This window comes from Tinamus guttatus, unplaced genomic scaffold (genome assembly GCF_059628265.1).
Source record: "Tinamus guttatus ecotype Peru unplaced genomic scaffold, ASM5962826v1 Tinamus_guttatus_pri_ptg000240l, whole genome shotgun sequence".
Taxonomy (NCBI): domain Eukaryota; kingdom Metazoa; phylum Chordata; class Aves; order Tinamiformes; family Tinamidae; genus Tinamus; species Tinamus guttatus.
The window spans coordinates 10,735,313-10,796,260 of record NW_028288774.1 but is presented as its reverse complement, the minus strand read 5'-3'; the positions used below and the strand labels follow the sequence as shown (position 1 = coordinate 10,796,260).

The 60,948-nt window shown below is 47.4% G+C and overlaps 2 protein-coding genes across 5 annotated transcripts; both read left to right on the top strand.

Annotated features, from left to right (window-relative positions):
• The first annotated feature begins 19,043 nt into the window (after positions 1-19,043).
• TH (tyrosine hydroxylase) lies at positions 19,044-34,574 on the top strand. 4 transcript variants are annotated; one of them, XM_088525951.1, is made up of 14 exons: positions 19,044-19,133; positions 22,585-22,596; positions 22,842-23,045; positions 26,737-26,911; positions 27,788-27,876; positions 28,091-28,158; positions 29,878-29,928; positions 30,135-30,280; positions 30,736-30,871; positions 31,018-31,087; positions 31,856-31,912; positions 32,545-32,640; positions 32,766-32,899; positions 34,415-34,574. In XM_088525951.1, the coding sequence occupies exons 1-14, from the start codon at positions 19,044-19,046 to the stop codon at positions 34,572-34,574; spliced, it is 1,488 nt and encodes a 495-aa protein (XP_088382077.1). The 4 variants fall into 4 exon arrangements, with proteins under 4 accessions (XP_088382077.1, XP_010216041.1, XP_088382079.1 ...); XM_010217739.2 differs by lacking the exon at positions 22,585-22,596; XM_088525953.1 differs by lacking the exons at positions 30,135-30,280; positions 30,736-30,871.
• Positions 34,575-51,286: 16,712 nt separating this feature from the next.
• On the top strand, positions 51,287-54,778 carry INS (insulin). The gene is made up of 2 exons (XM_010217738.2): positions 51,287-51,473; positions 54,529-54,778. Exons 1-2 carry the CDS (start codon positions 51,287-51,289, stop codon positions 54,663-54,665), a joined length of 324 nt encoding a protein of 107 aa, XP_010216040.1. The 3' UTR covers positions 54,666-54,778.
• Positions 54,779-60,948: the final 6,170 nt, after the last annotated feature.

Sequence of the window (60,948 nt, the reverse complement as noted above, 5' to 3'; positions counted from 1 at the left end):
GGCATGGGAGGAGAGAGCACGACATGGGACCAAGGCCGCCACCATGGCATGAGCTGGCCCAGGCAGGAGTCCCAGCCCTGGAGACTTGTTCTCCTCCCTCCCTGGTGATATTCACCCAATGAAATGGCAGTTACTATTATTTTAATTAACAATAAATAAGGAACAAGGAAGTTTGGAATCCAGGCATATAAAAATCCTTGGCCAAAAAGCAGAAAACAGTGAAATGAGTTCGAGGAACTAATTTCCTTTCACAGTGACAGTTTTATCCCCTCCTGAAAAGGAAAAGGCAAGAGTGAAACATGCCTAATGCAACCGCTAAACCACTAAAAAGGGCCAACAAAAAGTGGTTACTTAACAGTGTGTCTTCAAATAAAGGTGGGACAGAGCTGTGCTTGTCGTAGGCCTGTTCTCCTAATCTTGGCACAGGGTGACTAAGACGTTCATCATCCAGCACCCCCAGGACAGTTGCTGCTCCCTGGCTGCAGAGATGACCCTAAATCTGGTGGTATTTTGTGGTGGTCTCAGTAGACCTGCAGTCCTCGCCGAGCCTCGTACAGGTGGTTGGCTCACTGCAAGGCGCTAACGGCCTTTTGGGCATGCTTGTGCCTCACTGCCATCCCTTGGGGCGAGCAACCAGCTCCGCAGCATGTCCAGCGGTGTCCTCTCTGCTCCTCCTCCTCGTGCAGGGGAGGAGGAAGGCATTAGGCAAATATCCCCACCAGGTTAAGATTCCTGCTTAATGAGCACGTTTGCTCGGCGCAGCAGTTTTGTTCCCTATCTGCAGCCTTATCGGGCTGAGCCTGCTGCTGCCACCTGCGAGCGGAGATACCGCGCGGCTGGGGGGCCATAAACCCGTTTGTTTTACGTTCCTATGCACCGAAGGCAAGAACAGGTTTCAAAGTGAACTTATCGTTTTATTTTTGCCATAAAAATAAGGGATGAAACGCGACCGGCTCGCTTTGTGATTCACTGATTGCAGATGTTTCCTGCCGGGTAGCCAGGGCGCCCAGCACTCTCTGTGTGGCCACTCGAAGGCGAAGATGCTGGCGCTGCTTCAGGCACGTGTCGAGCAGCTGCCGGGCCAGCAGCACTTGCAGGCTGCTTCTTGAGGAGGTGCCAAGTCCTTGCGCGTCGCCCTGCGTGTGCGGGCACCTCGCGGATGGCCACGGATTGCGACTCTGAGCTAAGCAGCAAGGCTTCATCCTCCCCCAAACGCGACCCCATGCACAGCATGCCTGCACCCCGGGCACTCACACCGCAGAGTCTCCAAGCCTGAGCTGCAGATCACCGCGTCCGGTGCCTCTGTGACCGGGATGCGGAGCTGGGGTGGGATTTTCGGGATGCAGCGGGTGCTGCCAGCGCCCTGACCACTGGCCCATGCTTCCTGCCCAGGCAGGCACACCGGTGCCCGGCTGTCGAGGCACGTAAACATTCGCAACCGCACGGCTCGGGACGAGAGAGCCAGATTGTGGAGATAGTGGAGGGAGACCTTTCATCTCAGGGAGCCTTTGCTGTCAGGATGCAGCAAAAACCCCCCTCTCCAAAAATGCTCATGGCCGAGCACATCACAGAGATGCACTCCCGAGCCCGGGCGGGTGCCAGATGGAGCAACAGCAAAGATTGCAGCGCATTTTCTGAAGGGAAAAAGAAAGAAGGAAAAAAAAAAGAGGCAGAAAAATGCGAGGCTCCAAGGGCTGATTTTCCCCCTCCTACTCCTTGCAGAGCCACGGAGCCGCCATGTAGCTGCAGGCTGAGCTTACTCAGAGCCTGTCAGCTCCCCGGCCCAGCCCTGTGTGCTTAAACAGGACAAACAGGTTATGACTCTCCAGCTTCAAAACCCGGGGGGTTCCTCACACCAGCGAGGTTAATGCAGGGGCACCTCAGGCCCCTATGAAAGGGGAGTGGATGCTCTTGCCTTTAAAACACCAGGCACCATTTCTCCAAAATATGGAAGAGGAGGTGGACTGAAAAACAAACAAAAAACTCCCAAACCCAACATGCTTCTTCAACCCACCTTCCTGCTGCGGAGACTTTGCAAAATGCCGAGCCTGCGCGGGCGCGAGGCACATTACTCACAGCAACCCGCGGCCGGAGTCGAAAACACATTGCCCCTGGCGTGCTGTTCATTCCCCCACGCTGGAGCGGCCGTGGCTGGGGCTTTGCTCTGTCTCAGCTGGGACAAGCGCTCCCAGCGGCTGCCCTTGCCAGCCCCAGGCAAGGCCTCATCCTCTCCGGGCTCCAAAACGTGCTGGAAAAGATGCCCTGAGAGTAGCAGAGTCCAAAACGCCAGTGCAGCAACATGGGCACTGCTATAGCGCAAAACTGGCTCATACTGCCTAGGTGTGAGCTAGAAGAGGGAAAAAACAGCTTCTGGGGACAAGAGCAAGCCCTAAGTTTGTGAGTCTTGCAGGCCACAAGAAGGACCAGCTCTGATCCAGAAGCGCTGGCGGAGCAGAGCTTCCTTTCCGTGAAACTGAGAGGAGGCCTCCCTTAAGATTAAATGTACAGCTTTACAAAAGAACATGATGTTTCTGCCAGTTTATAGGGGAAAAAAAGTAAGGAAAATAAGCAACCTAGGGCAGGTAGGAGGCATGAAGTGCTTGGGGCTGTGTGCTGCTCAGAGCAAGGGATGCAGACAAAGGAAAACTGGTGTCTCCTAAGAGGAGCCCCACATTTGGGGGTGTCTTAAAGCCTACATTAGAGTGCTGGTTTGAAAGAGCTCGTCAAGGTCATGAGTGCAAAGTCAAAGCAGGGATTGCAACCTAACCTGCGCTTTGTGGGCCCCAGGTGTCTTTGACCCACTGGTCCCCACGGATGAAGCCAGTGAGAGAGAGCAAGTTCGCACAAGCAAAGGCCGGGAAGGAAAGTCTCCTGCTGCACTTTGCGAGGCAAGCTGGGCAGTGCGGAGCCATGGCCATCAAAAGAGCGAGCAGAGCTGGGGCTGCAGCCTGCACCTGAGGCACCGAGCTGTGCCTCCAGATTAGTGCCGGGCGGGCTGACGGGCCCCCCAGCCCCACGTGGCGACGGTTCCCCCTCTCTCACTTTCTCCAAGTGTCACTTGGGAGCACAGCCAGGGAGCTGCCAGGCACCCAGTTGCCCATGGCATTTTGGAGGGCATCGGCTGCTGCTGCTGCCTCTGAGTCCCGCAGCAGAGAGTCCCTTGGACATGGCCACCAGGAATGCGGAGCTGGCGGGGACAGCAGGGAGGGCGAAGGAGAGAGCCACCTGCGAGCAATCGGGCTCTTGCTCTGAGTCATTCTGGGAACTTGCTTGTGGAGCTACGTCTTTTTTAATCGTTCCTTCTGGTTTAGAAGCCCTCCAGTATCAAGCTGTCATTTTGCTCTTTTAATTGTATTTTGTGTGTGCTGTTCTACAGGCGAGTCTGCAAGCTGTTTCCAAGCACATGGAAAACTTAACCATTTAGATGCTAAAAAGCATAATTTCGAGGTTCTCTTCTCCTCTACAAAGGACACATTCTGCCCACTTGGTGAAGACCCTTTCAGAGGCAGCTGGAACTGGTACACTTCTGCATTTAGTTGCATCAAGTTCCCCTTGAAAGAGCAGGGAAAGCATTGAGGGTAGAGAAGGATGTCCTCAAGGAAATCCTCTTGGGTACAAGGAAAAGGAGCAGGATGGGTGAGGACACTGACTGCAAGGGAGCAACTCGTGATTTAGCTCAGATCTAGGGCTAAGGGTAATAAAAAACAAGTTATAAATCTTTGTTTTTCTCTGGAACTCTCTGAAACTGGGCATAGGAGTCAAATGGTGTTGTAGATGTGAGAGCTACAATAAATTTGCAGATTCAGGAACATGTATTTTCTGTTTGCTGGATGGCAGTTACTTGAAGCGCTGGGAAGACGTAACCAGTCACCAGTGTCCCATTCGTCTTGCAGATGGGTTTGCTCTTGTGCAATTTGTGCATTATCAGAAGAAATTCTTGAAGCCCAAAGGTGTACCAGATGACCTGGAAGCATGACTCCTTCCAGAAAAGCCTACAGGCAGCGATGGAGTACACTGTTTTAATGTGGAAGAGGCTGTTACTGATAGCATCTGCTTGGGCAATCTGCAGTACCGGCAGAAAGGTACCTTAGGTTCTGGTATCTTTGCAGATGCCAAATAAATCCTACCAAAGAGTCAATTTCAGTGAGGGTGACATGGCCTGCGTGTATTGGGCAGAAGCCCTTCTGTGCTTTTCATCATTTATATTGGGTCATATATGAGCACATGTCATTGTGAAGAGATGATGGATGCCCATTGGAGCAAGGTCAGAGCTGCGTTGGAAGGATGCTCAAACTGTAGAAAACTTGTTGGTGCAGAATATCTGCTTCCTATGGCCCATAACGGAACTGAAGTAGCTCCTACCCTTGAGCATCTGCCTCCACGTGGATGGGCAGTCCCATACGAGATGTGTCCCCTCACATCTCTGTGGTCTCTGCTGCCTCCTTAGTTCTTTGTCTCATGGTCTGGGTGCTCTTTTGTGGGCCCGAAAACTTCGCTTACCCCTCTGTCTCTAAAGAGAAGTAAAGCCCTGTTTACTCTTAATTATAATAATTAATGTTATTACTTTCATTATGGGGCTACCTAGAATCTACCTTCAAGGGATGTACTAGACAAGATGATGGATAAACACCTAGAATAAGACAAGCTTTGCCCTGCAGACCTGATAGGCCAGTGATATATATCTTCCTTAACTTGGAAATGCGGCCTTTGCTCTTCTAATTGAATGTGGCGCAAATCTGGAGAAAATGCAGTTTTTGAACACAGCTTTACGAATATATTCCATGGCCCCAGCAGAGGGGGGCAAGACCGCGCTGAAGCAGGAGGGAAGAGGAAGCCGAGGGGAGGGCTGAGCAGTGAGGAGGGTAAAAGAGTGAGTCGCAAAGGGCTTTTGGACGCCTTTAGCGGGCCCAGATCCCTCTCATTTTTCTCCTGCTGGGATGGGACCCATCTCGCCAGGTGAAGTACTGTTGGGTCAGGCAGGCCACCTCCAAAGGGGTGAGCAGCGGGGCCGGGCCTAGCGCCAGCTCCCTGCTGAGGGACCATCTGCTGAGTGTCACGCTCCCACCTCCTCCGACAGGCCCATTTGAGCGCTGAAAGGCACATCTCCCTCTGCAGAGCTAATTTAGGGGTCACGGGGGGCACGGGGCGGAGAGGAGTGAAAGACCCTGACAATGGACCCATGATAAATCTCCAGCTCGGCCGCCTTCCTAAACGTCTTTCCCTGGCGCCCCAGTCAATCCCTGGAGACAAATGGGGCCCAGTGCGAGTGCAGGACGCCCGGGCAGGAGGGCAGGGTTGAAAGGTGGCCGTCTGGCTGAGTTCTGCAGTAATTTCGCTTGAATTCACACCAAACTTGTCCAGAGAACCTAAGGCCGTTGTAGTAAGGCACTGTGGAGCGCCAGAGACTGCTGTGGGACTACTGGCGCTTTATACCACACGCTAGAGGTCTGCCACTGTCCAAGGGAGAAACTCATTCCTTGCATGAGAGAGAATCTCCCTAGGAAAATCATTCTGCGAGTGTCAAGGGTGTGCTCAGTTGTTTTCACCATGTCAATTCGAAGAGGAAAACTGGCATCTTAAATACAAGCCATGAAGTACGTGATATCTTCTAGTGAGCCATGAAGTGCTCTGTGGCCTCTCCTCCTCACTGTCCTCCTTGGGAAGGGGAACTGTAGACCCATGACACTATTGAGCACCAGCATTAAAGGATGAAAGACAGTTGGGTACATTCAGGTAGTTTACATCCCCCTGCTTTGGAGAGGTGCTATGAACTGTGTGCCGGGGGAGCCCAAACAGGTTGGCAGTGGGAAGCCTGTGTAGGCAACTGGTGCCGGCTGTCTTTCTGACATCCCAAACCATCCTCAGCTTTCGTTGCAGTGCAGACGGGCGCAACGCTGGCCGTGCAGTGCCCTCTTGTGAGCTGCTGCTTGCACTGCTGCCGCTGGACAAGCGCCAGGCATGCAGTCCTGCTCCCACTGCTCCAGGCCAACAGCTGAACCTTAAGCGCTCGAGGCTGCAGGGAAAATACTGTTCTGGGAGTTTCTATGTCAGAGACGTTCTTTGACATAGAAAGCCTCTGGGGCTGTCCTTTTGCAGTATATCCCATAGCTTTATTCTCTTCTTAATTTTTCCGGGGAGGGGGGTGGGGGTCAGACAATATTTGGCCCCTTCCAGCTCCCACTGAGGGCTCCTTTGCCTTTTTGTGCATCTTGCTAGGAAGTTTCCTGATCAGCTGGTTATCCAGCCACACAGCCATATGCCTCCTGATATCCTCAGACACTGACAGGTCATCCTTATCTTGTCAGGGTCATCTAACTAATCCTTTTTCCACCTTCAAACACACATTAGGTGGGCTGAGCTTAATGTGTTACATACAGAGAACTAGGGAACTCTGCCAGGACTCACTGCTCCTGGAAAATTTAACAGCCTTTGCTTAAGCCATCATTTCCTTTCAGACCTTTGGCTAAGACGCCAAATAACTTTGAACTGACTTGATTTCCCTACAATTCCGTGGAAAAGCTCTTCTATTGGAGGCAATGAGGAGAGTCTCGCTGCAGAGACATGAGGGACATGCTCCCAGGGGCACGTGGGCACATGGAGAGAAGCAGAGGCTGATGGGGATGTGCTGCAGAACAGCTGGGCCTGCCCCAGGCTGGTCCAGACAAGGCTGCTCCCCGCAAGGTGACTGTACAATGTGGACGTGCCCTCATGCCATGGCACTGACACTGGCTTTTTTTCCCGTAAAAGACTCGCATCCTGCTCTTGTCCTGAATCTCCCAGTTCCAGAAGTCTCCAGTGTTACTGCAAAGTGCCACCAAAAATCTATACTTCTTCAATACCCCACGTGCGTCACCCAGGAAGGGGCTAATGGGGGAGGCAGACCACTTGAGAAGGCAATCGATAGACCTGCCTGATTCTGGCGGCAGGTGCCTCACGCAGTGAAGTGCTGTCTGAACCCTCAATTACACTTTCTTCCCTGCCACTCTTGGCAGATGAGCCCTCTTCAGCTTTCCAGAGTGGACTGATACCTAATAAAAGGCTACAAAATACCACTGCATCCCTGATCCGCTTCAGAAGGCTGTTATTTAGGAAGGGTGAAAAGAAACTCAGTGAAGGGAAATTTCCCTGTGCCCCCCAAATATGAGGAGAATAAGAGTTTTATAGTCTTTTAGAAGCATTCCTAGTGCAGGAATTGAAAAGCAAGTAGTTAATTTTTCTAAGCCATTATGTAAGGGTCCAGCTTTTCTGAAAACCAGACCCCCACATCAGCCACTTCGGTACACACAGATGTCTAAACGTAACCACTTTGGCTAGTCTAGATTTCAATGAGCTGGGCGGGCACAACTCTTGTGTACTGCAGGAGAGTGAAGCCAGGGCCTTTAAAAACCAATCAGGCACTCTACACCTACATCTCCTGTGTTAGATAGGAGCATGGAGGTGACACAGAGATTATCAACAGCTGGAAGGGTCAGTATCCACCTGTGGAGAAGCAATTGCTGTCTTCTCCTTGGTGCATCTCTTCTCCCCAGGCTGCCTATGGCTCAGATGAGGACCTACCAGTTCAGCTGTCTGCCACGGAAGCAGAAGCTGTGCCCTGCTTGTTGGTCATTGGGCTGTTGGCATCAAGTCAGGGGGACATTTATTCTTCCTGCTCATCCTCTGTCTCCCTCATGTTCCTAGCAACATTTGGTTTTGGAGCTGTTCCCTGTCACCTGCCATGACATGTCCCAGGACCGCAGGTGGGGCTGCTGGCAAGGCAGACGATCACCCACAGAGATTATCGACAGTTACCCTCAGGCAAGGCAGGACCCAAATGAAATGGAAAAATAGAGAGAGAGAACAGGTTGTCACAAGTAGACAAGGGGCAGGAGGCCTCTGCGGGCTGAAGCTCAGCATCCAGCTTGAATCAGCACGCTTGTCTTCCTGGAAATTCAGTGGGGGAATGAGATTTCAGGCTCCCTCCTGCCCATCTCCACCCATTAAAATAAATGAGTGATTACTGAAAGAAATAGAGCTGGTCCAAGCCCCTATTCTTTCAGGAAACCACTTCCCTATGGACAGATGATTTAGCTGACTGCTCATGGAAAGCGGAAGAGAAGGAGGTAACGTGCTAAATTCCACTGAGAGAGCAGCATATCTGAGAGATGCTGAGTACTCTGCTCGGCTTTTGCTCTTTTCATGGCCCCAACAGGCAGAGCTTCAATGCTGCGTGGATCTGCGGGAGCAGCTCTGGTTTCCTGCCTGCTGGTCAGACCCTGTCTGATCACCAGTGCCCATGTCTGAGCTTTGGAGAGGCCAAAAGGAGTAGGAGAGACTTACACAAGCTGCACAGCTATGATGAGTTCCCTTTGTGAAGAATGAATCATGGAGATGGAGAATGGAACAGAGAAGATGGCTTGGCTTTCTCTTGTTCCCTGATGTATCTCTGATTACTTCTTTCAGACTGGCAGAGAGTTTTGATATCATTGACCAGTGTGGTCAATTTGATATCATTGGCACTGTGGAGATGACACTAGTAAATCTAGTTTGCATAGAATAGCCACCATAGGTTTCTGGACTAACTATTAGCCCCTGTTATAAGGCTGGCTGGCCATTGGAAGGACATTTGAGGTTCAAGACACACTCACAGACATCTCCAGCATACCACTTCTCAGGCAACGTGAGAATGGTGGTTTTTTACAGTAACGCATTCAGGGAAAAAATACAGCTTCAGCCTATGTGTGGACTGTGTGAGAAGAGGATCTGCTTTTCTGGTCATGCTAGCAAGGATGAAAGCCTCAGGACTGATTTTTCACTTACTACTGTGAGATTTGTGATCAAAGCTAGTGTGAAAGGTTTGAATGGGAGAGGATCAGGAGGGAGCTCTCTAACAAGGCAGGTCTAAGAAAGAAAAAAGCTTTAAAGATGCAGGGTTGAACTTCAGCAGCAGCCAATATTGCACCGCTTTAAGATCATAGAGACATGCTTGGCCTCTGATGAAGCTAACTTTGAAAGCATTTTCCAGTTCTAAGGCCTTGAAAATTATCAGCCATCTTCTGGAGAGGCAATATGTGGGCAGATAGCCTTTGCAAGAGATGCATCAGCCTAGTGAGGCCATTTCTCCCTGGCTGCCTCCATCAAGGGTGGCAAGAGAAAGCAGGGGAGCAGCTCCTGGGGAATGACTCAGAGCAGGGCCCTGGCCGTGCTGAGTCACTCTGACCCCAGTCACTTGTCCCCAAGCTCATTCAGCCCTACCACAGCTTTGTCCCAGCATCTCGCTGCCCTGCAGACATCAGAGACCTGAGCATCTGATGCGAGAGCTCCGAAGGACTGATTACTTCTCTGCTCCCCCCTGGGTTGTTTTTGAGCTCTTCTAGACATGCATGTCTTGAGCATGACAGGAAAAGTAGTCCTATCTGCACAGATGACAGAGAGGACAGAATTATGACCCTTAGCAAGGAGCCATGCTGTTGATAGAGTAAACGTTCAAGCACATAACAGCAATTAAAAGAAGGGGAGGCATCATATTATTGATAACAGCAGAAAGTGGTCTTTATATACAATTTGTCTCAGCAAGCTGAAAAGTATATCGACAAGTTAACAATTGGAGCGAGAGAGATTTTTTTCCTTCTTTTTTCTTTTTTTTTTCTTCATTTTGGAGAACTTTTTCATCTGATTTTTTCAAGGTGATGTTTTTTTCCCCAATAGCTACAAGATCTGGCACAGTATGTGTGGGAGTTTGTGGAATGGGGACTAACATCAGTGGCAAGTCTAATTTTCTGTGTCTTCTTGGGTGTGAGGAGTCCCTCTGCTCATCTTGGCCTTATGGAGATGACCAATGCCTAAAAGGAGACCAATGAGAGTCATTCACAAGGTGCTTTGGGGTTAAGTCTCAGTGTAGGGATTTCGCTGTTGGAAGAAATCAAGATATGATGTCACCTGATCAGCACAGAACATGCTGGGAGAGATGCCTTTACAGAAGCTTTCTCAAATAGATGTGGATGAGGGGGAGATGTTAGAGAAAGGAAGGAGTGGAGGAAGAATGTGTCAGGAGTAAGGAGTCTCTTCTATCTCAGGACCTGAGCTAGATGAGATCTTGTTCAGTTCGTATGCCATGCTTCTTCAGCTGTATGTTGGTGTCTGCCTGACACAGGTAATTTGTTCTCTGTGCAGCAATGGGAGATGAGGCTTTGCTCAGGGACAAAGCATGGGCATACCTAGCTGTGTGCTCTGCTTGGTTATGCCAGAAGACACCATCATACTCTTGGGATTTTATTCTCCACAATCAAAACTCTGAGTGGCAAGGAATGAAGGGTGGCACTGGAGGGCTGGTGGCCCAAGAAGTGCAGTGGGGACATGTCAGCTCTTCACTACTTGCTTGCTGAATGTGACTGAAGGTGCCAGCCTCCCTGGCAGCTCTGTTTGCGCCTGAGCAGGGATGCAGTCCAAACAGCAGGGGCTCTGATCAAACAGGGGTTTAATGGAGGCCTTCTCCACTCATTGCCAGGCCTGAAAAATAGGCCTGCGTCATGGGGGGCAGCGAACAACAGGCAGCTGTCTCTGCCCCTACCTCGTGCTGCTTATCGCCGGAGGAGAGGGAGCCTCTCCGTTTAGGAAGTGTTTGCTTTCCCCGACTGTGGCAGTGTGATAGGCACTGCAATGAGATGCCGGTGCCCCCGCCACCTCCTGCTGCCAGCATCAGTGCTAGCTGATGTGTGTGCACGAGCCTGAAGGCAGAGCCCCGCTCTTGTACGGACACGCTCCTGGACATGGGGTCCTCTGCCATCAGCCCAAAGCCCTGTGTCCTCCTTCTCAGTGTTTGCAAACGTACCTGCAGTGCTTAAAGCTCTCTGGTCTGACCCTGCCTGAATCTCCACAGGGGCAAGGGAGAAGTGCCCTTTTCACCTCCTCATCCCTCCATCTTTTTGCAAATCTAAGAGAAATGGTCAGATTTTGCTCAGTCATCTGCAAAAACCCAAGCACCAGGCTTAGATGCTGGTGCTGTGGGAAGTGCTGTGATTGGAGCATGGTCCCGTCAGGGAGACATCCCCCCTTGGCTTCCCCTACCAGGTCCTCTGCTGTGTGAGGCAATTTCTCAGCCAATTTCAGGAATAAACAGCTCACTAATGAAGGGATGACGTGGCACACAGAGAAGGTGTCTGCTCAGCGCACATCCAAATGACAGGTTATCAGACCCATTGATCCCGCTTCCACTTCTGAGCACTCGCGAGGAAGCAGCTGCCTCCTTCAACTACCTGCTCAGAAAGCCTAAAGACTGCGAGCAGCCAGTTGACCAGAGACTGCATTAAAGAAAGGGAGGTGAAACAGTGCCAAAGTGGTCAAATATGTCAAAAGAGGCGGCTGGAGCTTCCTGGGAAACAGAGCACCCCTCTCTCCGTGAAGATGTCTGAATATGAGCCTACAGTGTTTGGTCAAATGTGACAGGGTATGCCAAACTTGAAACCCGAAAGCAAATACAAAGTAGTCCGGAAAACAAAACAGCTGGATGGTAGCCCCAGGTCTGTCAGCCACTTGCTAGCCATGTCTCGAGAGGCTTTCTAAGATTTTAGAAAGATAAACACTGTAGCTAGGTAGAAGAGATAAACACAGGAAAGAAGAAATGTCATGGAGATGCTCAGGTCCTGGATTACCACATGGGCATGGGTGTATAATGTAGGCAGTGTTCTACTTGTGGACAGCCAGAAATGGCATATTTCAGAGGTTCAGCTCCTTTAATTTTCAAGTGTTCTCAATATGCTCGTCTTGATCAGCTTATCAGTTTTATCTGTTTTTTGGTTCTTTTTCTGCCCATTAGCACTTCTGTTGGCCTCAGAGGTTGCTTTTCTGACCAGATAGCAACTCCCCTTCTTCTGTCTTTCTGCAGGCATGTCCCCAGGCTTTCTGTAGCTCTTTCTATCCTAGTTTTCTTAACTGTCCGTGTCTTTCCTTTAGTTTTGCTCACCTAGTGAGAAGTAGGAAACATTTTGAGATAGAGTGAGAATGACATCTGCCAGACTTACAGAACAGTCTCAAGGACCATGTTATAGCTTAGCTTAGCACATATTCTCTCCCAATCCTGATACTCTTCTGTGTCTCAAAAATCAAAAGTGCTTTGAGCTTTCTTTAAATTTTTTTTTGGAGGATAGATGCTTTTTGCAGTCCCTACAAAAAAAAAAATCTGTTTTAACATATAGAAAACTACTGTAAGATAGAATAAATGAGGTGGATATGGTTCATGCAATAGTGCTAAAGCCAATGAGATGGTAGTGCTAAAGCCAATGTGGTATGTTCTTTTATTCCCAGGACAATGAATTTCCCAATGCAATTTACTTAATGCCAAAGGAAAATTTGGAAAAGATGACAATCCAAGGAAAGATCCTTGTTTTTCTTATCAAGGGAACTTTCTTGCATCCCAGTCACGTAAGATGAGTGACTCGGGAAGTAGAGATTTGCTTACAGTCCTGAAGACAGCTGGGTCTGTAGCAGCCAAACAAACTGTAGGAAAGTGTTAAACTAACCTCCTGCTATGCCATGATCAAAAAGAAAAGAATAAAAAAGGAGATAATCCTTGTTTAAATATCACAAGCAGCAGCTGAGTCAGTGAGAGCTTTAGACTGGAAATGTCAGGGAGGAATTTAGATTTTCAGAGCAGTTGCTGGGCTGCAATTATCATAAGTCACTTACAGGGACCCCATGTCTCTCATTGCCCTCAACCACACATCTATAAGGAGGGGAAGTAGAGACAAAACACATGGCCCTATTGAGGACAGATAAGGGAAAGCGAGCACGATGTCACTAAAGGAACAAGGCAATCCCTTCAGGCTATGACCAGGCCACTGTGGCTGTGCAGGTTGGACGTAGGCAGAGAGGAAGGGGGATGGAGAGCAGGAGGAAGGCAAAGAAGAGGAGAAACAGGGAAGGGAAGTGGTATGAGACAGAGGCAATCAATGGAGAAAATTGCAAAATTGCATGGCAGCTCCCCAAAAAGGGGGTCTTTTTTTTTTTTTTCCTTCTGAAGCTGTTATGGGGTAGGAATGGAGACAAAACAATGAAGCTTGGAGTTTTTTAGCCTTTCCTTTTGTGGTTCTTTTCCTGTTATCATAGCACCTCTGTTGCCATCCAGCACGTCCCCAGTGTAAATTCATTAAGTGAAAGCACTGTTAACTCTCCTCAGGCAGGCACTGCCCCCACCAACATGGCAGGAGAGAAGGATGAGTACTTGAAACATGTGATTTTAACCACATTACGTGATGAAGGAACATGCATTTTCCCAGCTGGTGCACATGGGGAGGATAAAGGCTTCCTTGGCAGAGGTGGTGATTTTTGCCTCCCTTTCTTCACTAAAAATGTCAAGCTTCCAAGGTCAGCTCCTGGTGGGATGTAAGACAGAAGGACCTCCTGCATGTTTTGGTGGAGGGACTTGGCTGGTGTCACCTCTACCCTTTTGCCTGGGAGCAGCAGGTGTTTTAGCTCCTGCTTTGTGGCTTGTGGTAATGGGACACTGGGCCACTATTTCTCCCCTTGTGTAGCACATGGGCGGTACAATCTCTCTTAATCTTATGATGTCTTAGCTCTGTGTCTGATAAGCATCATTTTCAAGCAAGGCATCCCATTCTAGTAAGGAAATTTCAAGCCAAGGGAACATAGCTTTCCCAGTATTCACTGGTTTTACTCAACTTCACTATTTTAAAAAAATGTATGTACTACTAACTGAACTTTTTTCTTGCTTAACTTTCAGCTACTGATCTTTCTGTTCTCGGCTAGATTAAAGTATCTGTATTTGTACAGGACAGTCCTATCATTGTAAGGATAGGAAATGTAATCTCATACACCTGGCTTTTCCATTTTGTCAGCCCAGTAGCTTAATGGCAGAATTACTGAAGTCAGGCATATTGCATGAGTATAGATCTCAGACTCTTCACTTTCTTTACCTTCCATGACTGTGGATCAATAAAGCACTGTTGATACACCTTGAAGATCCAGAAGACAAGCATAGGGCTTTGATGAGTCATCCCGTTAAGCCTGCTGGGATGAGAGCGCCGTGCCATGGATGATACATTTGCATTTCTTCTCCAAAAAGAAGAGAAAAATATTTCCTCACGCTCTTCCTCATGTTTTTGCTTGATAACTACCTATTAGAGAAAAAGATGAGATCCAAAACAGATGTGAATCAATCGAACTGCATTGACTTCACTGTGAAATGGTGGTGCCAATTTCCAATTCAGACCTGGTTGCGTCTACATAATGAATCTCACCCATTCGATGACGAATGTAAAATACATACCTGCTTGTAAACAGGACTATGAATAATCATTTGTATGAAGTCAATAAGGTGACATTTTCATAGGTCTGAGACCCCTGTGTAACTCCCGATGATAAAATTACATCAGACCTTTTGTGTGACAGGTGGACTGTTTCCTACTCCAGTGCCTGAGGAGAGAGGGAACCAAGCAGGGGAGAAGTCGGTGTATTCTATACACTCAGAAGTAGCCCTGAGCTGTATTTCCCTGGCAGCTGCTCTTCTTGCCCCCGTGGATGGCCTTGAGCTGCTGCTGTAGAAGAGGAGAAGGGGGAGTGAAAAACTGGGAGAAAATGAATAGATGCCACTCAACTGACCTGTTCATGATGAAGGAGAACACTGGGCAAGCTGACAAAACACTGATAGAAAATACTTGTTTGCTTCCAGTGTCATTGACTTCCACAGTCAGAACCATGAGGGAAGAGTGACCTGAAAATTGAGGAGATAGGAATGCTCAGGGAATGTCCTCAAAGCGTATTTGGGGTCCAAGTCTATTCTAGCCATGCTGGAGTCCTCAAGTGCAAGGAAGGTTGCAGGGAATTCAAAACAAACCTCAAGGACTCGAAGGACTCACTTCTGGTCCCGCTTTTCTGTGCCATCAACTGGGATGGTGCTAAGACCTCACCAACAAATACTGAAGTGTTTCCAGTCCTTTCTAAAGGGTGGTGGGAACTGGCTTAGGATCCTTCACTACAGCTTCATTTTCCCATTCCGTTGCGGCCAAAGAACTAGGTAAATTATATCTTACTCCATGTTATAGGCCAGGGGATCAAATATGCTGGTCTAGGATATTGTTCTTAGAAAGAGTGAAGAGACAAAGCAATCCAAAGCCCGCTCTCAGGAATGACTTGATACAGGAAGACTGTGCGACGTGCTCTAGGGGTCCCTGCTTGAGCAGTGGGGTTGGCCTAGATGATCTCGAGACATCCCTTCCAACCTCAACCATTCTGTGATTTTGTGTGACTTAACAAACTTAGGGATAATTCAGGAACATGCCCTCAACTTTCTCTTTTCAGTTAGAGAAAGAGCTTGCATAACCCAGGTCACTGCAACCTTAGTTCTGGGACTTGCAATGGACTTGGGAGAAAAAATAAATGGTAGCATCAGTCTTTTCTGCATGTATTCAGCAATATAAAGTCTTCATGAACTACAGGCAAAAGGGATGGCTCCCACTTCCAACCAGCCAGCTCTGTCCCCCTGCCCCTCCGAGCACCCTCTGAAAGGAGGCCAGAGCCATGTCCAGAGGTACTTCCATTGATCGTGGCATCTATTGCCCACTATCAACTGTTTCTTCCCAGCAGTGCTGAAAAACGTGATAGTTCCAACAATTATCAGCCTGAAAACAGAAAACAGGAAATTAAGGTGGTGAGTTAAATGACTTGCCCAAGGCTGTGTGGTAAACAGCCAGAAATGTAGCACTGTGTCTTCTGTACTAGTTGCTGACAATAGAATTAGTACGGAGTGTTTGATTTTTCTTATCATATTTTTTTCTGGTGTTTCCAGGTAGTTGTTTAGCAGCCCAACTTTTTTTTTTTTTTCCAGAAGAACAAATGCACTGTCAGCGTTAATGCTCAGAAATTCCGTGCTAAATCCCTGTATTAAAAAGGAATTTGTAATTACTGTTTCCTGGATTTCTCTTTCTGCTATGTGGGAGCTCCCAGACCCTTATTCAGTTTTCCCTCTTCCTTCCAAAGGGCCTAATTTTTGAAGAAAGTTGAGGTCATTATGTGATTGTCTGACTCCAGGAACTGGGAATAAAACATTGGGTATCACAGGACATAAGTTAAAAACAACAGATCTACCAGTGCAGAAGAAGACCTGTTGCAGTACAGAACTATGCAGCGGGCTAGCTTTCTGCTCTAAGGTGGAATTCTCTGTTTCTGAATTCCCTCTTCTACCTCTGAAGAAAACTACTTGGCTCCTGTTACTCTTTAGGCATCAACACGCTAATTATGAATTTTCACTTGCATATTCCCAGGCTTATCTCTTCTTCACTTTCTAAAAATTCAGGACTAAGTCGCTGGGGAGAGGGAGACACTGATTTCTCTCTACATTCCAGCAGCATTTCTTCTCTCTGAAAACCCTCTCTCCAAACCGTTCACCGCTTTCCTTGAAGTAATACTCTTTTCCTCTGAACTGTTGACTGCTGAGAAAATTTCCAAGAATTGCAATTTCACTGTTGTACAATGTAGGAGATTTGAATCTAAAACATGGAGCAGAAAAGAGAGTTGTGAGACTATCCAGTTGATGTGAAGGTTCCCTCAGATGGAGGGAATGTGGTGTGAGGGGGAGGGAGGAAGCAGAGGTCTAGAACCCTACAACCTGGCCCCACACCTGTATGTTGGGCAAGTCTCGAGCTCTTCTATCTCGTCTGATGTGGCAGAGCTTTTCCCTGGCAGGAGATGTCTTGGTTTCCCTCCCAAGGAGCGTGCCCACCCTGTTTCTTTCAGCCCCGCTTTGCTCAGGCTCATTTGCTGAGAGAGAGAGCACTGAAATCGGTGCTTCGTAGATAATTAGAGGCTGCAAAGTTAAGAGGGAGATGCAAATTTTAATTATATATCTTTTTCCTGCTGTTGCCCTGGACCTTAGGAGACTGCAATGACGTGGAGGCATGAGGTGTCATTATGGGTTATTAAACTTCTTTGTGGCACTCGGTGATGTTGAATGGAGCTCTGAAGGGAGAAGAGAAAAAAAAAGTCTCTTAATGGAGCTGGCTAAACTCTGCTGTAATTACTTCATGTGGCAGATTGTAATTATTTGGGCTGTGGGAGGGTAGAGGGAGAGGGAGTGGGTGAGAGTGAGAGGAAGGGCAACACAAGGGACTGGCGACAGGACATGACCACCAGTAAAGCTCTCGGTTGCAGTGGGAGATGTCATTTTGCCACCACATCAGTGGGCATCATCCCTTCCTTAGCTGTGCTCAGGGTGACCTTGTGCACTACCTACCGTCCTGCTCCTGTGGCTCCCCAGGCTCTCCAGGGAGAGCTGCACCCTCACTCCGGGGATCTCCGAGCATTTTCCTACCGTACAGGGCTCATGCTGCCAGATGGGGATGATGCTGATGGATTAGCAGAGTTTAAAGGAAGAGAAGAAAAAGAGAGAGAGAGTTGTATGCTTAGTGTTTCACCCATATGAAGGGGAGAGATTAAAAATCAAGGGCTTTGGGTTGTCACCTAAGTGGGAGAACCGATGAGCCTAAATTGGATGCCTGGGTTCACAAGGAAAGAAACAATACATATTGAGACCAAAGGAAAACAAAATACACTCAACCAAATTCCAGCTATCGGTACAATAGTCTTGAAAACTTGCCTGGGTTTATCATCTCTTTTTAAAGCCACTGTTTGAGAGAGCACTCTTTATATATGATTTATGAATATGTTACAGTTGTCTGCAGGAGGGCAGAGTGACACTCTTCTCTTCTCATATTTATCAAAGTACTTTGCTAAATATCTCAATTCTTTAAATAAACTGGCATTTCAAGCCTATCCTTTGAGTAGCTTGATTACGAATTTGAACAACTGAGACTTATTTTGATGGCTGATTTTAGGCTTAATAGACCCTACGAGTGCTTTCCTAAAAGCCCTAATGTGAAGGAAAAGAGCTTAAGTTCATAAAATATTTTGAAATTTGTCTTTGTCTTAAAATTGAACTGGAAACTCCAAAACAAAAGTACTAAAGTTCTGTGTTATACTGCACACTATTTTGAAGTGCAAGGCAGTGCAGGAGAGTTCAGTCAGAGTTAAAAGTTTCATTGGTAAAAATGTTCAAATGCAGTTATAAGGATGCTCCTCCTGACTAACTCTCTTTTTCTTTTCTGAATGAAATTCCAGGGAAACTGGTCCTGAAACCAAACTGGTACCAGGGTGCACTTCCACTAGCAGCACAAACCGAGGCTACCACAGGCCTGCCCTAATTTGGACCCTGAGCATCCCTCTTTTCCTAAGGAGATCGTGGATTTCCAGGTAATGCGCGCTCACCACTCATTCTGGTAAGTTTAGGGGGAATTTATCTCTTATTTCAAACATCCAGTGTTTAGCAGAGGGCAAACAGAAGGTTTGGGACATTCAGAGAGGATTCTGGAAGAAATTAAAGCAAAACCACGGGCCACCTTGGGTGTGTATGGAGTGGTCCTGCACGTGTCACTCCTGTAGAGTGGCCAGTGCTTGGAGCAGATCCTGAGTTTTTCGGCCCCTGAGGTCCTCGGGCATTTGTTTGTTAGAAATTACAGCAAGGGGAGCAAAGCCCTTGTGAAGGCAGAGTTTCTCCCAGCAAAGGAGTTGGGGGAAATCGGTGCTATTTTCCTATTCCTTTGCTGGCTTCATTCACAGCCAGAAGGCAAACAAGCTAAAAAAGGCTAGAGAAGGCTGAATCCCTTCCTTGCTTCTATTTTGCCCTTTCTCCAAATCCTTTCATGCAGCTCCTCACTGGCAAAGCAATGTGCCGGGCTGAAGCACAGCGCAGGAGCGAATTCCTTGGGCAAGGGGGCAGAAAAGCGGAGCGCTTTGGGGCGCAGGTGGAGCGGGGAGCGCTGCTCTGCGAAGGCAGGGTGTCTGCAATCCTTGCAGCGATTAGATTTAATGGGACAGAAACGTTGCTCTCCCGCGTGTCCCCTCCTCCTCGCAGCCTGAGGGGGAGACGGGAGGGAGATGATGATGAGGAGGAGGAGGAGGGGGAAGATTTGAAAGAGACCTTGACGTCAGCCCTACCCTATAAGAGGCAGGCAGGGCAAGGGAAAGCCAAGAGCAGAGCTCGTGGAGGAGCAGAGATGCCAACCCCTAATATCTCCACCTCCGCAGCCAAAGGCTTCCGCAGGGCCGTGTCCGAGTTGGACTCCAAGCAAGCTGAGGCCATCATGGTAAGACACCCCTACCTGACCCTTCCCTCTCCCTCAGCCAGTGCGCGCTGTGCGAGCCGCGGGCAAGAGCACCTGGGGGTAGACAGACCAGGACAGCCTTGGGGAGAGTTTCCTCACCTGGACATCTCCACACTGGCTAAATAAAACTATCCGGACAGTGCCCGTGGCCTAGGCGTACATGTGAAATGCAAACATGAGGGAGGCAAGCTCTAAAGCCGATGCACTCCCCTGCCTGGACCTGATGTGACTAACACAACACATAGGTCGAAGGCAGGGCGAACGAGGCATCCCCAGGGTGTGATACAACGGGGAAACCTTAAACCTGATCTCAAGGCAATAAGCTGCAGAGATTGTTTTTGTCCGTTCCAGTGCAACAGAAAAGGTGTGTTTTTTGCCCCAGATGCCATACAAGGACTACTTGTTTGCATACAGCATACAAGTCAGCTTGTTTGCTGTTGCAGTGTCTGCAGACTTGCTCTCTCCCTGGGCATCCTGCCCCCATTTGGCTCCCACCCTTCCCTGCCACATTAAGGCCCTTAGCTTAGCCTGGGGGATATGTCAGCACACACTAAAACTCCATGTGCAAGGGAGAAGAGGAAAAAACTGCCTTTAGAAAGCAAAGCCAGGTGAGCCAGTTACACTGGACCCCAACAAGTGTCTTGAGGAGAATGGATAGTCCTGGGCACGGGACAGCCTTATGGATGGAGAATGTGTCCATGCTGTGGGTGACCGCGGGGATGCGACAGTGGATGACTGTGGAGGGTGGCCTGGGGAGGACACCCCATTGGGAGGCAATGTGGGGATCGCCACAGCTTAGGGAGCAGCTGTGTTTTAGCAGGTGCCAGCAGCCCTTTGCTGTGTTTGCTCCTCGCAGCACGAAAGGGGGAGAGCAGAGTCTGCTACAGGGATGTGGGCAACAGGTTTGGAAAGGGGGCTTTAATGCATGCAGAGAGCCTGCCCTGAAAAATCAGAATATTCACTACACCTGGAGCACATATCCTCGCAGTGTAACCTTTAGTGTTCAAACACCTGCTTGCTTTGCTGAGCAGTGACAGTGCCATTGCTTCTCCCAACAGTAAGGAAAAGTAGCTCTGCAGAAACTCAGATCAGCACATTTTTCTCACCTTGCCTCTTCCCTATCTTTTCTCTTCAGCAGGTTTGGGTGCCGAGTTCCCCTTTACTTCCCCCTGTACCTTGGCTCTTTTCATCCACTCTTTTCTTAGCCCTGCATAATGGTGTGACTTGGGAAAATCAGCCACTGCATGGGCAGCAAAAACTGTTTTGGAGGGAGCAGCACATTAGAAAATATCTCCTCCAACAGCTCTGAGCAAGGGGCAAGACCTCGGAGGGGACCTCGATACAAACTCGGGTAAAAAGGTCTTCCCCCAAAGAGCTTTACAAGTGCAGAGCTCACCCACTCTGGACGCGTCTTTGGGAGCAGCTCACTCTGCAGTAAAGCTCACTCTGCAGAAAGCTCTTCTGCATATTTACTTTCTCTGTTGCTATGAGTTTTTACAAGACACCTCCAGGCTGCAGCTTTCTTTACAGCACATGCATACATACCCAGGCAGCGGAGAGTGGCTGGGGCAGAGCAGCAGGACAGGCTGCCAGGGGAAGCAGAGATGGATGCTGCCTTCCCCGGGGCATGCAGCGGGATTTACACTTTCGAACCACCGGTCCTGCCTTTTTGCTAGGCACCTGCAAACAGTAAGCTTGGGAGAAAACCAAAGCTCAGAGTCCTGTTTTAATGTCTCTGCTCCGGCTGGGCATTCCGAGTTATGGCTGTTTCACAGAACCTGTGAACTTCCTGCTGGTTTTAGGCCAATTTGCAGCTGGCAGATTAGGGGGTCTAGTCTCCCTCCTCTCGCCTTCCCTTCTCCTGGCCCCTCCGCACAGCCGCAGCCAGAGCCGGAGCCTCATTGCGCTTGTGCAGCGAGCGCAGGGAGCAGTGCGCCCGGTGCTGCCTGGCTTCGGGCCGCCGCGGCGCTCCGTTACGGCGCGGGGCTGTTTGCCCGGCTTATTGCAGGCACTTAAAAGTAAACAGCAGCTTAACTTTAAACAGAGGAGCGATATAAAACACTCGCTTAGAGCTGGGCATGCCCTCACCAGCTTTGCAAAGTTAGGGCTCGGGATGCTTATTAGGTGCCTGCTCTCTTTGGGGATTAATACTGTAGATTTAGACAAGCAGCGATATGAGCTTATTTATTAGAAAGTGTTTTTCTGTGCCACAAGGAGTAAAGCGGTTGAGGATCAGCAAATATAATTTCCAAAGGGTATCTTTATTAAAAACAGGACCGTGCAGAAGAGCGTGGGCTGGTGCCTGGATGTGCGGCATTTTTCAGACCGCATTTAAAATGTCAGAGGGAACCCCTGAAGCTGCTTTTGCACTATTATAACATCCAGGAGGATTTTTAGAGAAAACATTTTTTAACTGATGGTGGGCTTTGAAAATCATAGAGGAAAGGGGCTTAGTAATGGAGCTGACTGTATTTTTCGGAGGAAAACATCCTCCACATTTTTGCAAAATAGACTGATGAACAACCTTCTCTTTCCTAAATATTTACAGTGGCACTGGAGAAAAAAAAATGCAGCCAGCACGGCTCTGTATGAGGGTGCTGGATGTTTGTATGGGCTGCTCCTTCTTCACAGGTTTCTTTTAGCAAGTTCTGAGGGTTTGTCATATGGTTTGCACATTGAGCACACAAAACTGGAACCAGACAAGATGCCTCAGAACTGACCTGCAAAAAGACTGAGAACAAATAAACTAGTATTTTGCCTATTTGTATAGTCAAGGAAGCAAAAGTGATGGAAACAGTTTGTAACTTCCTGTAAATATAAAACAGATACCCTAACATGACCCCAGGCAAAAAGGTGCAGTTACAAGTCAGAGACATCTGAAGGAGTTTGTTGGGACACAAATGAATCCACAGATCAGTGGGGAGTGGGAGAAATTTATTCTGTGGTGTAAATGGATGTGGCTCCAATTGCACTACAATAGGCAGCCATCCACTTAATGTCAGAAGAAAATGGCTCTGCAATGTGTTTTAAGTGGCAGCAAGTAATTATAAGTAAAAGGCTGTTAGGCCGCATGGCTGGGGAGCGGTGCAGTGCGGGGGCAAAGCAGTGCAGGAAGGGTGGGCATGAGCATGTGTGTGGTGGGGTGCTGTGCAGAGGGCTCCGCGGAGACAGTGCCCCCAGCCCGCGGTCAGGCTGGCCCCCGGGAGCGGTTTAGCGAAGCCTCTGTGCTGATACAACAGCAAAGAGCTGCAGAAGGAGATGAGGTCCTGACTTTTGGTGTGTACGTCCACTGCCTCTCTGCCCAAAAAGATATTTTCTCGAGAAACATCATGTTTATCTAGCATCTCTTCACTTGAGTTCATTAGTCGGAACTGAGTAAGATTTTTTCCCATTTTTAGTTTTCAGATGATACTGAAAACTATTAATAGGGAAGGTAAGAGGGAAAGCCCACTTTCTAATCATACTGTAATTGTATTTTGCACAGATATTCACTTTAAATAAAAAGAAAAAAAAACAAGAAAAAAAAAAAAACCCTCAGTCCTCTTCACCGGATTTTCCTCTTCAATGCCAGACAAGTCAGACCAAATTTCTCCTTCATCCTCTTCTCACACCCCAGCCACTATTTGTGATGCCCTCTAATCTCACAAACAGCTCTACCAAAAAGGCTGTTTATTTCTGTTCTGCCTTCAGTCTCCCCGGTTTATCGGTAGACGTCAAAGCCTCATTGAAGATGCCAGGAAGGAAAGGGAGGCCGCGGCTGCAGCTACCGATGCTGCAGAGTCCACAGAAACCATTGTCTTCGAGGAGAAGGATGGGAGGGCCATGCTGAACCTCTTCTTCATGCTCAAGGGAGCCAAAACTTCACCGCTGTCCCGTGCACTCAAGGTGTTTGAGGTGAGCTCCTAACCTGTTTTATCTTAAGGCCTTAAGGAATGCACTAGGCAGTTGTTGGTCGCTCGGTGAGAAACACCACTTTGATCTCCTACAGAAGGGTCAGACTAGGTCTGCCTCCTGCAAGCTCTCAGTTAATTCTCTGTGTGATTTCCCCACACTCGTGCCAAACCCCTTTGCTGTGCTCATGCCCCTAGCTCACACTTTCTCACTTTGAATCCCCGGGAATGAGCATACCTCCACTCGGCAGGGCTTTGGTGATATAGCAGTCTGTCCCTTCATTCCAGGAGCCAACTATCCAGATGTACACGTACAGTACGCATCACTGCCAACCACACAGCTACAATTCACAGCGCCGTGGCTTGTAGCGAACTCTAACAGCACCCTCTACTGCTCAGCACTTCAGCTCCCTGATCTCTCCTGCAAAACATGTGGTGTGGTTTGCAGGCTGCAGGGAAGCCCCCTTGCACAGTATTGATCAGCTTCTAGGTCAAGGTGTTGACTGTCTCTGAAAGGCATCTCCGCATTGATCCTTGGCCAAAGAGTTACTGCAACAGCTTCATCCTGGGCGTAAAATTGGCATATTGATTTCCAAAGTACTTTCCTACTTCAGGGATGAATTTGATTCATATGTAAAAGGTTGTGCTGATTCCTCTCCAGAGATGCATTGTGTTTACAGCTTTCGTATCACAGGGGATTGGTAATTAATAGAGCTTTTTTTTTTTTTTTCCCTCCTAGCTAGGAATCAAAAGTTTCATTATCTTGGATATTGGTACCATGAATAGAAAGACTTACTGAGATAAGGGCTGATCATTTAAGCAGTAGTCAAAGCACAATGTTTTATTTAGGAATGCCTTTGCATTCAGAAGGATTCAAAAGCAATGTGCAATTCAAGGTTCCAAGCTATGTTTTAAATACAGCATTTCAAATTTTTGTTGGCTTTGGCAGTGAAAGCAGAGGAGAGGAGAATTTGTTCCTATGAGATGGCCACACAGGAGGTAAGGGACCTCTGTAGCCTACTGGTCCAAACTCATAGGCTGAGCAGTTGCTCAGGACTATGCCCACTGTGTTTTAAATATCCTCAAGGATGGAAATTCCACAAGCTGTCTGAGGGCCTGTTCTGGAGTTTCACCACCCCCACGAAAAAATATTTTTTCCCCTCTTCCTCTATATCCTTGGTTCCAACTTGTGCCCATTGCCTGTTGCCCTCTCACTGTGCTCTTCAGAGAGTATCTGGCTCTGTCTTCTCCACACCCTCCCATCATTTAGTTGTAGACATCAAATGCTTTCCCCTTCATCTTCACTTTTTAAGACTGAACAAATCCAATTCCCTAAGCCTGTCCTCATATTTCATGGTACTCCAGCCCCCTGCCCATCTTTGCAGCCCTCCAGTGGATCTAGTACAGCACACGTCAGTGTTTCTTTTATGTCCGACCCATCACTACAGATGTGGTCTCCTAAGTTAGAGAGGAAGAATCACATCTCTCATCCTATTTTCTGCTGTCTTGCTAACACAACTCAATACATTCTTAACATAAGGGCACTTTGTTAGTCCATGTATTAATGCAGATAGTTGTGAAATAACACTTTCTTTCCCCGTAAATGCAACAATTTCTGGGGTAAAATCAGATCATCAACAATACGACACAGCAACAACACTGCATTTTAGCAGTAAAAACACACACACGGAAGCTATTTTGGAGGGAAAAGTATTTCCCTGAAATTGTAGGGCATTATAGCTATCTATTTTCCAGCCAGTAGCATCTTTGTGAATCGTATGAAAAGCATGCAATCTTCAACAATTACAAATTATGATTTTCTTTTAAAGACAATACACAATATTCTTGTATTGTCCAAAAGTATCCCTAAGACAAGCCTGTCTGGCAAAATCCTTGATATTGCCGTAATTGTAGTCTCCTTCCTTGGAGAAACACATAGTTGCCAGAGAAGCTGTGAAAAATCCCTTTGTGTATATAAACCCTTGTACTAGGAAGATTTTATATTACATGGGTTTTAAAGTCTGTGATTTAAACAATTTTTAAGCACGAAGCAAGAAGTAGGAGCAACTTATATTCAAATAATAATACTTGTTTCCTCCTGGAGCAATTTGCTTGCTGCATCAAGAGCTCTCCTGGTAAAAAAAACCTCTTTCAGTTTGTCACAGAGAGAGCTTTAAAGATAATAAAAAGACAAGCATGTCAAGCCACAATAGAGAAGATTCATTTCCCAGATCCCTCTGGCAATGCAGGTAAAAGATATGAAAGCAGACGGGCATAATGACATTTGCCTCATCATGAACCAGGCTTCAGGGAAGCTGGTTTCACTCTGCTGTATGTGTTACATGCAGCCAAAGCATAGGTAATGCAATCACAGCTGTCACATTAATGCAAAGGTATTGATTGTTGAGGGGACAATGTAATAGTGAAGTTGGTAGGTACATTCAGAAACACAGGCCTAAATTTAATTTACCTGTGGCATTGCGTCTGTTCCTTCTCATCTTTCTGCCCCTGATTAACAAAAGAAATAATGTCCCTTCCTCTACTGAAGATCTTCCAGAGACACTGGAAAGGTTGGGTCATTGCCCAGGGACCTGTGCTTGCTTTCACCGAGCTAAAGAAAATATCCACAAATCTACCAGGACTTTTGGGAAGATTATAGACTCCATTTTGCTCCTCTCTATTAAGTTTTTCTGATAAACAATGACAAGTCCTGACGACTTGGCAGAGCTCAGGAACTATCTGGATGTGGACAGAACAAACTTCCCTCATGAACTTCTTTCTTCTTTTCTCAAAGGTACTTATGGGAATATAATTATTTCAGTTGGCATTACCATTTTGAGCATCAGGATGAAAACTTCTCTGTGGTCTTTACATGAATGCCTGTTAACAGGAGGGAGGCCAGACTTTTCTGATGTAGGACACTGGGCAGAAATGAGATGACTGCTACTTCCCAGCCCTGACCATCTTGAGGGTGACCATAAATGTATGATGCAGGGTGAAGGCCTGCCTCACATGGAACCAGATTTCAACCTATCTTCTTGCACTTTTTTTTTTCTTTTTTTTTTTGTGTCTGGGCTAATGAAATGTAAGGTAGTTGCCACAGATCTATTTTGGTCATAAACCTAAAAGCAAGGAAAATCTAGGGAGATAAGTTTTCTCCATGTAGGTGCAGTGGGAGCCTTTAATATGCAACACTGCTTTCCAGAAGCTTCCTTGAAGTGAAGGCGGTGCAAGGAAGAAGCTCCATGGTCTTCTCTAAACTGGGCCCGTTTCAGGGAACTGTGACGACTGTCAGGCCGAGGTGGCTGTTTCAGCACCCTGGCTAGCGCCACCTGCACAGGCCTCGGAACGAACCCTTTTTGCCTTAAATTACCCCCAAACGGCCTTGCCTTAAGGGAGAAGTTAAAAACGAAAGAGGTAGAGTAGGCAGCATCCTGCCGTATCAGCTGCCCATCTTGGTGAGATTGTGTTAGCCTCTGAGGAAATTTTCAGCTGAAATTTTCTGCCCACAGGCTGTCAATCCAGGATAAAAAAACTGTGATATTAATGTAGAAGTGCGTTCATGCCAGTTAAAAAAAAAAAAAAAAAAAAAAAAAAAGCTCCAAATGTATCTATATGGACATTTTGAGGAAGTATTGGTAGGTGTTTTGAGAGTCAGTTCAATGATTTTGTTCTTCTTTTTCATGTTCTAAAAGACATTTGAAGCTAAAATTCATCACCTGGAGACCAGGCTTAGCCGAAAACCCCGTGAAGGGACCACTGAACTGGAGTATTTTGTACGGTGTGAAGTTCACAGCTCTGACCTCAATACTTTCATTAGCTCCATCAAGAGAGTAACAGAAGAAGTGAGGACCACTAAGGAAGACAAATGTAAGGAACTTACAAACTGTTTGACTTTCTTGCCTGTTTTCGGAACAGGCTGCCCAGAGAGGTTGTGGAGTCTCCTTCTCTGGAGATCTTCCAAACCCGCTTGGACGCAGTCCTGTGCCACTTGCTCTAGGTGACCTTGCGTGTGCAGGGGGGTTGGACTAGATGACCTCTAGAGGTCCCTTCCAACCTTAAGCATTCTATGATTCGATGATTCTGTGCAGAGCTTGAGTCTTAGCAATCTGAGTAGAATCCTTGTTATTCACAAGGAATCCTATATCTGGGTTTTCTAGAGATCATTTCAGTAACATTGTATAGGTTGTTGCATCACAGTCCTTGTAATCCAGATCACTCACTGAGAGAGTTGACAAAGGCATCTCTCTGTGACCTGATCATGCAAGTAAACACTCTAAAGTGCTTGATGACTGTCATCAGGACATACCAGAGACGAAAAGGCTCATTCTTTTGCAACCCAGTCCATGATACACTTAAGCTTCTGCAAGAGGTGAGATAGTGATAAGACTGAGAATACCTTTGGATTCCAAGAATCACGTTAGACCTGTGTTTTTTGTTTGCTTTTGCAAAGTCTGGAGTCTTTAAGTATGATTCAATTTGGTCTTGTTTACTTATGTCACAAAAAGTTATTTGGAGAGACAAGCAGGGAAGTCATTAGATGGAAATTGCAGCCTTTGACTGTGGCGTGGGAGCATTGAGAGCAGGGGACCACAGCCAAGGAAATACAACTCTATAATGTGCAGCTCTGTGTGTGTATGTGCTATGTCAAGTCTCACACCTACTGCTGAACACAGTACTTCTCAGCACAGGATGCTCAACTTTCACTTCCACAGCCACAGTTTCTCTCTCTCTTTGTCCCCACAGTCCACTGGTTTCCCAGAAAAATCTGTGAACTGGACAAGTGTCACCACTTGGTCACTAAGTTTGACCCTGACTTGGATTTGGATCACCCGGTGAGTTAGTGTGTGGGCATATCCTTACATTCATGTCCTGAACATTCCCTCGGAAGCAGAGAGGGAACAAACACCCACTACTGCAATGGAGCAGAGAATCATTGTGCAGTCTCCATCATGAAAGAAGTTGTTCCAATCAGTGATGAACTTTGCTGGGTGAGAAGTTTCAGTAACTAATTAAAAATACTGTCGCTGTTTCTGTTTGTCCTCACAGGGATACTCTGACCAGGTATACCGCCAGAGGAGGAAAACAATAGCAGAAATTGCTTTTCACTATAAGCAGTAAGTCTTTCTTAACATCTACAGAGGAATAATGCCATGTAAATGCAGACTGTTGGGAAGCTACTGTGCTACTTATGTGAGATCTTTCTCTTTGATGATGGTCTGTGTCCCCATTCAGCCTTGCTAGCTCCTTTTCTATGCTCCTTATGCCTGTGTGTTCCATTTTTTCCTAATGTAAATCTGTCTATGGTCATTAATTCAAATATTCATAAATCCAGAACCTCCTGCGTAACAAGACTACATATAATTTCATCAGACTCCAAATCTCATTTTGAAATATTACATCTCTTTTAGAATGACATCCAGTCTTCACTTTGAAGTTTCAAGCACTGAAAAAGATAGCATGTGTTTAGAAAAATTGTTCCAATGGTTCATTATTCAGGGCATAAAAATGTATGTTTTATTTCTAAACCTAATATCTGTAGCATTAGCTTTCACTCACTGGATTACATGTGCGTTTCTTCTGCTAGACTGAAGAACCATCTGCTATCAGATTTTTTAAATGGTGTATATACACTAAATAGTTCACCTCTTAACTGTCTCTCATAAATTAAATAGATTCCATCAATGGCCTCATCATTGTCTTACAAAATTAAGATTATCTCTTGAACTCCTACTTAATAGTCCTGTTCTGATGTATCCAGTGATAGCACTCAATCATTCAGCTACACCATTAGACAGGGCTATAATATTCAGGTGGGTTTTATAAAATAATTCCTAGATCCTTTTCAGTAACACCGTCTTCTGCTGTAGTGTCTCCCTCTCTATATGGGTCTTTCAATGCAGACTAGCTGTAGCTAGACTGTCTGGAAAGCAGCCTACAGAAATGGTCTTCACTCCCTTTTTGAGCTAGCTATACAACCAATCTGATGACAGCAGGGCTTGCTGCTCTGTTAGATTTCATGTTCTTTGCCCAGAATAGGTATATTTTGTTTTTGTACTGTATTCTTATTAAATGCATGGAATTTCACTGTGCCAGCAAGAGAGTCCTGAGCCCTGAGGAAGATGATGCATGCATTAGGATAAACAACACATCTCATCTGGAGGTTAGCCTTTAAAAGGTGCTGTGTAACATCCCTTCTGGCTGTAGATGGAATAGAAATCACGTGCTTTACCGTGTGATTATGTGACTGTCTCGTCTGTTCTAATGCAGAACAGAAGAGTTTAGTATATACAATTGTAAATGATAATGCAGAAAAGGTGGAAGTATGAGCTTTCTTTAGTTCTCACTTATATTAATGTTAAAATTTTCTTTTCTTGTTGTCCTTATTCTTACTGACAGTGTATTTTCTGAAGTTCAAATGCCCTTATTCTTCCTCATTGACTACTTTTATTTTCTAAATACTGATTCATTCTGGTGACTTCAAGAATGAATGGAGCTTCAAGAATGAATAGACAGCTTTCTGTTGTCTGTGTTATATGTCATCTTCAGGCACCTTTTTTTTTTTCTACATAGTTTCCATTTTCTGGAACATATTGTGCCTGCTAAGCTTTCAATCTTTCCTTGTTCCTCAGGTTATAGTAGTGCTTCACCTGTGTCCATATACTTGTTGCATCTTTACATGTGCCCAAGTACCAAAACTCTGTCTTTCCTGTTACCCCTTGTTGGGTTTAAAGATGATTGAGTAATTCATGCACTCAAAGGTGTATCTTTCTCAAAGGCAAGAGCAGCCTGGCTTGTGCTCCTCTAATGCCATTATTGGTGCGTTTGCCTTGCAGTGGGGACCCAATACCTCACGTGGAGTACACAGCGGAAGAGATTGCTACCTGGTGAGCGCTAATTTAATCTGTGTGTGTGTGTTTGTGTGTGTGTGTATCCCTATGAATGCACAGAGACACATAGACCTAGTGGTGTGGAAAGCAAAAAGGACAAGAAAAATAGACATAGGAGAACTTGACAGCATATGACCAGAGGTCAGCAGCAGACAGAACTCACAAAGCCAAACTGTGACCATGTACTTCCTCTGCTTCTGAAGGAAAGAGGTATACAGCACACTGAAGAGCCTATACCCAACCCATGCCTGCAAGGAGTACCTAGAAGCTTTTAATCTCCTGGAGAAATTCTGTGGCTACAGTGAGAACAACATCCCTCAACTGGAGGAGGTATCCCGCTTCCTGAAAGGTGGGTACAGCCCAAAGGGAGGCTAGTGAAAAGCACAAGCAACCTAAAACACTCCTGGGCTCTGATTCAGTACCTGGGCTCCAGCACAGTACAGCTGCTGCAAGGAAACATGGGCTCAGAGGAGGAGAGTGGGAGGTGATATTTGTGAAAGGAGCTAGCAGAGACCTGAGTATTGCACACACAGGCGAGGATTGACCACAGCTGGCAGCAACTGCCAGGTGGTGAAAGGGTAGGTAAAATGGTGGGCTGCAGCTGCAAGTCCAAGCCCACAGTCTCAATGATCCTTGACCGACCTAAGGAGCAGCTCGTGCTGACTAGGAGAAGCAGGTTTGGTACTGCAGGAGCTCTTTAATTTCCAGCACCCATGTTTCTGTTGTACATGCTCATAACGCTGCCTGCCAGGGCAGTCCCGTGAGCCGCAGCATGCTCCTCAGTGCCTGCATGAACTCTTCCAGAAAGAACTGGCTTCCAGCTGCGGCCTGTGGCCGGGCTGCTGTCTGCGCGGGACTTCCTCACCAGCCTGGCCTTCCGGGTGTTCCAGTGCACGCAGTACATCCGCCACGCGTCCTCGCCCATGCACTCCCCGGAGCCGTGAGTACCGCTCAGCCCGGGCGGCCTCCTGCGCCCAGAGAGCTCCCCAGCTCAGCGGCTCGCTCGAGGTGAAGGCTTTGCTCCCTCTCTGGTGCCCGCGGCCTGCGCTAATCATGTTTTTTCCTTCTTCTCTCGGGCCACGGAAGGGACTGCTGCCATGAACTCCTGGGGCATGTACCAATGCTGGCTGATAAGACATTTGCACAGTTCTCTCAGGTACAGCAGATCTTCCATTTCTTTGCACTGATAGGTGAGATGGGAACCCAAACCTAGCTCAGTCTTACCCTGCCGGCAGGTGGGTCCAAGGATGTTGCCTGAGAGGAGGAATTTCCCCTCTCCTAACTTCTGGATTTTCACAGCACTGTAACAGCAGCCTGGCATTGCTTTTGGCTGCCCGTCATAGCAGGAGCTGCTGTAGGACATGGCAGTCTGTCCTGAACCACTAACAGCAATAGGAGAGAGAGATCATAGCAATAGTTGTGCATTTACCCCTTCTTATTTCTGTGGGAAAGTCAACCATGGGCTTGGTAGCCATTCCCATATTATGTAACATGACAGTTTCTGTCCCTGTGTCAGCTCTACCTCTTACTGCTTGTTCATGAATTCCACATGTGTCGCTGGCCACCTAAGTATTTCTTTTTTTTTTTTTCTGCTGAGATTTATTTGCTTTAAGCACAGCATTTAGAAGACTTAGTTGTGAACTGAAAACCCTAATATACAGTGAAAATGTCAGACTCTGCATCAAAGTGTTTTTAATCTGAGCATGACAAAATCACAGCAGATGTCTGAAAGTTCAAGGAAAATTTTATCCGCCTTGGTGTCTGTGATAACAGTGTTGTAGGATGTTTCTGAACTGTTGACTGGTTATCTGGACTAACCGAGAATGTGATAACTGCCCAAACCCCAAAATGCTGGGGTTTAAATGAATCTTGTGGCAGTTGACTGAATCTGAAGTAGTGTTCTCCCCTTCCCTTTTCTTCCCAGGACATTGGGCTTGCATCTCTGGGAGCAACTGATGAAGAAATTGAGAAACTTGCAACGGTAAGTGTTGCTTTCAGTATATGTGGGACTCTGATCCTGCCAGCAGCACTTCTGTGATGCCAGTGGGCCTGGTGTACCCTTGTCTCCCCCAAACGTAATGGTTTAGAGCTTCTGTCTGAGGTGCCCCATCCCCGTCTCTTTCGTGATGACTGTGCAAAGCAGAGATCAGTTAAAAAGCAGAGCTCACTTGCACATTAACCCAATTTTCATGGGCACTAGAGTATCATTAAGCATCATATTTCTAAAGACAGCACTGCTGGGACTCTTTACGATGGGATTAAATTACATCCGTTTCCTTCAGCTCTCCCTTGGCAAGGTGAACTGTCCTGCTCCAAGGGCAGTCGGCAGAGACACCACGTAGCTGCTGTATGCCCAGGAGGACAACCTGGGTAGCGGGGTGCCCAGGAGAGCTCCAGCACAACCGCGGGCCCCCATGTGGGCCAAAGCTTGAATAGTGCAATGTGACAAGGGGGATTTGCCCCTCACGTCCCGTGGGTCCGAGTAAGATGTTTTGCCATCTGGCTCTGCAGACCGTGCCAGGCGCCAGCTTGTTTAAGCCTCCTTTGACCCGAACTGTGGTATAAGGACTCAAAAGCAGGAGGAAGATGTGTTTTCCTTTTTTTCTTTCACAGCTTTACTGGTTTACAGTGGAGTTTGGGCTCTGCAAACAGAATGGGATAGTGAAAGCCTATGGAGCTGGGCTCCTGTCTTCCTATGGGGAACTCATAGTAAGTCCCAGCATAACTTGTTTCTCTCTGCTCCAGATCTTATGTAGCTATCTCTTCTCCATCTCTGTTATGCCTGCCAGCTCTGGTCCCCTCCATTTCCCGCTAGCTTTCTGATGTTTCTGCAGCACTCCTTGTCAGATGAACCAGAGGTGCGGGACTTTGACCCAGATGCTGCTGCCGTCCAGCCCTACCAAGATCAGAACTACCAGCCTGTGTATTTTGTGTCCGAGAGCTTCAGCGATGCCAAGAGTAAACTCAGGTAGGCTTGGGCAGTGAGGGAGACCCACGCAGGAGGTTGCAGGGCTATGATATCTCCAAATCATGCTTGGTAGGGCAGTGGGTCCTTTCAGCTAAGGACCTGAGGAGCACTCTGGAAACAAGTATCAGCTAGGTCTTTCAAAACCTAGTGGTTAAATAGACACTAACCCATTTTTATGTGACAAAACAACTCTCTAGTTCCCACAGGACCCAGCTCAAGTTCCTTGGGCTTTCACTTTGCCTGAGAGCTATGCGACAAGTGGTGTGTGGAGGAGAGCAGGATGGAGGTGGAGGCATTGATGAGTGTGCAAAGGAAAGGACAAATCTAGCACTAGAGTTAAGGAAAACTTAGAGCTCCCAAGGCAGCCTAACTGGTGGCTTGCTGGTGTCCAGGACTGTACTCCGTTCACCAGGACACCCTTGTTTCTTCACTGTGAGAATAGTGGCTGGTAAAGGCCTTTCTTCTAGAAGTAGTGGTGCAGGAAGTGTCCTTCTGAAACCCTGAGTTGGACGTGTCATTCAGCTTTCTGCCCAGAGGACTGCACCATATAGAGTTGAGATGAGGCTGGGGAGCTTGGGCAGCGACAAGCGCTTTAACGATCCTCTTGTGGATCTTGTGCAGCTGAGTGCTGAGGGTATTTGGGAAAGCCATGAGTGGCTTTCCCTGTGGCTTTCCTTCCCTTGCACCTTGGGCAGCCCCCATCCTGTGCCAGCAGCTTTCCCTGTGTTACCCACTGCATCCCCTATGGAGCGGCTCGTGCTTCGCACCCGGGCCAAGGGCAGTGAGGATAACGCTCTCCTACGGTGCGAGTACCAGCTCCAGGAGGAAGGAGCCCAGCGAGAGGCCGCGTCTCCCCACACAGTGCCGCCGAGCAGACCTGCAGCAGCCACAAGAGGGTACCCGAGGCTAAGCCATCCAGGAAGGAAGGGGTGAAGCGGCGAGGGGCTCTCCTGTCGCCAGCGCTGACTTGTTCCCCTTCTTCCCAGGCCTTTTCAGTGTGAGATGTTACATCTGAGTAGCCTAATTTAGATCCCTCCGTCCATTTTTACAGTGTCACCAAAGGGAGTGGAAAGCATACCCTGTAAAGAACATACACATTAGCTTTGGAGCTGAGTATGAGAAAATCACCCTTGACTTTGCCTCAAGACCTCCAAGAGCACTCACCCACATAAAGGAAAAATAGGAAGTATTTTAGCCCAGGTGACAGCCGTAGATGTGGCTAATTCGGTGCATCTTCAGGCTGAAGTAAGTCCATGTTTTCAGCCCAAGCAGAGAGGTGGTGGCCTTGGGAAGCTGCAGACTTGAGCTGAAGAGGAACGATCTCCACCAATCTGTACCCCCATCAAGCTGCAGAGATGGGAAACATAAAGGTTTTGTGCCAAACTTGAAGCTTTGTCCCAGGGAGGAATCCTCCCCTTGTGAATTTTGAGGATGAGGAGGGAAGGGAAGGCAGAGGGAGTGGGTGGCAGAGAGACCCATGGCTTGCCCCACATCTTGGGCACCCTTTCCTTCCAGGAGCTATGCAGCCCGCATCAAGCGGCCCTTCTCGGTGAAGTACGAGCCGTACACGCACAGCATCGAGCTCCTGGACAGCCCGCAGAGCATCCGCCGCTCCCTGGAGAGTGTGAGGGACGAGCTGCACGTGCTGGCGGATGCGCTGAATGTTATCGGTTAGCGGGAGACCTGGGTGCTTCCTCCCCTCTTCCCTCGCGGCAAGGAAGCTGCCTACACCTCGTTCCTAGCTGGTAGCTTCTGCCCCTTTCCCCAACCCTTGGCACCGCTGCCTGCACCACCCCAACAGCTTCCCGCATTCGTGTTTATGGCCGGCTTGGAGGAACGCAGAGGGGCTGACCCAAGACCTGCTCACATCCTTGCTCCTGTTTATGGTGGCTTAGAAGCTTAGCCCGGACCACGGGCCAAGCTAACAAAGTTCAAGTGAAGAGATATGGTCCAAGTGCCAGAGAGAAACAGATAGGGGAAAGGCAAAAAAACCCCAGTTTGATAGAATGGAGAGGGACCAGTTTGCTACTAACACCTCCCTCTTATCACCTGCACATGCTCCTGTCTGCTGTAATTTCTCTCTTTCCTTCGCAGAGGGTCAGGTCAGAAGGGGACACAGGTCACGGCTAACACTTTTCTGATGCTTTTTTACTAGCAAAGCTGTTAGTGTGGAGGAACCAAGCTGTAACCACTAATAGCTCACAGGACACCTGCAACTGCCAGAGCTCGTGTGTGCCGGTGGCTGGGAACATGTTCAGCAGCGTCTTGGTGTCCTAAGCGCCACCAGTGAACAGAGCATGTCAGTCCTTGGGGGGATTTCACACACTTCCACTTTTCCAGTTCTGTGATACAGACACATCTCACATCATGTCCTTAGGGATCCCAATATCTTTGTCACCTAACGGACCCCCAGACGCATGAATAATACTGCTCTCGGTCATTTCTGAAAGAGGTAAAACTGGCTTCATCCAGCACTTGCTGTTAATATTAATGTCTTGATCTGACCCAGAGTTCTCAGTTAGCCTCCCCCTGCTTGTTCCCTTGTTATCTTCTTGCAGGCAGTCTCATAACTTAGCCGTTTTCTCAGAAGTTTGGCCCAAGGTTATGCAGCTGTGTAGTATCAGCGCTGGGCTTTGGGTCCGTGGCGTGTAGGCGGTGGAGGGACAGCACGGGGGGGTTACGCTAGCTGTTCACTTCATCACCTGCTATATTTCTGTGAGACTTTCACATCCACTCATCCACTACATATGGGTTTTTATCATTTCTTCTTTAAGGAAATGCAAGGCTTAATGGCTAAATTGTGGCTATCAGGAATAAGTATCCTCTGGGACTTGCATATACCATCACCCTTCGATGTAATTTTCACTGTAGTTTGGTCATAACAGTTTACTAGTTGTTATGCTTTATCCCCTCTCAAGCCATCACCTACATATGCTTAGCCTACAATTCTCTCAAATTTTAACTGCTCAGGTATCGATAGCACTTAGCTTCCCACCTGTATCAAGCCTTCCTTCTCTCTTTTATTTGATACCCCTCCTAAAACCCTCCTATACCTATACACCTGCTTAAAAGAACATCACTTAAGTCAGCATTTCCATCACTAGCTGCTAGCTCAAGTTTCTCTTGAAGTTGTTCCTTGGGGGATTACCCTGTAAGTGGATAAAACTACCAAGTACATTTGGCTATTATAATTTTAAAACGTTTATCCAAAGCTTCAGCTACAATTTTTGCAATCTGAGTGGATGCAGATCTTAAGAGATGTAGCTCTCAAGACTTGCTTAATTTTTAATCTGGGGTCCTAAATTATTACACAAAGTAGTTAAAACAAGGTAAGCAAGGCAAAGGCAGGTTAGATCACAATTTAGATCTCTATCCATGAAAAATTTTACTGGTATCTGTAGCTAAATGGATCAGAATAAAGAAGCTACAGCCTCAAGCAGGCAAAATCTGACAGGTGCTGCCCGTATAGCTAGGGCAGAGCTTGTGGCCTCGTTAGCAATGACAGCACTGGGTTCACAGGCTTCCAAATAGCTGCTCGCTGGGTGAAATCACAGCTCTTGCTTGTTACTCATGAGACACCTCCTGAGGACCAAGCTGGGATCTTGGTGGAAGTGTTTGCTCTTTCCTTCCTGGTCTTCCTGGGAGACCTCTCATTCTCCATGGCAGTGGGTGTTCACTACCTGGCTCGCAAGCCACTGCTTCCTTATGGAGCTGTGCTGAAGTCCGTGGCCCTGTGCAAACGCAAAGCAAGGAAATTCAAAACAAGGTAAAACAGCTTTGGTCTAGAAGCATAGGATCAGGCCTAGCACCTGCATGCAGAAGGTGGGTGGTGTGCAATTGGCACCCCCTTGCTTTGGAGAGATGTGATTGCATGCTGGATGAGGGGGAGTGAGGTTGGATAGGGCAGGGAGGTGGATTTTGGGGATATTTTCTGAGTCTGTATTCTTGGCAAATCCTGTATTTCCAGAATTATTTACCCCTCTAGGGAGTCACCTGAGAAACATGAATGTGTTCGTATTTACCATTACCCTCATCTATTTGATATATTATAGGACTTATGCTATTAGTAAAGTAACGGGGCTCCTTCTATTTCGTCTCTAGGGCATACTCTTTTTTATTCAATTTCAAATACTTCACTCAGCCCCCATTTCCATAAGTTATATAGGGAAAATAGAAATGAGATTAATACTTTCTCATTTTTCTCATTTTTATTTCTTCTACCTGAGCATTGATTTCTTCTCTGTCCTGCTTATTTCTCTGTCTCCCACTGATTTCCTTCAGGATATGTAGTGTCTTGGACTTGGGGTCACCAAGGCATGGACTGTCCGAACAAAATACAATGTGTTGGTAAGGCAGTCCCTGCTTTGTCACTGTTCCCTAGAGCTGCTAGTATGGAGGGTAATTTTTCAGCTCATTGTTTTGGATATTGTTCTACAATTCTTACTAATCTGATTGATTCCCTTTACCATTCCGTAGGGTTGCAGCTGATAAATTAACGCTGCCTTTGTCTAAATCTCCCAGTTAGTCAGTAGGGTTGGAGCTGTTTCACTTTCAAACCCCCATCCTTCACCTTATCCTATCTGAGCGGGTATCCCCCATCCACAATTTCCTTAAATGATATTTTTACAGTTACAGCAGATGTATTCCTCTTTGTGGGGAAAACCTCAACATACCCTGAAAATATATTTATGGTGACAAAGATATACTGATACCCTGCTTTAGTCTGTGGTTGTTTCTCCATATTGATCTGGTCGCTGTACCTGCTGAGGTCCGTGGCTCAGCTGATGCAGTGGAGTTGGCAGCTTTGATTTTTCTTGTTTGCTTCAGCATTGCTGCAAGTCTCGTGCAGTTTCTAATTAGGCACTCTGTTTCTTGCTTTGTTTGGGGCCAAATACAAAATCTTTGTGCTCGTACAAAGAGTGATTTGCTCTCCTTCAGCTGGCCATGATATCCATTTCTTCCTCTCTGATTCCTGGTGGGGCTGCAGAAATTAAACTCCCAGTCAGCTTGTCTACTTGGTCATTAAACTGTTTCTCACTATTATTTTCAGTCTTTTCATGTGCATAAAAAGCCTTTACAATAAATTTTATTCCCACTGCCTCTCCAAGCTTGTAAAATAAACCTCTGTTTTTCTTCACTGGTCCCCCATTATGTGCTTTCCAGTTCATTTCTCCCTATCATGCATCCAGCACTTCCCCCCGACATAGTAACTGTCTATAAGGAGATATATTGGGTTGTGCAGAGGCTTTATCTTTACTGGCTCACATGCCAACCTGTGCTTCTACTGTGGGTGATCCTTTCTCTAGTTTCACACTACTTGTTCTCCTGTTCCACTAGCAACAGCCAACTAATCCAACTCTGGAATAGATGTGTGTGTGTGTGTGTGTTTTTTTTTTTTTTTTTTTTTTTTTTTCCCTCCCTCTGTGTTAACATTCTTCTCTTTGTACTTAAGAGCCCTTGTGCTTTAGAGTAGGCTGCTGTATGTCTGGACTATTGATGGCAAAATCCTGGAAGACCACCACATCCCAAAACAGTCTTTCCTACAGCCAGGGAGCTTTTGTCTGAGCCCCTGGAGAGGATGTGGCTGGTGTGATGGGTCCTGCTTCCCTTTGCTGTTCTGTGGGTGTTTTTTAGCAGTACAGCTCCCACTGAACCAGATTATGTTGAAACCCATATTACAAACTGCTTCTCTTGGCCTGGGAACTTCAGTGCAGCAGCTTTTAAAGCAGCTTCTTTCACTTTAGGTAAAGTATCATCACAGTCCTTGCCCCATTCCTGATACAACTTTTCCCCCCGCCTCTCCCCCTGGTAATTTCTAGTGATCTGCAGATACTAACAGAGTTATGGATATGCTGCCATAAGAAATGAAATTCTCCTAGCACTGTTCTGGGCTGGGACTGATTAGTGGGAGCCTTTATTTCAAGACTTTGAGGTACAAAAGGCATTAACTTTTCTTGCACCTATCTGCCTTCTTGCTCCTCCAATTACAAGTCCCCAGTGGTTGCAGTAGTTGTGCTGTATTCAGATTGACTTGGAATCCTGTTTGGTCTACTTATTTTAAAATTCAGATGTATCTCTCTTGCACCTCTTCCTTCATAGTCCCCATAATATCATCCACAGAAGATAATACTCTTTTTTTTTTTTTTCTCTCTCCTCTGGAGACCACTGTTCTAGCAGGTGCTAGAGCAGGTGCTATTGCAGGTGCTCTGCCCTGCAGGATGCCATAAAGGTATGTTGCTGGTCTCTGAATGTGAAAGCAGCTCTGCAAATTGATTCTCCCCCTGCATTTTGCCATATGGGTGTTTGCCTGAATGGGGGGTGCATGTGGGCAGCTATTTGTCATAACTCGCCCAGTGTCCAAGGATCCCACCTCAGCGCCGTGGCTGTCATGGGGACCAGGGGCCAACTGTGCCCCACCAGGCGTGGGTGGCTGGTGCGTGCTAGGGTGCCCTGCCAGTATTTGAGCAACTTCTCACCAGCTCATTCAGTGCTCTCCTCCTTCCCCCAGTTTGTGGATTAACAAATGTCAATGGTTGTGTCCTTGTCTCACCTGTGTGCTGGACAGTTTGATTAAAGGCACGTGTCAAGGAGGGCGACCAGTGCACAGTGAGTCAAAGCTGGCAGAGCACAAGCTCTAATTGACTTACCTGGGGCAGCAGTCCTAGCTAGTGTTGTATATGCTGCTACCATCAGCTCCTCTGTCTTTTTCCTTTCCTATATATCATCCTTCAAATCATTTTCCTCCAGTTGCCTTCCAATCTGCTTTCTCTATCACTTCCTGCTGATACAGCAGTTATTAATAATTTCTATATCTCAATCTGCTTTTGCAAGGGTCTAATTTTAGCTTCACATTTACTCTGATCAGGTCCCTTTGGAGCTCTCCCCTGCTCCAGGGTGAATCACTGCACTATACATATTAATCCCGCTACTAAGTTCTGCAGTTTTTCTTTCTTTTTCTGCATTCCTTTGATTCTCCAGTTCCTCTTATACCTCCCTGTTACGCTTTTGAGCCACTAGATGGTATTCCTTTTCTAAAGACAAATTTGTTTTAAGTCACTTAGTCTCTTTTAAAACCTAATTTGCTCATCAAAGCAACTGACTTGTTGTATTGGCTCACCGCTTCCCATAATGATTCCGCTAATATAGGCAGCATATCCTCGAGTTTCTCTTCACGTGCTCCACCATGGCCAGGGAACACTTGCTCTTGCAAGAGGTGGGTGCTGATCCTGGTGGTTGCGTGGCACAGGCTCAGCTGCTCTTGGTGTCCTGAGGATTGGTTCTTCCTGGCTCCCCAGACCTTCCCGGAGGAGTTTGCACTCTGCATAGCAAGGCACCTGGGGAGAGCCCAGGCGATGGGTTCACACAGGGCAAAGCTTCCCTCCTGGCAAGCTGCAGGGGGGGGAAGGGGCCAAGCCTCCCTCTGAGCCAGCCCTCGCCATGTCCCTGACCCTCGTGCGCGCTCGTGCCTCACTGAATGGTCTCTCCTTGTTATCGCTGCTGCTGTGCATAGATCTGTCTCTCTGTGTAAAGAACGACAAAGCAGAGTTATTTTTCATTTTGGAATCGTGCTGCTGCTGACATGATATTAATAATAAAAAATATATTTCTGGTCTAGCATCCCAAGTTTGGCTCTTTCACCCTGCTCCTTTCCAGGTTCAAGCCTGCTCTCTTGCCTGCAGGCAGTTTGCAAAGCATAACCTGGGACCCATTAAGGCACGAGAACTGCAACTTGCGTTCATGCAGAACATTAACTTAGAGGTGGAAAATGATCCCTTGTTTGTGGACGAACTGATCTAAGCCTTTCTTTGCCAGGATATTACTAATTGTGCAGTAATGCATGGAACAGTAGTTGGGAGGTCCTTTTTAAATAACACAACAGGGGACTTGCCTTCACTACATGCTTTCTGTCCCAGCATTTCCCACTATTTCTGTTTAGTTCCAGTAATGCAGAAATGCCAGCATATGCAATATGCCCAGTAATCTACTCATCTGACCATTTCAAAGGGCTCTGAGCCTCCTGCTACTTTGGGAAATGCTCTTCTGGCTCATGGAGGAATTGATAATTTCAGATGTTGTCTGGGTAGAGGGCATGAGAACTGAAGCCATGGAACTGGCCCAAGCTGCAGAGCTAATACAGATGAGTGCTTGTAGGGCAACACTCTGAAGATTGTTTGGGGAGGGCTGCACGTGGATTTTCTGCCCACATCAGAGCCCGCTCTGCAGAGAGGTATCAGCGGCCGGGTAGCACTCCCTGCAGCTCTCTCTGCACTAGTTTTTCCATCTGACCAGTGGGACTGCAGCTCTGGGAAATTGTAGAGGGGAGATATAAAGATATACTCAATCAGTCATCTACAAGCCTCGCTGCAAGAGAAAAGTCACATGAGGAAAATAACCGGGTAAAATTGAAGGTAATTCTCTGCGTTCCTCAAGATAATTGATATTTCCTGATTTCAGCTGTGGAGTTACTTGCATTTTTCTCAGATATTAAGTATGTGCTGGTGTGCACAGGAACAGATGCTGGAGGCTGTGCTACAAACTCCCTACCTGTGTCAGACACCCTTTTAAAAGCCATAGGGATGTGTTCTGCTTGCTCAAGCCCAGGGGACTTTTCAGGTTACCTGAGCTATCTGATGCATCTGCGGGAGCTGGCAGATGTGGCACAGGATGCCTGAGAGGCAACTGGGGACCAGAAGAGCTACCTATGGCCACAGAAGTGTTTTGTACTCCAGAATTATTCGTGTGTTTAAGGAAACAAATTCCAGCTAGTGCTGGATGTTTGGCTTTTACAGGAAAGCCAGACTTACTCTGGTTAAATCCCTTTGAGAATCGCCTATGGAGCTGGATTAAGGTCTCACCAGCACGGGTCTGGAGCATCCATCCAGGCACCCCAGCACCAGCTGAGGGGCAGCTCTCTAATTTAGGACTTTTAAGGATACCCTATATCTTAATAGCCCTTGTTAAAGTGTTACAGCTTTAATGAATTCATCTTCATTACACGCCTGGGAGGTAGAGAAGCACTATCATCCCTGTAAAAGGTTGGCAGATAAAAGCAGAGAGAGGACCAGAGCGATTCAGACCAGGCACAGAGCCTTAAAAGTGATTACCTGCCCAAACAGCTCCAGGAAGATGTGCCTAAGAGGCAGGTTTGGGTCTCCAACCACTGCCAGTCCAGACTATCTTTCTTCTTGCACTGCGTGGGCACAGGGCAGAAGTTATTCCCAAAGCCTGTGCTTGTGGGTATGCACAGTGCACAGATACCAGCCCTGCTGCAGACAGGAATGGATCTGAATGAAAGCGTGGCTGACCTGAGCTGTCCTTCGTGGTGCTGATCCAGCTTGCATCAGGCTTCCTTCTCCCCGAGGACCAAAAAAGGGTGCTACACTTTACAGTTCAATACCTCAGTTTTCCAGGACTTGTCGATATTATGTTTGGAAAAACACTGAATTCCCTAGAGGAAAGCCAGTCCTGTGATGTTCTTTGGGCACAGTCAAAAGCAAGAACTATCAGAAATCTCTTGAAAATTGATGCAGTAAATATTTTAACTGAGTTTTGCTGTATAAAGGGTTTTGAAAAGTTTAGGAAAGGGTTCAAGTTTAAAAATGTCTATATTACTGTCCTGATGCAGCCTTGAGCAGCTCCCCCTGCGCAGCCATTGCTGTTTGAGGCCACAGATCAACAAAAGGAGTACCATGTCTGGACCTCTTTTGAACGTGCAAGTGCCTCATTTCCAATGGACCAGGGTTTCTTTGTGCTGGGGATTTAAAAAAAAAAAAAAAAAAAAAAAAAAAAAACTCCTTCCCGGAGGGGCAGAACCCATCCAGACTTCTCCCTCATTCCCCAAATCTTCTGCTCCAAAATTATGGCGGGTTTGGATTTGAATCTAGATCTTCAGCGTACAACCCCCCAAATGCAAAACCTTCTCGCTGGACCCAGCTGAGCACCATCAAGTGTTTCTGTACATGATGCCTAGAGGCTTTGCTTGGGAAGCATCGAGCGTTTTTGAAATCCGCTAAAAACACAGGTAGGAATTCAAAGCAAAGCATGGGTATGCAAGATCCGACAAGCTCTGTCACTGCCCATCCTCGTGGCTTTTCCTGGAAGGATAATGGTGTCAAGTCTCTCTTTATTCCTGAAGCTTGTTCTGCTGAGTGTTTCAGTGGTTGTTTTCTCTGTCAGCTCTCCGGGCACAGCAGGGTGAATTGATCTACAAAATATTTGCAGGGACGGATGGTGGAGGATCAGGGATATCACACAGATAGTTCAGGGCAGCGGCTGTTGCTCACAAAGGCAGAGAGGAAAACAGGGTGGGGAGAGGGAGTTGTTCATTTTCCTTCCCCTAAGGTCAGCCTTAAATAACTCTCCCGCCTCCCTCTGAGGCCAAGACAAGATAATAAGGACAAAAATGTCAGAGCGAGGCACCGGGCCCCTCTATTTACAGCAAAGGCCAAATCACTAATGAACACATCGGGGCTCTCTTTCTAAACACCGATAAGCGGTGGCTTTTGAATCGATGGCCCCAGACCCTGCGCTGCTGTAAATCTGCCTGACGCGGCTGTCAGAGGTACGCTGTGCCCCGAGCACCTTCCCAGGCATGAGGGAGCCCCCGGCCGGGGCGAGCCCACGGGCTGGTCCCTCCTGGGGCTCCGTGTGCCTGTCTCCGAGACACCCGCTCCCTCCCTTCCTGCTGGCCCTCTAACACTAACAAGCCTTATCAGGAGGATTTACACCTCCTCGTCTAGGAACCTAAACAAGCCGGTAGGCGAAGCTCCCAGCCAGTTATTGCTGTGCCTCCAAATCCCTAAAGTAGCTTTAAGTGCTCAAAACGATCCGCTTACCCGGTGATTATTAATGGTATCTGACCCTGGGAGTCGTGATGCCTTGGCAGGATAGACGGGAGAGCTGTAAAAGCACAGACCGTCCGACTGTGTGGGGTTGATGGAGAGGAGGGAGTGGGCCCTCTGTGAGCCCACAGCTTCTCCTGGCCCTGTGGACGTCTCTGGAGAAAGGAGTAATCAGCAGAGCTGCAATAAAGCTGAGCAATGGACATAACTTCAAGGAGGTGTTGCATGTGAGAGTAATTTATTTATTTATCATCAGGGGATGCCATACTAGAAAAGGTCCTTTGGCATAGAGCTGCATGGGTCAGTGCACTGTTAATTCCCATGTGGGTGAAGCTTTGGTAGTGAGATGAAAGCTCAGAGTGTGCCACCAAGGCAAAGCAGTGCAAGGCAACTCCAGATGGCAAGTCACATCTTGTGGAGAAAAGCTGGGCCTCAAGGCACCACAGCAACAGCAGCTAAAATCTCTGAGAGCTTCTTAATCACAAAAGAGGGGCTTTTTAAGCAAACTCCATTCTGGAGAATGGGGTGTCAAAACATCAGCAGAAAGTGCCTTGCAAGAATGAGTTCATCACTGTTCTCTTGCAGTATCTGCTACAACCCCTAATTTTACCATCAGGAAAACTACGTTGATGCCCATCATGCCTATGCTTTTCAGCATCATGGTATTAAAGTAGATCTTCTGTTCTCAGGGGCCTCTCCAGGTTCATCTAAGTCTTCGCTCTCCAAGTGGTGCCTCTGTTCTCACGTGCTAGGGAAGTCATTGTGGTGGCATCATGAAAGTCTGTTCCAATTGTGCTTTCCATGGTTTTCTGGTCTACGGTTTTAGAAACTAGAGGAAACTCCATGATGGACTCAATGGATCTCTCATAGTCATTTCCTGAGGAACAGGTAAAGATGTTCTTTAGTTGCCCTCATTGACTTCCATGATTCTGATCTGTAAAGAGGGGCAGATATGGTATCAGTTCTGAAAACCTATATTTTTAGATTGGTGCTAATTGGGATTTCCAGGATTTCTTGTGTCTATGCAAGTTATTTGCTGATTTTGCTGTTCCTTATCTTTCCTCTACTGAGGTGTCATCACCTCTTCTAATGTTTATCTATCTATGCCAACCACAGCTTTTGGGCCATTAATAGCTGCAGATTTCATCTTCTCCTCATTGATAAACAAACTAATTTGTTCTGCTGTGTCTACTAATAGCTGTGTCTAGCAACTATTAGCAGCTCTTGGGTGCTATTTTCTCCTCTACTTCTCAAAAAAAAATGTATTCAATAATATTTTAACAGGCTTAGAAAAAGCATACCTTTTTTTTTTTTTTTTTTTTTTCCATGTATGTTTATAGCCTGGCATTCGTTCTTCCCAAGATGAATGGGAAGGATTCTGGGAACTTTAGAGATCATTAAATAAGGTCTATTTTGCAGCCAAACCAATTTGCAGTGCAGTGGTCCCAGGTGAGTTGTGTCTGGCCTCAGATCAGGGCTTCACTGCCAAGAGGCTGATCTGAGCATCACTATGTGGTCAGGAGGGAGGACCGGAGGACCTGGATCATCGGAGACCTTGAGCCCTGAGCTTGGGAAGAGGGAAAAGAAAGGATGGTGAAACCGGCACAACTGCTTCCTTCACTGGGCACTAGCAATGTGGGGATGAGGAGCACGTGCAGCTAGCCCCAGCAAGCCATCTGGCACCAGTCCTGGGCCCTAGTCTGTTAACAAGAGCTCCTGGCTCTTCAGAGCTGCTCTGTGGAGCATCTTCTGTCAGGAAGCTGCATCACCAGGTGTTTGGATGTGCTTCTTACCTTCTCCTCAGTGTTTTGGAGCAGCCTGGTTGTTAAAGGCCAACACAAGGGTGATGGGAATGGGTGGGAACATCTGGTTGGTTACATTGGACTTTGGGCTGCACCCTCCACTTCATGAATCAACCCTTTGTGCTCTAAGCAGCAAGATAATGTCCCTGGCCTGGAAGAGCCTGGAAAATTGTGAAATCCAGAGTCTGGCAGGAGCGTCTCTCTCTGGCCCCACGGCTGGAGGGGAGATGGGGACAGCTCACCAGCGCTGCATTCAGACAGCAGCCTGGATTAGTTTACAGAAGCAGCTGAGATTACTTTTATCCCAGTGAGTGGCCTCCTTCTTGGCTTGCACAATGTCCCTTTTGAAGCAAGGGCAGCTCTCATTGTATGGCTCCAGATAAGCCGCAGAGCCTCACCCTTGCCAAAGCAGCCCCCTCGCCCCAAGAGCCCCCAGCGCCTGCCCCACCTACCCAGGAAGGCCACCAGGTATCTGTACAAGCGTTGGAGGATTCGTTGCAAGAATTCACATGGTCAAGCACCCTCCCTGGCACCAGATTCACTCTCTGTCCTTTGCTTCCTCTTCCCGGCTCACATCCTCGCTGCTAGTGGGGTGGTAGCACCTTGCACTGGTTACATGAGACAGCATAGCAGGGGCGGAACTGGGGCACCTTCTGGGGGCTGGCCATCCTCAAAGTCGCCTGAAGCAGTTCAGAGCCCTTCTGATGCCTTGGAGCTGCATTTTTGGCAGGCCTGCTGGCTGGGCCCAAGGATGCGTTGGCAACTGGTGTTGCCTTAGGGTAAGCTGTTTCACAAGCCCTTGAACTTGCCCTCAGTGTAGAGGAGCACACAGCATCACCATGGCATTGATCTCTGCTCTGCTTCTGGTGCAATGTGCAGATACAACCCAACACGTCCGCAACCGCTGCTGGCCATTCTACAGAGACCTGCCAAGGGCATGACTCCATTAGATGGGGAAAGAGCTTCAAGTGCTACTGCAGTGCCTTTGGCAGGTCTTTACCTGGACACATCACTGCCAAACAGCTGGAGGCCGTCCTAAGGGTCTGCTCAACCTGGCCACCCACAGCCTGGGGACGAGGCCGCATGGCCCCAGCAGTGGCCGCTCAACGCAGCAGCTGGAGCCGGGGCTCACGTTTCTGGGTCCCCAGGTGCTTGCTGAGAACTTGCTCGCCTCAAGAGCTGACCTTTGCTTTCAGTAAAACTTGCACAAACTTGTAATCGTTAACTAGTTCCCCCATAACGGGCTTGTTATTTTTCAGGACAGGGTTTGAAAATGCTAGACATCTACAGTAGTAAAGATTTTATTGTGCTGGCAATGGACTGTAAAACTTGATTACATGACACCGGGGATTGCCTAAACCTCCTCCCCACTGATGCAACCGCTCGGGGTTGGGGGGTGACAGGAGTGAGGGAGATGGTTTCAAGTCACGTCTGGAGGTGATTTAGCACCAAGGGCAGAAGTCAGGAGCAGCCCGCTCCCACCCAGCGAGTCCTTTCATCTGGGTGATCCGAACGGGAAGCCAAGCGGCGGGGGCTGAGCGGGCTGGTTGCAGGAGGCCACGAGAGCAAAATGATGAATGAGAGTTTGGCGAGCTCTTCCCTATCAAGTGAAAATCACGGGGAAGCCCAACATGAAAGAAGCGAGCTGGGATTTCCTGTTAAAAAAAAGCTTTCCTCTTCAAAAAATGGGCTCCCCTGTCTGCTCCCCTTTCTCAGTTTGCTGCTGACATGGGAGTTTTCCCTCTAAGACAAAACTTTCCACAGTTTATATCCATGTTTTGGTTAACCTTTTTAGCTTGCCTATTTTTCTAAATCACTGCTAACATTTTTCATATTTTAAAGGTCCATTTATGGTAAGAAAATATGTTTTCCAATAAATAATCAAAGTTATCATATTTTGGAAGGAAAAAAAATCACTGTAGGAAACTTTTACAAAAAATTGGCTCATGTTGGTCTTTGAGCCAGCATGATATCTTTTTTCCTTTCAATAAATCTTCCAGCGTATTGCTCTGACCCATTCCTGTGGTTGAAAGGCTGAGCTGGGATGAACGACCAGAGCGCGCTGCCTCCAAGGCACTGGGGGTCCCAAAGGGTCCTCCCCAAGTCCCCGGCCATGGTGATGGATGGGAGGATGTGGGGCTGGAAACGAGAGATCATGGTCTGTTCTGGAGGGCAGCAGGAGGGCAGAGTTCACGCTCCTCCTTTCCTCCCTGATCTCCTGCCACGTCTGAAGTGTCGGAAAGCTGCCACTGGCGACGAGCCCAAGGATGTAAGGAGCACAGCTATGGGCCCCTCCTCTGGCAAGATTTGTAGGTGGCACAAATCTTGGGAACCATTTCTAGCACTGAAAATCTACTTTAAATAGAGTGAAATGTCAGCTTTTATGCTGTAGAGTTAATAATTCCCCATCTTTTCATGGCAGAAAGAAGGTCTGAGTAAGTGAATTCCCTGCACTCATATCTCCCTGAAACCTGAGCCCCTCTTCATGGGTATACCACTAGGTCATTCAAGTACATCAAATATTTTTTTGAGGGGCAGGGAGACAGAGATAGTGTTACGCATTGCGCAGAGATGCTATTAACTTTGGTTGAACATCACAACTTGGATTTATTCGCATGAGGACGGAAGACCTACATAGCAGGGGACATAGTCGATAACCTTGTCTCACATCCATTTGAGCAAATAAGTCTCCTCCCTGCACACTCATCAGAGATTTAGCACTTTTCCCCAGCCTTTTTGCAGTCACAGTAATTTAGCAAACACATGATACTGCCATGACAGAGGCTGATGGGACTCACTACAGACTAGATGCTGATGGAAGTATTTGGGAGGAATTACTTTAGCTGCTTAAGAAATTGAGAGTCTGGTCTGGGTCTCTGAGCATTATGCTGATTTCAGTGAACTTCCTTCTGATTTACACATTTATATATGGAGAATCAGACCTATTCTGATTCAGCAAGCAAGAGTTCAGGAAGATCAAAATGAGTCCTTTTCAGTGATTCTAACCTAAATATTCAGTGTAATGGGAAGTCCAAAGAGCAACTAATCCCTGACATTTAAAATGCCTTTCACTGACTGAAAGCCTTTGCAGAAAGAAGGAAGAAAAGCATGTTGTAGTCAGTAAGGACACAAGCATGTTACTAGCAGCAGAGAAGAAAGTAGGTCGAGATATCACAGAGCTGTCCAGGAAATGGGGTAGAGTTGTGAAAGTGAGAGCAGAAAGCTGAAGTGGCTGCAGTTTGCACAGGACGGATTCACATGCTTTGAAAAACAGGGACCAGTGTCAGAGTCATGAAACTTGGTGGACTCCCCCTTGGACTTGTCAGAAGCAGTTTCAGCCCTTGGATCCTTTTTCACGGTGATGTCTAGTGCCATTCTAGACCATGGCAGTGCAGGTCGTTGTGAGCCGATTATTTCCCTGTGTGATTTAATGAGCAGTTAAATAAAGGCATTAGGGCAAGCTTTGCTGGCACCTGAATTGGTACACGCTGCTATAATACAGAATCACAAATCCCAGAGCAGCTCTTTCAGACTCTCTACAAACTCAGGTAGACAAACCAGTAACGCTTGCTTTTTCTTCCTTTTAGTCACCATTACTAGAGATGCAGTGGCTCCTTCCAACCTCAAACCATGGGAACTTTGGACTGATGTTCATCAGGACAGGAGCCCTGACAAGCCAATGTCCTCACTCTGATGGACCTCTTTGGTTGGCTAGTAGGAGAAATTGCTATACTGGTTTATATTCAAGTCAGTTTTCCAAGTTCCTCTTCACAATGATGAGTACTGACCACGCATTTTAATCTCATGAGCGCACAGCAACGGATCACAGTGAACATGGTAGTTGTTCTGAGCGCTACCAACAACAAAGTGCTATTTGTGAAGTGATGTTTCTTCTGAACTGGTGGGGAAGAGGAGGAGCCAGAAGAAGTGTCCAAACTTGCCCCCAGGGTACACAATTGTTGAAGAGAAACATGAAGGATTCTTAACTGTCATAGCCCATCAGATCACCTACAAGCTCAGATCTGCTGTAGACTTTGCCTGGAAGGTGTGAACATGATCAGCTGAACCATCTCAGCTAGTAAATAAATATGACAACCCCAACCGAAAACATTTCTGAAGACTCTTTCTTCATCATGGGAGACTGCCAGTTGTTTGAAGCAAAATGTTTTGCTAGGATTTACTGGAAATGTTTCTTGGTGTTCAAAATGTGCAAATTTTTAATTTTCAAATTTTAGCCCTGCACAGGGCTAAAACCATCACCCACCTTTTCCTGCAAAATGCAGATGTTGTTCCTCTCCCAGCCCAGGCCCTGGGTGCGTGTCTCCAGCTCACCATTGCATGGGCTGTGAGAGGGGCTTCAGGTGCCCTTTGCTGCGATAACTTGTTTTCTTTCCTCTAACACCTGACAGTGGCATGGTCTCACTGACCACTTGGTCTCATTGCAGCATACTTGCTGAGATGATATTAATCAAACATATTAACGTGTTTGCCTTTAATTTTGCACTTCAGAAACAGCTGTTGAGGTGGACAGACTGTTGGCCACCTCAATGCCAGCAGTACTTATTGCCAGCATTAATGTAATCATTACAACTGTAATTGCACCATTACCTCTTGCTAAAAGGGTCACTGATGGCTCAGGATGAGCTGCAGGGGAAGCAAAAACAGGTAAGACGAAATGAGATGGAAACTGCAAACAGTTGCTTCTATCTTAACTTGTCTAAAGACCTGTTGATCCTACGTAGTGAGAACTTAATGTGCCCAAACAGCAAAAATTTGGGCTAGGGCGTCACTGAGAAGGCGGGCTTCCGACTAGATCTTGTGTAATTTGGGCTAATGTAAAGCATATAAATACAGGAAACAGAGAATGGGAAACACTCTGCACTTCCAGGAGCAAACTTCTCTCCATCACTTGCTGATACTTCCTCGGGTAAGTCTAGTTACCTCCTTTTAGCTTCTACCTGTGCTTTGTGAAGCTGTTTGCTCAAGTGGATGTAACTGCTTGTGACAAGTACTGGCTTGCTAGTGGAAGAAAATTAGGTCCCCTCAGGCCGTTGAGCACAGTGTTGTTTTTGGGCCCTCATAAAAGAATAGTCCCTTCTGACTTGGCACAGGGGGCTTCTCCCCTGAAGACATCCACTGATCTTTGCTCTCCTGGGCAGGTACAACAGAAGGCTCAACTCAACGAATCTTGCAGCACACAGGCTCTCCTTCGGGAGTCCGGCCCCAGGGCTGAGCAGTTTTTGCCAGTGCTGGTACATCCAAGACTTGAGCTTCTGCTCTAGCACTAAGCCCAGGAGAGGTCCTCTGGGTGCAGTCACAGATCCTCACTGAATTTAATCCCAAAGATTTTACAGACTTTCCCCCGATAGCACCTTTCCAGAGCCCCAAGCTGGTGATGGGATGCAGGGTGGTCACCATTGCTGGTCGCCCCATAAGTGGGCACCTGGGGCTCAGTTTTTTGAGGAAGTGAGCAGGGAGGGTGGGAAGGACTGACAGGAGCATGTCGGTGGATATGCACTGTTGGCTATAGTTATTAGTTATTTACTGTCATTTGCAAAGCTGTGTCTGTAAAGCTGTCCTTCCCTCTCCAGCCAGAGGGTCTTCAGAGGGTCCGTCTGCTTCTTTGATCTCAGGTTTGTGCCAAAGGAGCTGAACGGGGCAAGATGCCTGATAACCACTTAATTCTCCCTTGCAGGCCTCCCTGTCTCTCCTCTCCCTCTTGCCCCTGGTCTCAGCAGGTTACCATGGCTCTCTGGATCCAATCCCTGCCTCTCTTGGCCCTTCTTGCTCTTTCTGGCCCTGGGACCAGCCATGCAGCTCCCAACCAGCACCTCTGCGGCTCCCACCTGGTGGAGGCTCTCTACCTGGTGTGCGGAGAGAGGGGCTTCTTCTACTCCCCCAAAGCCCGGCGAGACATTGAACAGCCTCTAGGTAAGTGAAGGCTCCCCATCAACTTGGCAAGGTGCTTTGACAGCTCTTCTGCTGTTTGAACAGCTGTCTTCCCAGAAACTCCCTTGCTATGTGTAGACACTTTGTGAAGATATTGCTTGCTTGTAACAGCTGCTTTCCCCCTTCAGACCAGTCTGTGAGAGAGGAAGAGGTCCAGGTATGATAGAGATGCTTTTCTGTGCAGAGGGAAAGAGTGTGTGCAACACAAGGGTTGGGATTGATTGCAGAAATATGATCCTTTTTTCTGGTGGCAACCAGAAGTCCAGTCACCAACGGTGACCACAGTTGTATGCTATGTGGTGTAAAAGGCAATGGTCTGTTTTGGACAGTTACAGCAGTAATATCCTCAGTGGTGAATAGCAGGAATTGCTTTAAAATACCAAAAACACTGTATTGCCAATGAAAAACTCCTCAGGTTAAAAAAGCAGGTGGGAGGGCAGGTAGAAAAAGAGGTTTATGGAGCAGAAGGAATTTTCATTGAAAGCTTAAGCTTGTCTGCCTATCTCTTGGAAATTAGAGGCTAAAATCAGCCTAATACCCACCCCAGACTTGTGTGGCTATGGCTTGGGTCTGGAAATGCCCATGGAAAATAAGGGTGGGGAGAACTCAAGAAGCCCCTCTTTTGTCCCAGGGCAGGATCAGTTATCTCTGTATCCTTCCTGACCCATGCTCGTCTAGCATGCTCTTTAAAACCTCCAGTGAGGAAGATCTTCCTGCTTTCTGAAACTGTCTGTTCCCATGCTTCCTCTTGAATGGCCCAAATGGCCCCTGCCATAAATTATTCCTTTTCTTCTCCACAGTGGACATGGGGAAGAGTCTACTGCATTATTCTTTATGGCAGTTTTCCAAAACACTTAAAGACCTTTACCATGTCTAGCTTGAAATTGCTCTCAGCTATCCCATGCCCTCAGCTTCTCCAATATGCCTTCTTAGGTCATATTTTCTAGACCTCTGTCCATGCAAATCATTCTCAGTTTGGACCCACCCTCCTTTTCCCCGTTTTTTTCTTATGGGAGTGCTTGTTTTGATCGGTAGCAGGGCAAATGCAATTTTGGCATTACAGAGATCTCTGCTCTCTGTCACCTGCCATGCCCCCAGATGGACTGGACTGTGGGCCACCAAGGCAGACCTTTCTGCCTAGTCCCCCTCTGGAGGATACCAGCTTCCAAACAGCTCTGGAGGTTCCCAAGCTTGTCCTAAACGCTTTATCTGAACTTTCTGTTTCTGGGATACAGCATGTCCTGTGCTTCTCAGTTTCACTTGTGATCGAGTTTGAACTCCAGAGAAGTTACAAGTAGTGAGCAAATGTCCTCTATCAACAGTTAAATTTCCAAATTGAAAACAGATTTGCAGAAAAGAACCATAACAGTAAAAAACACATCTTCAGTGCTCTGTATCTGACGCTAATCCCCTTCCTGAGCTGTCACTTAGGAATGGTGCCTGGGGCTTTCTGCCATACAAGGACCTACTGGAAACGTGGCATTTCCATGGCTTGGTGACCATCAGGTGGTGAATGTGCAGGGACATTTGAGATGGGATGCTGCCTGCATCCCCCTCTGCGCCGAATCCCTGTCCCAGTTTCAGGCACTTCCAGCACTGAATGCGAATGTAGGTGGGATGGGGCATTTTGGAGAGCTGCCTTTGAACACTGTGTTTCCCATGCGTATCTCGACACGGCCAGGACCTGCAGTGCTCACGCTATAGAGCAAGGATGATGTTTCTCCTGGGAGAAGGGTACTCACAGTTCCTCTCAGCTTCGTGTCCTCTATAAATTCGGCAAGCACACTCTCTCCTTCATCCTCTGTGTTACTGATGGAGATTTTGAACAGCACCAGGTGCAGAAGAGACCCCTGCCAAGTCCCGCTCATTTTAACCCTGGACCTCAAGGATTAGCCCTTACACCACCTCCTCTAACTACAACAGAGATGTCGCAGCCATCCTCCTCCCACTGAGTAGTGGTTTCATTTGTATCTGCATATGCATCGCATATGTGTGCGACTGTCCTGTGAAAGAGTCGCAGTGGGCTTAGGAAGGTGAAGCAAGATAATGTCAGAGAAGATAGGCAGCTGATTTGCTGCATTTTTTTTTGAAAGGCTACATGGTCTATTTGATTTGCTTTTGATGTTTCTGAATACCATCACATTTGTTAAAAGTCTTTTTATCCGATTCTCTAAATACCATAGGGAGAATTTCATTAGGGCCAAAAAAATTTGAAAGGCCTAAAAGCTTTCTAGTTCTTTTTCCAGTATTTTAGCCTGAGCTAATACCTCTCTATCACATGAGCTAGTTGTACTTACTATCTTCTCCCAGAAGACCTGAAGGATGAAGATGAGTAAATTGTGAAATATCCACTAGATACATCCTCTTCCGTGAAATGTTAGAATAAATCTTCTCTGAGTTTTCCTCCCAGTGCACTAACACAATGATTTCTTGTCACTCTTGGGTCTTGCTCATTACATTATGCTTTGGGGACTTTGGGAATTTGCATCTTGTGCTATACTTTTATCCTGGCCTAGAAACCTCATCTTATCCTCACTTTCCATGCACTTTCTTTTTGTGTTGAAGTCACTGAAGACCTCTTAATTTATCCATGCAGCCTGAACCGTTTTCTTGACAAGTTTTCAAGTTCCCTTCAGCAAATGGCACGTTTTGTTTAGTACTATGTGTGTTCAAATCCCCCAATTTAGCATTCCTTTTAAAACTTGTCCCCAGCTGTGAGCACGAACACACACAAGTGCTTCTGCACTTGGCTCTAGGCTACATGCAGGCAGCGAGCAAGAGCAGGCGGTTCGGGACCAGCTGGGAAATGCACCCAGCCCTGGGACGAACCCTTCCTTACAGTTCCATGGATGCAGACCCCAAAAGTGCTGCAAGGGGAGATATTTGCAATGCTCCTCCTGTTTTCCAGCTGGCTCTGGCCAGTCCTGGTGTCTGAAAGGGAGCCTCTGCAGAGCTCCGTAACCAGGAATGATGCTGCATGGAGTCCCACAGCTCATCTTCTTTATTTTTTATCCCCCTTTTTGTTTTTCCCTCACAGTGAGTGGGCCGTTGCGTGGCGAGGCAGAAGAACTGCCGTTCCAGCAGGAGGAATATGAGAAAGTGAAGAGAGGAATTGTTGAGCAATGCTGCCATAACCCGTGCTCCCTCTACCAACTGGAAAACTATTGCAACTAGCAGAGAGGCCAGCAGCGGGGAGACGTGGGAGAAAGGGAGAAACATGCACTTATGCTATTGCACCTTCAAAGCGATTGAATAAATATTGTGAATCTGTTCAAAGCATCATGCTATTTAATTCGTCTATCTCGCGGGGCAGGACATTAGCATTTGTATCAGGAGTTTGTCACCTGTGCTACTAAAATGCAGCTTGGAAAGGCAGCAGATATGGCTGGAGCCACCCATCACTAGTCTTCTGCCATGCAGATGAACTCCCTGGGGCTTAGGGAGGAGGATTGCACAGTGCTAAATTGGGTATGCAGAGCACCTTAGTATCTCTGGTGCCTCATGGGTGAGAAAAGTTTGAATGAGACTTATCTTTCTAGGAAAATATTACAAAGGAATATCTATGGAAATTCAGTGCTGAACAACCTCATGAAGTTCGCAATCCAGATTTAGAAAGGCAGTTGGGAAACCAAACTTCCTCAGATACAAGTCGGAAATAGTTCAGATTAAGCAAAGAATTAAGTCATCTGCTAATTGTACAGAGAAAAATCATGGCCAATGGCCATGACCGATTTAGAAAGTGTATCCAGTTCTTTCCTCTGGTTGCCAGTGGCCCAAGTAGGATCCCTTAACGTGATGTGCTTGTTACTCACGAGTATTTGACCAATTGTGTATAGAGAGCAGATTTCAGCCAAGAGGAGTTTCCCTGAGCTGCTGCCACGCATTGACTGCTGTCACATTTGTGGCTGAGCTGTGGTGAGTGCAGCCCACGTAGCAGCTGCCGGTCCTTGAGCAGGATGATGCCGTCTGCTGGACCAGCTTGTGCCTCCCTGGCTTTTGCACCCACAGGTCCAGCTTTCCCTGTCTTCCCTCCTTTAATGGGGCAAGGATGTGCATCCTGTGACAGGAGTCCTCTGATGTATCCCTCTGTCCACCTCTTTCCCACCACCATCATCTTCTGCCCAGCCCTATGGCCTATTCCCAGCAGCGCCTGCAGCTGCAACAGGGAGCCCTGGGCCAAAATGCTGTGGTTATGAAAGCATGGCAAGCAGTTTGCTGTTCCCAAGCAGCTTGGCTCCCAGCAAGCCTTGCAGCGCATCTCTCTGGTGGTTTCTAAAGGACACCCCTCAAGAAGCATTTCTAGCTAGTGCCCCTTGAGATCATCAGCGTTGGTGTTATTTCAGAAAAAATACCAGAGCTATTGCTCACGGTAAAGCCATGAACATATTTAGGCATGTAATGGGGCTCCAGCAACTCCACATGCCCCAGGGAAAAGCGACCCTGAGCCCAGAGGCAGGGAGGGGATACGGCTGCTCAGTCCACTTGCAAAGACTTGACGGGAAAGCATGTCCAAGGAAAGCAGCACTGTGTGTGGTGAGTCTTCATTGTGAGGCATCACTCTGCTCTGCAGCTGGAAGCCCAAGACTTATGAGGGGCCAGGCTGGGACCCATGTTACCCGTGTTACCTGTGGCTGCAATCCTGGATGAGCCTGATGGGGTTCGTGGGCCTGTGAAAGGCAGGTAAGCAAAGAAGCTCTGCCATCAGGAGCCAGACCTGCTGAACATGCCTGGTGGCATAGGAGGGGGCATGGCCTTGGGCACCTGGCTGCTGGACTGATATTTGCACGTTTCCAAATGCTATATGGTAGTGATGGAAATACCTGGTAGAAGGGGGGTTAGTCAAGTCCTTTGGAGATACTTCTGCCTTTTCCTTGGCCTTGGCTGGGTTATGTTCTCCTCTTACAGAGCACTCTCAATCCACTCTTCTCCAGCACCTGGATTTTTCCCCTATATATTTACAGCACTTAGTCTCAGCAAGGTTGAGTGGAATATCAGGGTCTGGACAGAAAAGGCTTCATTACCGTTTTTATGGAATGGTAGGGTGGTTTTTATAGGAGAGCATCCCCAGAGCTAGCACTTCTGCAAATTCTCAAGAGCACCAGTATTTTGCTTTGGTCCCTTCTGCCAGCCACCCGAGGTAGAAGGGACATTTCTTGTGCATAGCCATGCTACTGTTGCTGTATGTGTGGTTTCCAGCTAAAATGAGACAAGGGTCTTCCTTTCTATTAGTTCTTTGTATTTTAGATGGTGGCTTGGAGCCAGATCTACAACTGTTGGATACCAGGTGAATATATGACAGGAATAAGTATTTAGTACTTCCACTGTTTTACATACAAAATCCAAACACCCTTCAGTGATGCAGAGGTCAAAAGAAGTGTGCAACAAATCCAAGAATTGAACCCAGTGAAGATAACAAAGTTGGGAATTTTCTAAGGTTCAAAGGAAGAATTTTCTTTTGCTTTGTAAAAAGAGTCTGCTTTTAGAAGTACCATTACCATTTGACTCAGACCGTCACTGGAGTGGGGATTACTAGGACATTCCAGTTCTCCTCTCTCTGTGCAGGAAACCCAAACCTCCAGAGCTCGGGGATCTCCCTGGAGATGTCAGAATCCTAAGCTGGCGTTAGAAACCAGGCGGGTGACCAGAAGCATCCTTCTTGCAGTTTTGACCAGAATCACCAAAACCTAGATTTTTCTGGAATTATGTTTCCACAAATTGGTATCTTCTTACAAGACCCTCCTTTGCCTGTCCAGCTTGGAGGGGTGGATAACCTTTGGCCACTCCTGACTGTGAGGAGTTGAAATAGGCTGGTGGTCCGCATTCAGCTGGGGGCCAGGGAGAGGGTATATTTATAGGCCAGATTTCCTAAGCCTCTGTGGAAAGTAAGTACATATGCAATTTGCTCAGCAAAAGTCAGAATTAACTGACTTAACCGTCGATGAAACACTTGCCTGGCTTTTCTAGGAATGGGATTCATGAGTCACTGTAACGTTTTCCTGTAATCTTGCTTTCCTCTGCTGCTTGAAAAAGGAGGAGAGAGGAGGGAATAGAGGGTAAGGGGTACAGGCTATTTTAGGGTTTGGGAAGTTATCAAAAAAACGCTGAAGCAAAAGATGGAGGTCTGGTGGGATAGAGAGGAGGAGGAGCAAGCAAACAACATTGAGCAAAATACAAGGCCAAGTATTCTTGGCCACTGCTTCCCGAAATCACAGCAGTCTCCTCAGACCTTTCCCCAAGGAGAGACCATCCACACGTATCACTTGCCAAAGGTGCATCCAAGGGGCCTGGAGTCCACTCCACTTCTCCCATAGCTTCAGTCAAAATCTGTGCTTTTCCACATACCTCTGGCTGACCAAAGATGGGCACGGACTGGAGAGACTAAAGGCCCCCTTAGTGAAATCAGAGCTGCATTTGCATTTCAGAAAGCTTCCTCATAACATCCAAGCATTTGGCATTAATGTGAACTGCCAGCCACTGTGCAGCAGGATGAAACTCCTGCCCCAGTGCTCCGCAAGTCTTGTGTCTGCTGCAGGATGAATTAATCTGCAGGCATTCCTGCCTTCTGGACAGAAATACCCAGGAAAGCTTCCCAGACCATTACATCAGTGCCGGCTTGAAATCCAGTTGTTTCCATGGGGAAATGAGGGGAATAAGAGGACTATCTTTATTGGAGGCAGTGCCGATCGCAAAAGGGCAGCATGGCAATGTAACTGAGCACATAGGCTAAGGTAGGACCCCCGTTGTTGTTAGGTGTCTCTGGCATACAGAGCTTGTTCTCAGCTGGTGACCAAGGCTCCTTCCAGCGTCTATGGGTGCAACCATTCTTCTCCTAAGGGAGACATCTAAAATTAGGCCAACCATCTATGCTTGTAAAGAGCCCACCAAGCAGTTGTGGGACCACGATGGGACAGACCGTGATGGGACCCTGAACACATCAAAACTAGGACTAGGAAGCTGGAAATACCATCCCTCTGTCAAATTGTTCCACTAAATCATAAACTGGTTCCCTGATTTGGCGAAACAATCAGCTTCAAACCCACGATTTGAGAAGAGGACCGCTCCAGTGAAGACAGCTCTTTGGAGCGGCACAGCCAGTTGCCTGTCCCTGGCCGTTGTTTCATTTGCTTGTTTGTTTGTTTGCTTTTTCTGAATGCTCTCAATTAGAATGGGTTGGGAAATTGCAAATGCCACGTTTTTCACTGGAAAATGTTGATTCATCAAAATCAGCACCTCCCGCAGGACTGGGCCAGTTTTAGCAAAGCTGGGTTGGAAGGGAAGAGGGGACTCACAGTGATTCAGGCAAGTGGGAACATGGGAGATTCAGGTGCCCACGTCAGCGCGCGGGTTTCATGCACTGTGCCGTATTTCCCAAGAACACGCTTTAACCACCAGGCTCCTCATTACCCCAGGGTGCACTGATCTCAGCTTCCAAAAAATTCCAGGAGGTTTGTGCAAATGCAGAGTGGGAACTGTTTTGAAATCTTCAGACTGGTCAGGACCATCATTGCCTGCCCAGTGCCATGCCAAAGCTTCTGTCCAATATATTACCAGTAGCTTTGGATGTTTGATGAGATGGAAATCAGAAAAGGTTAGGGGTTGAGTCTGCAGGTAGAGCACAAGCAAGAGGGAAGGGGCAAAGCACGGAGCTGAGGACAGCTGTGCCCTACCAGTCCTGCAGCTGGAGCTTGTTGGAAAAGTGAGGAGGTGGGAGCAGTGCCAGGCTGGGGCTGGGGAGGAGGGCACTGCCAGGGCATAAGCTGCCGGTCCTGCCTCCCTTCCGAAGGCAAGAGTGTGGTCTGGGCAGCTCAGGTGGACCACGCAGCTTTCTGAGTCCTGCAGACATTTAAAACGCTTCTTTATTTTAGAAGCTGTGATAGCTGTCAAGAACACTTTGATTTCCAGAACAGAAAAAATTGAAAATAATGAGTTCGTTTTATTAGAAGATGGAGTGATGTGAAGACCAAAGGAGTACAAAGTTATTTTTCTCCCCTTTTTTTATAACACTGGAGAAGCAAGGCTGAAGGTGACGCAATGCCGCATTCTGCCCCGGAGCACGTGGCTCCTCAGCTTGCCAGTGTGACCCTGCTGGCTATCTGACCACAGCCCATCCTGCTTCAGTTCCCTACCCCCAAATAACTGAGGAGGGGCAACCACCCAGGATGTCCCTAGCTGTGGTCCAGGTGGGATTTCTTCATAAAGTCTGCTCCCAGCCCCTCTGCTGCCTCAGAGGGACCAGGCAATTCCCCACCCAAAAATATGCTCAGGAAATGCCAAATTTTGCTGTGAATTCTTGAAGAAGTGACGCAGAAGTAGAGAATGTTGCATCCATTTACCTCTCTCCCTTCTCCTGCCGTGTTTTGCATTGTGATCTTTGAGAAGAAAATACATCCAGGCCCATTTATTCTGACTCAGCAGTTGGTTTGAAGTGAGTTTGCGGTAGCGGTGGGGCATCGTGCCCGGCTAAAATGTCTTGGCTCCGCTACTCTTGCAACAAACTTCCAAAGGTCTCATGCTAGTGGTGGAGGGCAATTTGAGGAGAATGCAAATAAAGGCTCCGGTTCATTCATACTGGTTGAATAGAGAATTGAAAACTGAGCCGCAGAGGGGATTGCAAGACAAATTCTTTGGGTTGTGGAGTTGTTAACACTGCCTCGAAAAGAAAAGACCAAAGTTGCCCCCATTTCCTGCATTCATGAACCCTTACCAAAAGGGCTCCACTCTGGTTTCGAGGAAAGGGGAGCAATTCATGCAGAAACCAGCCATTGGGCAGCTGATTTTGAATCCAAAGAGAACCAGGAGCTCCGTGAGGCCATCCCGGACAGCCGGTGCACGGGGCAATTGCCCTGGCCTCCGACTGCAATGCCTGGCGTAGGGAGTCCTTCCAGGTGACCATGCTTATCTGAGGAAGAAGACAAGCTCACCACTTTTCTGAAGCTAATCTAGCTGTATTATCTCAATTTCCTGGAATTCACAGCTAGAAGAATGCTGTCTATTACTCTAGGATCCATTCAATTCATTTTTATATAAAAAATAGCCAGACAACACCCCATGGCGTTTTTATTCAGCCAGCACTGCAGCTTTTTAGGAAATGGACATGGGATGGATTTGAAACCTGCACCCAGCCAGGCTCCTGACCTTGGAAGGACTTTTCTTCGTGTGCACAGAAGTTCAGTGTTGAGCCTCAAACTTCTCTGTGATTTACATGGGGCTCAGCAAAGACACACCTTGTTTTGAACAAAAAAATAGCACCTCTTCATCCTCCTTGCCCTCATGCAGGAAGAAAGCTTTAGGTCTGGCTATAAATTGATCTGGAAAGTTGCTGCCAACTCTTTGTCTCTGGGTGAATTATTGCTGTTTGCAGAGCTAAGGAGCAAGGCCAGTATTTCCAAACTGAATGCCACGTTGATTTGCAGTGTAGCCCCCGCTGTGCCCAGTCCTGATGGGCAAAGCTGGCGTG

What these genes read in the sequence shown, in the direction of transcription:
- TH (XM_088525951.1), top strand. Translation starts at nt 19,044, where the DNA reads ATGCCAACCCCTAATATCTCCACCTCCGCAGCCAAAGGCTTCCGCAGG. An exon ending in CCCATGCACTCCCCGGAGCC is followed by an intron (nt 30,872 to 31,017) that starts GTGAGTACCGCT and finishes GGGCCACGGAAG; the next exon opens with GGACTGCTGCCATGAACTCC. An exon ending in CATTTGCACAGTTCTCTCAG is followed by an intron (nt 31,088 to 31,855) that starts GTACAGCAGATC and finishes TTTTCTTCCCAG; the next exon opens with GACATTGGGCTTGCATCTCT.
- INS (XM_010217738.2), top strand. Translation starts at nt 51,287, where the DNA reads ATGGCTCTCTGGATCCAATCCCTGCCTCTCTTGGCCCTTCTTGCTCTT. An exon ending in AGACATTGAACAGCCTCTAG is followed by an intron (nt 51,474 to 54,528) that starts GTAAGTGAAGGC and finishes TTTCCCTCACAG; the next exon opens with TGAGTGGGCCGTTGCGTGGC.